Consider the following 72,089-nt stretch of genomic DNA (forward strand, 5'->3'; position numbering starts at 1 on the left):
GACATGCACATTGTCTATCCAAAATTAAAAAAAAGAAAAAAATAAAGAAAGAAAGAAAGAAAGAAATAAGAGGAAGTCCCACCTAGTAACATTTTCCTGTAGTTCCTTTGTTAGTTATTTTTATTAGCTTCTGAACGAAATAATTCAATATACAATCGGCATATTTTTCCTTCTCTTAATTTCAGGCGCAAAACACCAGGTCTTTCTGGGAACAGAAAGGTCCTTGAAGTTCACTTACCAGAAAGCTCTCGCAAATTTATCACTTGCATTAGGAAGTACATTCTGTTTTATTGGAAACTGTTGGAGGAGACGGGAGACATCTGTACACTTGACCGGGCCTACATCTCTATTCGAGCAGATAAGAGGGTACAGCCATATTTTCATTTTAAAGATTTCCTTGATTAAATATATGTTGCAGTAAGACTTACTATCAGTGTCAAATCCAGTTCTCCTTGTGCCTCGAAGATCTTGTTCCAGTAGCTCTTGGGAGGTATGTTAAGTCCTTAATTTCATCGACACATCAAACTGAGAATGTTGGCTCTGGTGCTGCAAGCCGCTCTGAGCATCTTCTGGAGAAAATTTTCTCCTTGTTCATTGAGCAGATGAACTTATGGTCAGATTTATGCTATTTGCCCGAGATCATTAGCCCAGAATTAACGGAGAGCAGCTTATATGGGTAAGTGATGCTGAGAAAATTAATTTCCTAAGAAGCCTGAACTATATGCAAACTTACGGAGCTTCTAAATGTACACACAATATTTCCATGTACACTCACTAGAAATTATTTATGACAATTTTTTCCAAGGCACAATTACCATTTAGGACAAAATTACAAAAAACAAAATTCTTTCTGCATCCCACCTCCCCATCTTACCACTCACCTCCTCTGCCACCCCCCCGATGCTGCTTCGTTTCTCTAACATCCTAGTTACAAACATACATATCTGTATATATATATATATATGAGAGAGAGAGAGAGAGGGAGAGAGAGAGAGAGAATGGGGTGGGGGGTGTCCGGGAGGAGAGGGGGTGGGGACCATCAGGGTGGGAGTGGAATTTCACTATTCTAGTGTTCTGAATTGGCCAATGTGTTGATTCAGCATAGTGCATTCCAAGGGTTGTATACATCTTTAGCAATTTATTATCCAATATCAGTTCACATGAAAGAAATAGGCTCCTCTCCTGGTTTTACATACGTTCTAATAATTTTTCTCCTTCTTGTAGATATCTCTACCAATATATCCACTTATTAGAGAGAAATGTCAGAGTGGAAGTACTTGAAGGAATAAGTGAAAAGATACGAAAGCGTTTTAAGAATCCAAAGTTGTCAAATAGCAATTGTGCTAAAGTTTATAAGCATGTCTCTGTTGCTTGGTATCGGTCACTTGTAATTAACTTGGCATTGATCACTCCTTTACATTCTGGACTGTCAAGTGAGATCCAAGTTCCTAATCCGTCAGATTTGGGGTCAGAGAGCAGCCAACAGCTCTGTGTTGATCTGCAGACAAATGAATTGTGGAAGTCTTCCTTTGAAGACCCAAACCATCTAAAAAATCTTGAAACAAAATGGAACCCTTTATTGTCGAAGATCAAAAATGTTATAATCAAGAAAACTTCAGAGCAAGATCTGGAGACAGCTGCCACACTGCTTAGATGTTCTTACAACTTAAGTAGGGACACCTCCTGTGCAGTGCTCCCATCAAGTATCAACCTGAATGTGGTGCCATTTCAGTTAGCAACTGCAGGACACTTCTATCCAGGCCTCGATGGGGTCAATGCTCTTGATCTGAATATTCCGCGGAAGCTTCTTTTATGGGCGTACACACTGTTGCATGGCCATTACACGAACATCCCAGCTGTAATGAAGTATTGTGAAGAAAATGCCAAGGTATTTAATTGAGTAAACTTTGTAGAGGTGTTTGGTTGGCATGCCAAAATGCATTGTGTAAATGAATGTAAATTAATTCCTAGGAGGTGATTGGCACTTTATTATGCTTTGTCCTTCAACACTGGCTGCTTTGGCTGCTTCTGTGGCCTATTGACTAAATTTTGGATTGAATGTCTGCAGAAGCAGCCAAAACAACTTTAGCAATTGTTCTTTTATTAGATTTAGAGCATTATGAGAGTAAAATTTACAATTGCATGTAAAAGGAATTTACGAGCAAATGGAACTAATATATCTTGGTTTTTGGTTCTATATCTGCAGTCAAAGATGAAAAAAGGATCTGGAAGTTCATCAGTGCCCTCAAATACAAATACACCCGCTGCTGGCGCTTCTAATACAGGTCCCCTTCTTATTTTTTTCAGTCTTCATTTTTTCATAATTCTGAGGTTGCTTATTTTCTATTTGCTCACACTGCCCAATATTTTGGGAACATATACGTGTGTCTGGGGCCAATGCCAACTGCTGTAGTATTTAGAAAAATTGAATCAATGCCAGATTGTAATTTTCTTTCTTCTCCCTTACACACGAACTATATGTGTGCACGTGCACGTGTTTACGTCTCGTCTTTTGTTTCGGCACTTCGTCTTGTATTTATGAAAAATTCACCAGATCATTGCTCATGGAAATGACTAATTTCTATCAGGCCAGGGTCCTTCTGAACTGGACGTCTAGTCTGTTGCTCAGATGCTCGCCATGTCGGCATTTTTTAAAATTAATGGTTCAGATTTTATCCACCTGTTTAAAAACCCAATATTAGATCCAATTTAAAAACCTGACCCAATATTTAATGGGTCAATGGCTAGATAATTTATACTTTCAATTTACGAAAAATACTGACGTGGCACAATCTTGAAGCCCGGAAAGTAGCCATCGTCATTTCTTTTTATTCCTTTGGTTCTCTTGAATGTGTTAATTCATCATTCCTAGTCACTGATGTTTATTCATAATGCTGATGTGATAGGTGGTGGGAAAGATGGAGCAAGTAAATCCAGTGTAGCAGAGGCTGCTACATCAACCACCATGGCATCAGCTGCTGTGCCCAAAAATGACAGCTCCCAAAATACGACATCTGCTTCATTGCCTGAAAGTGAGAGTGCACAGAATGTGGCATCTGCTTTGCTGGAAGGCGAGAAAACTCATGACCCAGTCATAAATCCAACTGGTGAGAAGCATGCGATTTTTTCAGCTACTCCAAATCTTATTCGTTGTAACAAAAATGTTGAATCAAGAAGCAATCTGGATGTGCACGATGGAGCAGATCCTGGCAAAGGTTGACTTCAGTTTGGCCTGGCAACCGACAAACTTGTAAATGTGTAGTGATATACGGCATGTATGGGGGGGACTTTCTTTCTTTTCTTTTCTTTTCTTCTTCTTAGAAAGTTGGAAATGTTGTTTGGAAGAGATGACAGGACAGGAGTGCTCATAAATGCAGTCTTTTCTATTTTACTTATTACCTGACGAGGTTTGTTTATGTCATGACAATCTCACATTTTGCGATTTTTTATGTACAAACCAATTTCCTAGTAGAAGAGAGAAATCGTAGGCAATTTGTTAGACATTTGAACAATAAAAATTTTCCGTTTCTTTTGTTCGTTTAGGGGCTGGATGTTGTGCTCGAAATGGACTAGTTTGAGAACTTCTTCTGTTGTTTATTATTTATTTTGTATTCTTTTATATTTTTTAGAGAACAAAAAAACTTTTTATGCACTTTTTGAAAAAGCAATTTTTTTTTCTTTAAAAAAAGTCTAAAAACAAATGAAAAATAATAAAACTATATTTTTGGAGACACCACAGCTGTCGTTAAAAGAAAATTTTGATAATATTTTTTGGTTACCTATTATGACGAATATTGCCGTGGCAAAAGCTCAAGTTATCTTTTTCATTTGTACTTTTAGTGACGAATAATAAACACTAGTAAAACTCTTATGGCATGTTTGATGGGAAGGATTAAAGTATAGGATTGGGATTATTAATCCGTGGGCCCAATCATCCTATGTTTGTTTTGACATTTTAGTTTAGGATTATTAATCCAATGGATAATTAATCCAACAAATTTGTAGGATTATTAGTAATGGGGTAGGGGTGGGATAACTAATACCACACTAATTTAATAGGATTATTAATACCTCACTATTAGTGTTGTGAATCAAACATGGTCTTACATTCTTGTTTGTTCATACGCCAGAGAAGCCAAATAAGTTCTTTAAGAAGGCATGATTGAGTTTCCTCTATTATTTTTATTGAATAATTATAAATTCCATATTATTTTACTATGGTACCCAATTAGAAAAGTAATGTTTGATACAATTAGAACTGCAAATGAACCGAACTGTTCATGAACAAGCTCGGCTCATTTAGTAAACGAACCGATCTCGAGTTCGATTATTAAACTCGTTTAATAAACGAGCCGAGCTCGAGCTCGCGCCAGCTTATAATAAATATATTATTTATATATTAAATAATATTAAAAAAAATTATCAAGCCGAACTCGAATTTCATTAATGTTAACGAACCAAACCAAGCTTGAACCCAGTTTCTTATCAAGCCGAGCTTGAACTAAATAAACGAGCTTGATAAATAAACGAGCCGAGCTCTAGCTCGAGCTCAATAAAACTCGGCTCGACTCAATTCGTTTACAACCCTAGATACAATCACTTAATATTCAACATGAGACCAAAAATTTTCAAAAGAAAATATAATCTTGATAATAAATTCCTATTTGCACAGAGACGGTACAATTTTATTGTTTGAACCAAAATATTGCTTTTCATTATTTATTTACACATTTTACTACTAATAGAAACCAAACACAGTCTTCTTTAACTTTAACAAGGATGGACATAGAGCGGGCAGTTTCTCTATTCTTTAACTTGATTATATATTCCATTGAAGAGAGAAAAAAACAAAAACAAAAACAAAAAAAACAAAATAGGAATATGCCACATTATGAGCATCAAAGAAATTTATGTGGCTCTCAAAAACTAATCACACTCTCTATATTATCATTGGAAACCAGACAACAATCAGAAAAGAGCATACACACTATGCATTGTAATTTATTAGCTTGCAAATTCTTAATGCTAATTATTAAGCTGTCATGAAAAGTTACTAATCGACTAGTCAGACACAACAGTTTGAAGGGGCAAAGAACTTTCGACTTCCTCCGGGGCTGAACTCCTTTCTGCAACAATTTTCGACATTCCAAACATCTGAGACACACCCAATATGTTAATCAGCACCGGACATGATATGATTATTCAGAGTTAAAGATAAGTCACAGAGATGGCTAGCGTTGTGGAGTTGGATCTATACCTTCTGGATTGTTTTCTTGAAGCAAGTCTTGTGTTCATCCATTGATGCATGAATAAACTCATCAATGTGATCCTTTACATCCTCCAAGAAAGTAGCTTCTTCCGACTTCTTCTTTCGGCATGAACTGATGGCTGGGTTTGTGGTGGCAGCTGATTGTTGCTTTCCATGTCGACTTTCTTCCATTGCCATTCTCACTAATGTCTCGTACAACGGTATTAACTCACCAAATCACTGACAATAGAAGAGTTCAATGAAATAAGATCAACAAGGTTACTTGAATTTGAAGTTGGTCCAACCACTCCAACCCAAGCTAGTGCCGGATCAAAGTAAAAAAGAAAAAAAGAAGCCAAACATTATATGTAAACATGAAATTAAATTAACTCAAACAACAATATCAAAAAGACACTATTATATGGAAACATGAAATAAATTAACACAAAATACAAAAAGAAGCTACGCAGAGAAATACAAATTTTCTCAACTAACATATTACAAATTTTATTCACCCAAAAAACATATTACAAATGCATTTAACTCTGCTTGAAAGACATACCCCAAATCAACTATTCATGGCAAGTTTTCATAGGTCATCTACAGAGAGAGAGAAAGAGAAGGACTCCCAAATAGGCCTTCCACTCTAACTCCATTCCTTGTATTTGTCATATGAAGAAAATCACTATCAACTGTCTAAGCAACTAGTTCTTAAGTAAAACAAAGATATGACAATAAAAAAATTAAAAAATCTATAATGTTTTTTAGTTGGTTAGAAACTGGATAAGCTTGAAAATTTTCAAAAACAAAGGATTGAAGAGGCACCTTTTACAAGTAATACCTACCAAATGCTAATGTTATTGGTTGCTACCACTAGAAAACCTATAATGCCATCAGGAAAAAATATCATCAACACCATTATTAACATTTTTTTTCTGCCACCATCAAATCATCGACACATGCGTTAAGCCTAATCAGACAGTCATCTACACATGCTTTATTTTATTTGTCAGAACTTAGAATGCCCAAAAACTTATTCAATGTCTATATTTTGGGCACCTACCAACTTGCTAACCAAAAAGTGTATCCTGCTCACAGACTCTTCCTTTTCAGTGGATTCCCATGGCACATATTGATGATTACTCATAAACAACCACTATGGGGTAAAAGAAAAGTGTTTGATACTCCATCTCACACAAGCTGCCTGGTCAATTCTAGAAAAGACCAAATGAAAAGACTCTTCAATCTCTGCCTCTCTTTCACTCATTTTTCTTGGATCCGCTTGTTTTCCTCGCCCTCTCTCTATCTCTCTCTCTCTCTCTCTCTCTCTTCGACCCCTTGAGAGAAAAATACAAATTCAGACCCTTCTGAGGCAAGTTCTTCTTCTTCATCTCCTTATTTATTTATTTAATTTTTAATTTAGAGTTTCATTTTCTTTTCAAAAATAAAATCAGAAATGATATTTTTTCTAGAACGTATTTTGTGCATTCAGTTCTGATGGAGCTTCTTTTTTTTTCCTTTCCACGAAATGAAATCGAAACTTCCTTAATCTTTTTATTATAAAAATCCTTTGTTATTGGTTTAATATGCTAACTTTTTCATTAATATCCTTTTTTATGTCATTAAATCTGTTATTGATCTTAAATATGAACCCTTAGGTATCATATCTATACTTACTGGGATTTTGAATTTTTAATACGAATCAAGCCTGATTTTATAGATATATTATTATAGTATATTTAATCAAAAAACAATATAATTTTTTTAAGTCTTTTAATAGGTATAAAATTTATATTGTTTTTGTTTTATTATTTAATATTTGTTTTCAATTTATTACATTCATACTTGTAATGCCTCTCATATGTCTAAATAATCAAGCGTCTAGAGCTTGCCAAGTCTAGAAATTTTTTAAAAAATAGTATGGCAGTTGGTAAGAACCTATCGATTGCGCTGTTTTTTGCTTTGAAGACAGAACCTATAGATCGCACGGGATAAGACCATCTCCACCGTGTCACCTATTGTTTCATCAAATTTAAATTTGATGAATAAACGTCATTTTTGCTGCTCCAATCGTTTCATCGGTTTCAAATTGAAGATATGATAAATCTTTCACCAAATTGGGGATGGCTCGGATCTTTCATCATTTCACTATTCATAGACGTTGGAGCTGCAAGTCATTTTCACCACCGGACAATCGACCGAAGATCCGGCTAGTTGTCCCCTAGATGACCACCTCCTTGCAAGAATTTGTAAAAAAATTACACTGGCAGGTCGACCAACTGGACATCCGTCCGGTCGTCCACTCGGTCAACCGGTGTTTTGATGAAATCCATTGGAGCAAGTGATATCAGATGGAGTTTTTACTCAAATTTGGTGAAAAAAAAGACACAACATTAGAGATGCTCTAACCTGGATATATCTAGTTATTGAGGTCGGACCAATGGATATTGGGCACAAGCGGTAAAGCATCAAAAAGTCTATTCTAGTGCGAGGTCGGGAATGTACTCCTAGCTTTCTTCCCATAGCACCCAAAAGAGGAGAAGAGAGCCTATGAGGGCGTCAGTGTTTGACCCAATGCATCTATGAGGGAGTCAGTGTCCAACCCAATGTATCTACTTTTAAGTGTTAAGCAAATCTCCCTATTTAACTATTAGCCCTCTAATGAAGTAATGGTTGTAAAGAAGAATGAATATTAGCAAGTCTTTGTAGCTCTGAGTTCTTGTTCTTCATTCTGCCATTCATTCCGGAATGGGGTAGGGGATGTCTTTCTCTTTCTCTTTCTCTTTCCTAGAGTTGAACTGTAGGTGAGCTGCAGTATCAGGAGTAGCTATTAGCAAGCATTAGTATCTAATCATCCGGCTATTTCTGACTTCAGGAAGGAATAGAATAAGGGATGCCCTCTCTTCCTTTCCTATATATGCCTTTCCTTGCTATCTGTCAGCAGTGAGTTTCCTTCTGTTAACATTGACGCGTGTTCAACAAGTGTTGGAAAATGTCCAACAAGTGGTGTGTAGTGTCGGACATGACATGCTACCTTCTAAGAGTTGTTGGTGCTTCTCAGATTCTACCAAACTTTTTGTACTCAGTAAATTGTTTCTAAGGTGTTCAAAGTCATTATTCTATATGCTTCAATTTCATGTTCACCTTCAAGTTGTGCAGGAAAAGAATAGATTTTTCTTGTGTATGTCAACATTTATTTTATTCAATTTGTTGGGAAACTAAGCATTTGTTAAGCAAAGAAAACCTGCTTATACATTGCATTTTGAAGGTTAGCTGCTCTGACCACCTCATCCGCTTGAAAAGGAAAGTCTGTGAGCAGGGATTCTAAGTTCTCACAAATAAAATAAAGCATGTGTAACTTGGGTCTGATTAGGTTACCGTATGCGTCGATGACTTGATGGTGGCTACTTGATGGTGGCCGAAAAAAATGTTAATAATCCTGATAGCATTATAGGTTTTCTGGTAGTAGCAACCAATAACATTAGCATTTGGTAGGTATTACTTGTAAAAGGTGCCTCTTCAATCTTTTGTTTTTGAGAATTTTCAAGTTTATCCAGTTTCTAACCAACTAAAAAACATTATAGATTTTTTAATTTTTTTATTGTCATATCTTTGTTTTACTTAAGAACTAGTTGCTTAGACAGTTGATAGTGATTTTCTTCATATGACAAATACAAGGAATGGAGTTAGAGTGGAAGTCCTATTTCTCTCTCTCACTCAGATCTTTTAGAAACCCAAGATATTTCTAGAAGATATATAATCTGATACATATATATATATACACACATATACACTCAGATCTGAAATCCCTAGATCTAGTTTAACGAGAGAGAGATACCCTTTGAAGATCGGCGATGAAGGAGGATCGGCGGTGAGGGGCAGCCGTGAGAAAGAGAGAGAGGGAGGCGAAAGCCTCTACAGCAGCGCCGGTGAGGGAGCAGAGAGAAGATAACAACGGCGGGAAGAGAGAGAGAGAGAGCAGCAGCCTCCTTGTGTTGGGATTGTGTTAGCCAAACCCTAAACACACACATATACATAAACAGGGGTATGCTGGTAATTTTACATCGGGCCTAACCGGGCCGGGAACAGGAACTGGAGAGTTTCTATTTGCACACACAATTTTCACTTTTTGCACATCCTTCTTACTATACACTTAAAAAATTAATCCCAAATTATTTTACTTATTGCACACACCTTTCATTCCACGTCTATCCTCATACACACATCTAGACCCTTAAACCCAACTCTCCGAACGGTGTAAATACACACACCCATTGAAGATGCATCTCTCACACATGTCTCCCACACAAGTCCATCTCTCACACCTTTCATCCTCAAAATTGCATCCATCAAGACATCTCATTGAAGCATTGAAGAATCTCATTGAACCATTGAAGGAATTTTTCACATTTGGAGAACTTAGGTTAGTTTACTTATTTCAATCCCAATTCTTATTTAATTTGTAATGTAGGGTTTGTTGTTACCATTTTCGAAACGAACGAATGCATAGCCCACCGAAATGAGCAATCTGTCCTTCATTCGAAACTGATTTTCTGAAAGTAAACAACTTGTTCAAAAGTAGAAATCCGAAAATTATCATTTATTTCAACAATAGAATTTCGAAATGTTTTTATTATTTCGACATTCAACTTCCAAATATGTTTAATTCGGACAACATTCAACTTCTTAAGTGAATTTTTTTTTTCGGTTTTCAACTTCCGAACAAAATAGATATTTTCGATTTTCAACTTCCGAACGGTTTTGTTTTTTCCCCCCCCCCTCTTTTGTATATTCTTTTTACAATTGTATAGTCATTAAATATATTAATTTTTGCAAATAATATGGATTCCGAATGTCAACAACGTGTCCCACCTACTGCTTCAAATAGACGACGTCGTGAATTGGATGTTGACCATGAACAGGGACGAGAACGAGGACGTGGCCGTGGGCAAGAACGAGGTTGAGGTCGGGGTCGTGATCGAGATCGTGATCCAATTTCGGTAGAATATGATATCCCCAGTGATAGTCAAAGTCGGAGCTGAAGCCAAAGACGAGTTGAAGGTGATGATATGCCTGACATTGTCGTGGAGGATGCCTCTTTACCCGATTCTCCTACTGTCCAGGAAGAGGACCTTACTCATACTTTTCCAGGTGGACCGACTGATCCATCAATATTGCGGAGTTTCAATAGTCATGTCGCTGCAGCTATTTGGCACGAGGAGGTAAACATTCCTAAGTAGAAGTGAAATTCATTTATATATGATTTTTTTTTTTTTTTTTGGTGTTATATGGTAGTTTCTAATGAGATATTCATTTGTGTTATAGGAACGAGGGCCCCTAAAATGTCATAATCACTCTTTGAAGATCCTTGCATGACCATGGTGGTCAGTAAACAACAACACCAGATTCAAAACCATTATTGAGCGGTCTGGGCTGTCATAGTTAGCTCGTTGCACTTATCGGTTCGTCAACAAGCTTCTAATCTCCAGTTTTGTTGAAAAATGGCAACCTGATACGAACACATTTCATATGACAGTTGGTGAGATGACCTTGACCTTGGATGATGTTGGCACTATTCTTAGCCTTCCCATTGTATGCAGATTAGTCAGCGTACCAGATGTGACAGATCTTGATGGAGTTACACTACTAGTTTCTGGCTTGGACATTACTAAACGTGCAGCACATGACGAGGTTTTTACTGCTGGTGGAAATTCAGTCAAGCTTGAGTGGTTGCAAAGTCAGTTTGCTGGTGTCACAGATTCAGACCCAGATGAGGCTATACAGTGCGCTGCTAAAGCTTATTTGTTGTTTCTGTTGGGATGTACGCTCTTTAGTGACAAGAGTAGTGGTAGCGTTCTTGTTGTTTACCTTGGCTTATTGATAGATTTAGGATCTATTCATACTTACGCCTAGGACGCTGCTGCATTAGCATTTTTAGATAGACAGTTGGGGTATGCTAGTCGGTTTGGTGTTAAGCAGATGGGTGGTTATATGACTTTTCTGGAGACGTGGATTTATGAGCACTTCTGAGCATTCCGACCTCACCAGAACATGGGCTACAATGAAAACATACCACACATGTACCATTGGACATCTAAGAGAGAGGCAGGTTCCTCCATTGATCATTTGAAATCTTTTTTAGCGGAGCTTGACAGTTTGGTAGCGACTGATGTAAGTTTACTCGTCCTAAGATAATTTTAACACTTTCCATTTATCTTACATTTTATATACTTTAATTCAAAAACACTTTAGATTTATAGGTTATTTGGTATCCGTACCATAGTTGCAGAGATCGGCATCTATGTACCCCGGTTACATTCTACCATAGATGCTTGAAGTGTTTAGACGTGGTCGAACCCTATCATCCACATAGAGTTCTGAGACAATTTGGCAGGGTTCAAACCATCCCAGATGCACCGATGGCTCCCACTCGTGGTGCTCAAGGCAACATAGCTGCACGATATACAGTCATGTATAGATACTTGGATAGGATCTGGGAGGCTTGAGATAACCACATGTTATCTGAGCAGTGGAGGAGCACACCAGTTCGTCAATGCGTACAGGGTTACATGGATATTCTTTTCAAATGTAACGTATTGCACATGCACTGAGTATTGCACATCTTATCATTCAGGTTGGTTATGAGGACGGGATTCGACATCCTCATCGACTTTACCAAGCTATCGAGGCTATGGCGCATGTCCTTGAAGGTCAGCATATTGACGAAGCTGGACCTAGTTCTACTGGGGGTCACTTTTCATCTCCAACATTGACATACAATGTAGGCCTAGCCGTAGATATACAGCTAATTCATGACATGTTATATGTTAGTTGATGAATTTTTTGTGGTGTTTTTTTGTAAGATGACATTACTGTAATGGTAACGATGGTTGATATTTTCTTATTAGAATAGAATGGTAACAATGGTTGATGACATTGAAAATGACATTTTATTATTAGAATGGAATGGTAACAATAGTCGATGATTTTGTAAATGATATTTTGTTATTAGAATGGAATGGTAACAATGGTCCATAACATTCAATCCATGCCACATAACACATCAACATCAAAAACACATCCATTAATTTCTTCCATAATTCTAACATTGTCAAATGCATACATGTGTTATTCGACATCAATAACATCAAATGTCTCTCAAGTAGTTACAGTATCATGAATGATGTCCATGAAATGCTGAATGCGGTGCAAATATGCATCATCCCAGTTGACAGCGCAAGGGTGACAGTATTTTCGCCAATTAGTGGCTATATGAGGAACTTGATGGCCTGGCAACAAAAAAACCTGCACCAAATGTCACTTGAGTCAGTGGTCATACCTCATAACTTCTTGTACATGCACAAATTGATAATTTTCTCTTATACTTAGAAAAAATGATTTCCGTTAACAAACCCAATGACAATCTCACGTCTATCAAGTTGAGGTACTGGCACTGTTCTAAGAGGTAAAAAGGTGAAACATTGTTGTAATGACAAGTGGTATAACACAAGATTGTAGCACGATGCAACAAGATGCCTCATGTCTGGCATAGTCATCCAATGTGAGTAGCCAGGACTGTCTTCAAAGTATGACAATATGCTTGTCAATTATTCAAACCTTTCGTAGGACCCATATAGTATAATGTATTCCTCTTTGTGTGTGTGCAGCTCACCTAAAAGATCACGCCTAACCTGAGCCCAATCATCTTTTGTATGACCAATTGAAGTAGTTATAGCCCCGAAACCACAATTCTCATCTGTAGCTACATCCTTGGCAAACTTAATGTATGGTTTCAACTCAAAAAAGAAAGCATCAACATATGCACCAGGTTTTACTGTTCTGGTAATGTACACCTTCCCCTTCGCATTCACCGTCTCATTTCCCTTAATAGGTCGCTTCTTTTTGGTTTCCAGAATAGAAGCTAATGTAGTGAATTGAGTGTCCCTAGGTGAGAAAAAATCATGTCCAAATTGCACCAACTCAAATGCGCACGAGTCACGACGGGCAGAAACATTGATCTTCTTATGATCCCGAGGACGTGTTTTGGGCTTCACCTCCGGCTCAACAAGAAAATTGCTTCCTGGACATACAATCTCTTTCAACTTCTTCAAAAGCTCCAACCGCATGGTTTTATCACTTTCATTGAACTTTTTCACAAACAACTTTACTTCTACATGACAAGTCACCTTCATTTCCTCTTCTTTGTTGCATATGGAGATATGAAGTTGCCTCCACTATGAGTGTATGGTAGCAAGTGGTATAGGAAGATCTTGTTTGATGTAGTCAGCAATCTCATGGGCACAAGGTAAACCATGAGTGTGGCGAAGGACGCATCCACAAGCTTCAGCATCAATACCAATGGAGTTGGCTCTCTTACTCTCTACAAGCAAATACTCTAATACAGAGATAAACACATTACCCTGTAGCTCCCTAAACTGAGAAGGTTTGAATTGACGTTGCACAACAGTTAGACTTTTCTCAAATGAAGCCTTGATATCAATGTGTTACAACTCAAGCAGACTATGTATTTTCACAAATGATGCCTGCAATGAGACTTGACATGAATCCAATTGTCTTTTAAGTTTTGCATATGCACTCTCAGCCCTGTTCAATTCAATGTAAGTCAAATAAAAATCAAGTACATGGCACTTATTAATAATTTATAGAACAAAAGTAATCTTACCAGTTGGTTGTAACATTGCCACAATGCATACACGTGTTTGTCCATGCTGCCACAAATTTCTCCTTGTAAGGAACCAACCAAGTATCCATGATGTAGTTGACTGCATCAGGATAACTACTGAATTCCTTAAGTAATGATTTAAGACGCTCATCGTATTGAATTTCAAAAAATGAATACACTAAAGAGTTCCACTCATGGTTGAACTTCTCTCATTTCTATTGTGTCTCAAACATTCTGTTGCATTTGGTCAATACATTCTTACTGATATGCCAATGACTTAATAAATGTCTGCCACTCGGGAATATCTTCTGTATGGCATTCATCAAGGCTAGCTCTCTGTCAGTGACAATAATCGCTGGCAAAACAAAACCTTCCATTACATCACGCAATGTAGCTAACACTCACGCATAGTTATCGATACTCTCATACTGTAAGTATGTGAAAGCTATAGAGAAAGTCATTTCAGTTTATGTCACTCCCACAATTTCAAGAAGAGAAAGACGATATCTGTTGGTTTTATATGTGCAATCCATAATTAATATACGTGGGAAAGACCGAAATAAGTCCAAACTGGTAGGATGTGCCCAAAACAAGTTTATCATAGTCATCGTGGACTCTTCACATTGATGGCGCTCAATGTAATTATACTTGGCCAATTCACCCAATAAGTGTTGCATTTGTGATCTTCCAGCTCTCTGTACTACCTTGTTTCGATGGCGTACATTGTAAATGGTTTTAAGTGTACTTACATTGAGGGCATCTCACTGTTTCAAGGTTACTTGGATTTCTTTTGGCCTAACCATGCTCTTTGACATATCCATTACCAATGATTTCTCATTCTTTGACAGCCTCCCCGCATATGAATGTCCCTCAAGGTGCTCCGCAGGTGGGTAGTTATGCAATCAGCATACTACGGTCAATGTCCATTTATCGTGTGTGGTAAACCTGTTAGCCCTCATATCAAGAGGACAACCACACTTCTTCGTACCGATTATTCTTGATATATTGTTGCCATCATATTTTAACTTCTTTGTCGCTCTATATTGGCCACTCCTCTCACTAGCAAGATACATCCTGGGCCTCTTTTTCCCTCCACCATAGTCTAATATGTTGATTACAATGACCAAACCATTTCTCTTTCCAACTTTACGTACCCAGTTGAGCAATTCATCATTACTTTTGAATACCTACAAAGTCAATTAAATATTATCAAACATTTACATTTGTTGAGCAATTCAAAACATAATCATTATAATTTCGTAGAGTGAACCTGTTTAGTTGTGAATTGAGTAGTGCAATCCAACACACTATCCACGCAAACCTGATTTCCTTGAGTTGACACATATTCCTACATGTTTTGTATAATATTACAAATTTGAAATGGCATTATAAAGATAAATTTGCAATTCGAAATTGTAAATTTAGCATGCACTTTACAAATTTGGAATATAAAATGGGAAAAAAAAAATTTACTTCATTTGAAAGTACATTGTCGAAAAAAATGCTAATGTTCGAATGTAGTTGTCTGAATTATTTTTACTATTTCGGAAGTTGAATGTCGTAAAATTTAAATTATTTCGGCCAATAACTTTCGAAATTACATAATTATTTCGGTAGTAGACTGCCAAACAAACTGATATATTTCGACCCTAGTTATTCGAAAGACGTTGAAAAAAAGAAAAAAAAAATGACTTTTACATTGCAAAATTCACATTTCATTGGCTATCTTTCTCATAAACATTTATTTGCTTCTGAAAATTTGAATTTTCAAAAGAGAAATCTTCCATAACAATGATGAATGAGGATGAGGTTAGTATGTAAACTAATGGAAAGCTACGAATGGACTTAGAGCTTCAACAGCTTCAATGGAAGGAGTAGCTACAATGGACTTGGAGCTTCAACAGCTTCAACGTGATGTGAATGTGGAGTTTGGATGTGCAATGAGAACGTTTGTTTATTTGAATTGTGTATGATGTCCAAAATAGTAATTTCACTTAGGGATAAAAATGTAATAAAAATAAATATCATTAAGTGTATGCATACAGTGGATTGGGTGTGTGCAAATAGAAGCTCTCCCGGGACTAGGACCGGGGCATATAAATGTATCACCGTCCCCAGCCTAAATATTACTAGGAATTGATTTTGAATACCATTCCTGGCCCGCCAACAGTATTTTTCGAGAAAAACCCTGCTCAATTCGGGGTCAGGTCCTCGTCGGTTCGGATTCAGATTGTCATCCCTACTATGAAGAATCTCTGTCCACGCATACTCCAAGAACACTAGAAATTTTATATGCTTCAAATTTATTAGCACGGGTCGGATTGATCGGATATATATATATATATATATATATGTGGGTGATCCGTTTGCGACCAAAATTTACTTGAGAAATACCGCAGCAGCCGACGGTTTCTTCAAAATCATCCGTGACAATTCAGGTCGGTACGAGTTGGACAAATTCGGCAGCTCTTCATAAGCTGTGACAAAAATTAATGAAGACCACCATTACACCTTTGGAAAGATTGATGTGGTGAAAGGCTAGAGCTACACGTGAACTTTGATTTTAAAAACATTTAATAATGAATTATTTTAAAAAAATTTATAATAAATATTTTATTTACTTTCTGTTGAACGACAGGACAAATATTATACGTGGAAACAAAACCTCAATGCTCACAGTTTCCTTAGGTAAGTTTGACAAGTTAAAAAAGAGTCAAAAAGTCAAAAAATTACTCAAAAAGTTAAAAAGTTATTACTATTTATCAAAAGTCAAAAAGTATGACTGCACAACTCTCCATCTTAATTTTCTCCTACACATTAATTTATACAATTTTTTAATACATTTTTTTCTATAAAAAGTCAAAAAATTAACTTAAACAATCATATTTTTTTTTTCAACTTTTTAGTCTAAAAAATCAAAAAATACACTTATTTAGGACATCTCAAATAACCCCTTAGTCTGCTAAACATCAACAGCATTGAATTGTTAAGAAGAGTATGTAAGAACATCAACACGCGTGAGATGAGAAGAAAAGAAAATAAAGATTTTGTTAATGATTATTTTTAAAGTACTTGATAAGAAGTTTAAAATGCTTATTCATAATAGTATAAGAGTGTGTATAATATGTAATATATAATTAATTTAAACATTATTAATCAATACTTTAAGACACTCATTAACCAAACTCAACAAAAAATTATAATTTTTCATTTAAAAAATAACTATGTTTTCTTATTGTCACAAGCAAACGAAGTGATTCAACAACAAACCAAAAAAAAAAAAATGCAAAAAAAAGAAATAGGTGACATTAGATGAGTGAGATTTATTTTTCTCCCTTTATATTTTAATAACCAATCAACTTGTTTATCACCAAATCTCACTACTTTGATAAATAAAATAAATCAAAAGCTATAAAATAAGAGAGCCCTTTCCTTCCATTTCTCACTATTATCATTATTATTTTTAAATCATAAACTAGACATGAAAAAGTTTTATCTCTCACTTCATTTCTTATCATTTCTCACCATATCACATGATCCAAACACAACCCTGAGATTTAGCTACAAACAATTTGTGAGCATCAACACATTTGATACTCTCTCTAAACGTTAATGACGAGTCAAGAACATCACCTGATTGTGTCCATTCACATTTTTTTTTTTTTTTTTTTTTTTTTTTTTTTTTGCAGCATAAAAACCATATATAGGGAAGAAAAAGTGATCAAAACCAGTCCGATAGACACCAAATTTAGCACAACATATAAAATACAGTTTCAGTAAAGGCCTCAGTCTCTAGCCCTAAAATTGCCTTGAACTAACAATCAAATAAAACGCATCTCAATTTGTATTCATTCACATAAGAATATGTATACAGATTGACAAAACGTTGGGTCCGAACCAGTAGAGAAGAAAATTTTAATGAATTTCAAAAGCATATGGGCATATATATATATATATATCCCACTTGAATATATTTACATTGGAGCATAGAAACTACTGGCTTTGGCTACGCATAATTCAAAAGGAGGGGGGGGGGTTACATGAATGAATAATACCTCTCATTCTATCTATCTATCTCTTTCTATATTCTCCCAACTATGTCAATCATTCACCTACTCTCTCTCTCTCTCTCTCTAATAGCTTACAAAAAGGAAAGCATAATAAATTTTAGAAAAAAAGCAAAAATAGTTGTAGTTGTGTACTCGGAGATGTTTGCTTGATAAAAATCACGACTGCCAGAACAGCTCGAAGTTGTTACTATACAACGAACGATCTTGAATCTCCAAATTTGCGACGTGCCAATTAATAAGGCGGGATTGGGTGCATTTACACAAAACCAGTCCAAGAGGAAAAATCCACCATTCACTCTCATCCCTGTACCCACAAGAAAATATGCTCTATTTCAGTATCTCGTAAATAAGTACTTTCTTTTTTTTTCCCACCACAAGAGGATCAAAAGAATATTCTCACATGCTAAAATTCCATGGTTGAATGCTCGGAACTCTTTTACTTGACTGAGTGTTATAGTGAAAATAACCACAAACAAATGCAACCACCTGAGACGAGAGTGCAAGACCATTACAGAATGTCACACACTAAAAAAGTAATACAACCGATAAGCTTGTGCTTGTAACTAATCAAAAAACTTTGAACTATTCATTTGGCATCTCAGATGAATAATGGAATGAAAGAAAAATATGTAAAATAAAATTCATTATCAATCGTAAAAATATCTGCCAGTCTGGCATTTCCTAAGAGCCCACATATTATAGACCATTAGACTTCAGAAATTCATCATTAAGGAATAGAAAAGGCAAGCATTAAATACAGTGATTACTGAAAAAACAAGGATCAGCAGAATTCAGTTGAACGATTGGAGCCATATATAAGCATGGTAATATAGCAACTTACGACGTTAACCAAGGACATAAGGTTCCACAAAGCATAAACGCGTGCAAGACCAGCAGACCGTCTAGGCCCACTACTGAAAAGAGCATTGATGCCAGCAGGGAAGGGAAGTAAAATCCCAAGCGGTAAAATGAACAAAACTAGAAAGACGGCCACCAATGAAATTGAATACAACTGGAGCAAAGTCAGCAAAACTAAACTGAAGTCTCCTAGAAGGAGCATTGAGATGACCAAACCAACAAGATCCTACAAGAAGCCATAAACATGTTCACAATATAAAACCTCTAATATATTTTAACTAGAAACACACCCACACAAATTAGAACACTACCTGGTGTCCAACTGGTTTAGTGTTATGCATTATAAAAGAGAACGGGTAGTATATATTCTTCTCCTCAATCATGTTTACGCTGTTAGTATCTACAATCCCACCGTAAATCTTCATCTGCTTTGAGAGATTTTCACTGCTTCTATGGCTTTGGCTTAAGAGCATCTCTTCTCTCTGATGATCCAGTGGATTTTCCTTACCAATGCTGCTTGAACTACAAAAACTATATTAGGTATAAAATAAAACATAACTCAATACAGTTAGTTCCAAATGTTTGTGGGCAAGTACATGCGCATGTGCATGAAACATGAAACATGAATCATCAAGCTTCCATGTGAGCAACATGTGACTACTTTTTACTTTTTCTTTTTCTAGCATCAACTCTTGTGCTTCCACATAAATGATAGTATTTCTTCATCTTACACAATATCCACTTTTTGACTTTCTATGGTTCTGTTAGTCAATTTGTGAAGTTGTGTATTGTAAAATCACATGCACACGATGGAAAAAAATGACATAGAATGTATTCCTACATACCATAGTAGGATGCATAACAGCACTACTTTTTGGTTGACTATGGGCACAGTGTCCCTTAGAAGCAAGAACCTCCTACTTGGGTGACGTTTCTTACTTTGAAACATGATTCTGCACTCTCAAGTAAGAAATTCACTCATATCTAGGAACGAACTCGCTTCCAATTGAGATAGAACCTCTCACAATCTCACATAAACAAAAACAAAAACAACTCAAAACTTACTCTAGTAGTCTCTATTTACACGATATTTATTTATACTTAACGAAGTCAATTTGTAGTTAACATCAATCTCTAATATTTATTCATATTTTAAAACAGATATTACAACTAAGCAAAAAAATGCTAGAATATATCTATATATGTAATATATTAAACACATACATGCTCCCAGAGACGCTACCAACCTCAGAAACTTGTCCTACATCCCGCACCTGCACACATTCTTGACCCACTTCATGCAACTAAGCATAAACCAACTCGCGGGTGGTATGCAGCAGATTCAAGAATAAAGCCGTATTTCCCAAGGGCAATAAGGTAACCCATCCATGTCAACACAAGGGTATTGACTATACCCAAATCAGACATTGGATCTTCTTAGGCATCGTTTTTACGCGAATCATATTGATGATGGTAGCGACTCAGTATGATGGTTGAGATCCATCCAGTTCAGTGTGAAATCTTTTTATGCCACTCTTGAGGCTTCTAGGACGCCTCCTTTCAAAATAAAACCTATGATACTTTGATGGAAGCTTCTACTACATATACATGCATAAATGCATATAAACATATGTACAGATACAGATAAATGTGAAAATGTACCCAACATTTAGGTGCACCGTGCATGTTATGTATCACAAATTATTACCGAGATTGTTGTTCTGTTCTTGTTGCTCCAGCACTTCTATCAAAGGAAGCATGCTCAATTTCTTCTTCAACAGCATGTACCAGAAGTCCATATTGACAATAGCCAGAAGTTGTAGCTTGAAACCATGCAAGATCAACACGCACACCATGGATCCTCAAAGCAGGATTGGCATGAGTTTCAAGCCATCTAAGGACAGGCCGAAACATTACTTTAAGACGTCCCCGACATACTAAGCGCAGTTGTGCATTTAAACCAGCCACAAAGCGATACCAAGTAGTAGGTGGCACAGACTGAAAGTGAAAGCAGACCAATAGAAAAATTTATTGAATATATTAGATCTTAAGGAAAAGGCACATTTAGTGAAACAATATCAAACTCAAAGACTCCACCCTTGGCAACAAATAACAAACCTGGCTCATGAGACTAGTGATAATATTATCACTTTGAAGTGAGAAAGGAGCCATGTAACTTCCATCTCCTCCAAAAAGCAAGAAGATAGGAAACCTTTGATGAAGGCGAGGAGGAAGATCAGTTCGCTTTTCATCTCCACCAAGAAAAAAGTCCACAAATGCTAGCATTAGATCAGATGTTGCGGCTACCTACAGTGATATAGACAAACAAATCCAAGCTTCAGAAGTTTCTGAATTTCATTGTCCCACATGCTATTTTTGTCAAATTCAGCAGTAAATTGATTATGGAAATAAATACACATTAAAAGATGTGAAAGACATTACAGCAATAGGTTTCAACAGTAAGTGCATGCCATTAGAAGAAGACCTCCCTATCCAATTTAATTTGATAATATGCAGAATATTAAAGCATTGATGTATTAAAAAAAATTAACCAGTCCATAGAACAAAATTCAACTAGGAAACTTGATATTTCCAATCATAATCAGGAAAATTGACAATAGTGAATAAAATGAAGAACAAAAGTATAAAACTTCAACAAAAACAAACCTTGAGCCCTTCATAGAGGGCACGTGAGCGACAAGAACGCAAGCAGGCATGGTCATATTCTGATCTGACGAATTCACGGAGTCGTTGTAACTTGATTCTCCGGCGCCATTGCAGCCATGACCATGCAAGAGGATATGCAAGAATACAAAGAATGCTGTATAACGATCCCTCCCACCACTGGTAAGAAGCAATTGCATTAATCTCATCCACAAATCCATTGAATTCACCCTCATACCTGCAAATTTAATTTCTTATTAAAAAGAGTTTCACCACTCTTTAATATAATTAGTAAGAAGAAATAAAAAAAAAACTAAAACATGGACACAGCCTATAACCATAGCTGTTTGTTACAAATCCATCTTATCAGCACGGGAAAGGCAACCAATAACATAGGGGGAAAAAATAACTTACACTATCTCTTTTACTTGTTCTGGAGGAGTATGAGGAAGATGCCAAGGTTCACTAAAGGTATTTGGTCCCATAAAGTACATTCTATGCACATGACTCTGCGACTCTTCATTTCTGTTTGTTTCCAAAACCTGAAAGTCAGACACTACATCACTACTTTCCAATGAACATGGTGAGAGGAAAAAGGAAAAGAAATAAGGGATGGGGGTGTGGCAACAGAACTGAATTAAAATAACTGCCTTACAAACTCTGCGAATATTAGTATGTTGAAGAAATTTAACAATGCAAGAATAGTTGGAGGAAAACCTCATTCAATGACTCCAGGAAAGGGAAAGAGTGATCTATCTGAGAGCCATGTTGTGTCGGAGCTGGGCCTGGTAATTCATCAACACCAACAAATTTCATTCGTGCAACACTAAGCACCAGAGCTAACAGGACCAGGAGGCCCACAAGAAGAAAGCCAAATACCCAAGGCCCACCAAATGTGTACATCAATTCTTCAAGAGCTGTATAACAGTGCGGTATGTGATATCTGTCTGAAATGCATTCATAAGGACAAGGTGTTTCAGCAATACCACCTGTTAACAAGGGCGAGTGATGATTCAAAGATTAGATCACAAGCACCATCTTTTCCACAATGATGAAACCAAAACGGTGTAATAAAAAGATTTATATATATAGTACAAATACGGTGCTAGGTAAAATTGTTGCAAGTGTGTACGGTAACAATATTTTTGAAGACGACATAGCATTAAACACTATGCACACCACTAATCTAGAGATACCTCGGACGACAATGTAAACAGCTCGATGGGGAAGCTCAGATGCTGGGCATTGACGACAAAGGGCTTTATCAGATCCTGTATCATTCTTGTAAGTGCCAGCTGGACACTCCTGTAGAAATGTAAGCCTTGTAAAACACAAATTCTAGTAACTATAATAAGATCTGGAAATAGCTATCCTAACAGTAGTCCCTACTCAACCTACTTATTTGTAGCTTAAAAAGAAAAAAAAACAATTAGCATACAACTTCAACAAATATCATATTTAGGAGTCATTTATGCAAAGGTTTCAGGTTCCCATGAAATATTCAATCTCTGAGACAAAAAAGGAGTATGGATGGATGACGTAAATAGGCAAAGTTGCATGAAATGACAAAAGATAATTTCAATTCAAGCTGGCTTGAAGTTAACTCAATTTCCAACCCCATGTCCAATTTGAAGGAAGAAAAGTTGCAAGAAGCTAAAAAGGCTATACATTGCATCCACAATACCTCAAAGTCACGCTGCTTATGACAAACAAATACTATAGGAACTCGAAAGAAGTAAAAAATTATTAAAACCTACCTCACAGAATGTCCCATAAAGCCCTTTTGGGCAAGCTTTTCCAGTCACTGTTCCATTTTCCCCTGCACCACCCTGGTCTCTACCTAGACCTCCCCTACAGTAATAGAAGAAAACATCCAAATGTTACTGGAGAATATTAACTTTCAAACTACGAAGTAGAACCCAAGCATTATGAAATCACAATTTATTATTATTGTCTCTTCAAACAAGATATGTTGGGTGCGTTTGGTATCGTTTTGAGGTAAGGTAAAAGTCAAAATGCTAAGATACAATGGGAGCATGAGTTTTTTTTTATTACACCTCAAAAGTCAAACTGCAAGACCTCTTCGCGCAAAAAATAAGCTGGCTGCCAAAAATGGGAACATGATCTTTTTTTTAATAATAAAAAGAAGTTTCCGACTTGGTGTAAACTAGCACACACAGATAACTTTTTTTTCTCTTGAAGAAGACTCTAGAGATCTCTAAAGTATCAAAGTAAAAAAGAAAGAGGGATGAATAGTATATATTTTGACCCTAAAGCACTGAAGTTGGAGAAGCGTATATTGGCCCTGTTTGGTAGAGCTGTGGGAAAGTGCTTATACCTTATGCCTCAACAGCTTATAGCTTATAACTTTCAGCTTAAGCTGATTTCCAGCTTATTCTTAAAGCATCTCCTGCCCCACTCAAAGAATAAGCTGATTTCTGACTTCCAAAAAGCTATAAGCTATAAGCTAAACTAAACACATTAAAATAGCTTAAATTAAGCTGAAAGCTGAAATAAGCTGTAATTAAGCTCTGCCAAACAGGCACATTAAGATGGTGGGAGAAGAACTGTTTTCATTGTAGGGCCTGACAATCTATCAGATCATGTAAATGGTTCCCTGCTCACAAATCTTCGTATTCCATTTCACTTCTCATGGACTTCCCAAGATTCATCATAATTGAGGATTAGATGTTACTTTTCATGTCAGAGATGAACCAAAATCAAATAGAAGTGTAGATTAAAATGTGAACCCCCAATAAAGAAGATTTAACGTAAAACCATGTTAGCAAAACATTTTACCACTGTTTCTAGCACATAACATAAGTTCTTTCTTTGTTGCTTGTAGTGCTGTGAGGTCACCTGGTACATTTAAGGTTTAAGTCCTTGTATAAGCATTTTGATGTGCATGTAACCGTATTAAATTTAAGTCTTCCTTGAGATTTTTGTTAGTAACTTGCAAACTTCCAACGAACACTCTCCCTAGCAAAAGTCCTCTCATACGCAATGATCCCATAACCAATAGCCATATAGCATCATAATTGTATCCTGAAGGCCAAACTTACATTTGACAACTTAAGTGCCATACTGCACATTGCTCCATAGGATTCCCATTTAAACCAGTTTCCATTTATGGAACTGTTCTTCAACATCACATTCCTCAATCCCAAACTGCCACTCATCCAACATAGATACGCATATATGTTTTCATGTAAATACTTTCCAATCTCTCACCAATTGGACTCTTGTGGAATCCCTTGTATAAACCAGAAAGGCTTCATTTTGATCATTTTAATCCTAGAAGCGACGTTACCCAACACTACCAAATAAAGAAGAAAATACATGGAATTAGTCAAACTAACTAGTACAAGTGTATAACCTTGATCCTACACAGTACGGAGAAATATGTGTTCTACCACCCCTCAGACCATTTTGATGCCATTCCAACAACAGGGCTGAGGATATCAGCAAGTTAGCCAAAATCTAAGGTCTTATGGCAACTTGACCAGGAATATGTTTTAGGTGGGGAAGCATATTTCTAATGCAGAACTTCCAAAGCTGTATGATACTGTGACGAGCAAAGAGGATTCTGTGGATCAATTTGAGATTGGATCAGGATGCATAAAGTCCAAACCCCAAAAAAATTTGTGTGGGTTGGACATTCAAGATAGCAACTGAAGTTATTCACGGGTTTCCATGACAAGTTAAATTACTCAAAAGGGGGTGGGTAGCATAGAAATTTACCTATATTGGGTTCTCACTGTTACAATAAAACCACACACAGCAGCACAAACCAACTTCAGTTGGGAAATTTCAACTTTCACAAATACAAACATCACAAAATCAAATAAAAAACTGAGAACTTACATTACAGGATTATTTGGAATTCCATTCTCTTTTAGGCCATTGGTTTGGATGCTTTTGTTGTGGGTTACGCGGGAAAAATCCACATACAAGAATGAAATATCCCACCCATGGAGTGTGTAATTTAATGGGTGAACCACTTTAACCAGTCTGTTTTTCCACATTCCTTTAATTTGCTTCTTTTAGTTTCTCTGGTCAAACAAACTCAAGTTCTCTATTTATGCTTTCAATGGGCCAATGCCAACTAAGTTTGGACCAGCTTGTTTGGTGCAATATCTCCAATTAAAGCCCAAAAAAGTTTTAGATATTCCATCACTTCATCCTTAGACTCCATTTAAGTATCTCCTAGCCAATAAACAAAAGTGAACCACTTTACCACTTTGAGTATCAAATTCGACATGATAATGAACATAATTTATCCATAACATGAAGAGCATAAATTTAAACAGAATTCAAGGTCATGACAAACAAGCTTACGCTCTTCTTAATATAAAACTCATGAGACATTGATGAGTCGAAAATAAACCAAGAGACTTCGCAGAATAATCTTTTAAAAAATGTGAAACAAAAATTTAATATTTGCACAACCTGGTATGGATGTTTCCTTCTACACTAGCTATTGGCTGGTACACATCTCCAGTGGGAATGTCTGCCCAATGGAAGTGAATCCGTCCACCGCCTCCACCACCACAATTCTGACTCCCATGGCCGCCAGCACTGGAAAGCACACCAGACTCACTGACAACTAGTGAACGTAAAAACATAAGAATAGTTCCACCAGATCCACCACCAGGACCTTCACTCAAAACATCTATGGTACTGTCATGTTTCTTCCTATTATTTTCTCCATAAGTTTCTCCATTTGAGGCAACTGAACCTTCAACAGATAAGCTCAACAAGGGATGCTCCCTTGAACCCATCACTGCATTAAACAAAAAAACACAAGGAATAAAACAAAAGACAGTTAAATTGAAAATGACAAAGCAAATAACCTTCATATATGATGGATTTTAAAGTAACTATAAACTCAATTTTCTTTTCGTCCGCACTTTTTGAGCAAAGGTTGTGCCTGTTTTAACAATGTTCTTCAATTCTATACATTATGCTATTTATAAAATAAATCACCAAAGGGTATCAAACTATTTAAGAATATTGAAGGAAGAATGGTATTTTAAAAGGACATAGCACATTCATCTTACCTATGATGCCACCACCAGCAGTTGAACCAGCTAAGCTTTCATTCCCACTTCCACTACCAAGTTCACAAGGTAAGTCAGCATCTCCATATGCAATACCACCCTCAATGCAGGTGTCATTATAACATCCTACTCCACCTATACCACCATGCCCCCCACCGCTGCTGGGACCACTGCTTAAAACTTTTCCTCTACCCACACCACCTGTGCAACCTGTACAAACACAACAACGAAATTACATCATCTGAAATATAATTCAAGCCACAATAATGCATTCTTAGGACAATTTGTTTTCCTCTTTACTTGAAAACACGATTCTTTCCCCCTTCAAGGAAGTAAGTGTAAAAAATAGAGAATACACCACACCGTTTACGCAGCACTGCAGAGAGAAGCAAACACAGAAGTCTGCCAATAAATCATTATTTAACAGCAACTTTTTTTGATAAATATTATTTAACAGCAACTTTTAAGTAAAGAAAAAATACATACCCATTCCTGATGCACTAATTGCTCCAAGAGAATCAATAGCTATAGTTCTTGCCCTATGGAAATGAACAACGGATCCTTCTATACGGCCTTCAACAAGGATATCCTCAACTCGGCAAATCTAAAGAAGCAGATGGATAAAGATGTTAAAATGCCTAAATAAATAAACACCGAACCCTATCAGTAAACATTTTTTACTAAACAAACACCTGAAGGGTGAAGGACAATGAAGAGTTGACATTGCAATCTTCAGGCGGATGAAGTAGTTCAATGGGGCAACTTTGAAGTTCACAGTTCAGCCTTGGAGTCCTAACATCCATTAAAATATGTATTTAGCTAAATCATTAAAACAGCATCGAATAAGTGTTTTAGATCAAAAGAAACAAAGACAAACTTACACAGCATCAGTTTTTGCATCTTCTAGAGGACCTCGCAGAACAGATCCAAGTCCAAGCTTCATTTAAGAAGAGGAAAAAAGAAAAACGAAGGAAAAAAGAGAGATTCATTCAGTACAATACATGGAATTCAATATTAACAAACTAGAAAATATATTATCCACATCCTTTCTCTTTCTTTTTTTTTTAATTAATAAATAGTATATTGTGCGCATCTTAGATTCTTATTAAGACATTGACAACTCATTAGGATTTGAGCAATTTACACCAATCTGCCACTGCCACAAAAGTCTCTTTCCATTTCATAATAAAACAAAATTAACCAGTGGACAAAAAGAAGTATCAAGCTCACACGACCATCAAATATGAAGCAAATAATGCCTTAATAGTTAAGAAAAGGCACTTCAAATCCCCTAGAGAGTGAAAAGGGCCAATAAGGCCTCTGCATTTGTATTAAATGAAAGCATTGATCAGTTTAAGCCTTAAGATCAGGACAAGTTACGCATCAGAGAACTGACAACAATTGAAAGATATTGACCTTAGTTGACTGTAATTACCAAGAAAAATCATTTTAAATAAACAATAATGTAGAAACTTATAGTGGATGAGCAACTGAGTGAGACAAGTCAAAGATCATGTCAGCTTCACTGAGAAGAAAACAGAACAGTAGCCAGTCAAGCTTCCCATACTCAACTTACTTAAACTACAAATCGAAAAATAAGCGAGCACACTAAGATGAAAAATGATGTTAACAAAAATTAGAAAGTAAAAAAGAACAGATTCATAACCAGTCAGTAATTCTGGGAGGGGGAACTAAATGCTTTGAATACCCTCAAAGACAACAATAAAAAATGAACAATTATAATGAGATATCCACTTACATAGATACTATAGAACAGCGACAAAACTAGACGTTGTGCCTCAATACAATCTCCTGGTCCTGATAGGTTTAGCAAACCTTGTCCATGAACTCCCAAGTTTGCATTAGAATGTATGATAGATGATTCCTGATAAAGAAAAATAGAAAAGCATGTCATCAATGAATGCTGATGAGTATCATAATATACACAATGGTCAAGGTTTATCACTGCAGCACCCTGAGAACAACTAGATTACTAGCTTCAACCAAAGATGTCTCCACATTTGCATCTCCACCACCATCTATAAGCATTGTTGAATTCCACATTAAGAACATTTTTACAGACATACGTAGAGCTCCATAAACCTGAAGTTATAAGGCACAGTGATCAGATAGTGCATGATTACCAAATTATGAAATTTAGAAGGGACGGGCATCCAGAAATAAACCTTAAAAACTATATAAACACTTCAATGGATACTTCAATAAAACATAAAAACTGTAATAGATTTGTCAAACCACCTGATTAAGCACCTAAACTATATGAGATAGTCAACAGAACAAAAACTGCACACAAATCATCATAAATATGGTTACCCATGAATAAATCCAGGGACTGAACAGGACAATCTAGAAAGCAGCAGCTTACCTTAATTACAGATTCACTCATTAAGAGCTCCTCTGCCAATAATTCAAATTCTGACAAAGCATAATGTGCCAGCCCAAAGCTCAACACTCCACCACACAAGAGACTAATTTGTCCTTGGACCTAAATAGTTCATCAAAAAGATGGCTGAGTAAGACCCTCATATGCCAATATAACTATATTCAGTAAAAAAAATAATGACAAAAAAAAATTTTAAAAAAAAACACACGCACACAGAATTAATATATGTTATGACTGCAAAGTTGTGTCAACAAAAGTAGTAAGACATAGCTGCAACAGCATTCATTTGAGAAGCACTGAAGGGTGACATCTTCATGTAATGCTCCTAAACCCGTCAAGTTCGTGTTGTGAATCGTTAAGAACCGGATTTAGAAGATGATACATCAACAAACCAGTCCGTTTCAACTATCTTGTTCAGGTCAGAAAACTCTTCCATTGACAAAGAAATTAGCATTTTTTGGCAAACACGACAATGTGGCTGGCTTTTTATCACAGGACCAACCAACTGCTAATATTTATAAAGCACATGGTAGGAGCACAAAGGCTTTACAACCAATGTGGGGAGCAAGCGATTGAGAAAAGGTTAGGCAACTAACTACGGTTAATATTTATAAAGGACGTGGTAGGAGCACAAAGGCTTTATAACCGATGTAGGACAGCTAGCGATTGAGAAAAGGTTGCGCAACTTGCACATTTATATAGAGAAGACAAAATAGAAATAACTTTATACCTACTGATGTGCGATCAATAAATTTTCTTCTTTGGATTTTATTTTATAGTTTAATGTCAAATGGCCATCCATCTAAGAATCATCCCTGTAAAAATTCCATTTTCAGATTTTTTTGGTACAAAAAAATCCCCATTTATAATAATAAGATACGCTTCCAAACCTCAATATGAGTTTTTTTTACCATTTTGTCATATTATAAAAATTCCACAAGTAAAAAGTGTTTCTATATATCAAAACATTGCTTAAAATGTGACAAAAAGAGCTTTAAAAAAGTTTTTAAAAATACGTCATTGAGTTTTCAAGGGGTTATTGATGAATTTAAAACATTCACTCCTTTCCTTTGAAACTTCCATTTATTAAATGTTGTATATTTATATTTGTATATTTATTGAATCAATTAATTTGGGTCCAGAAATTATGCATACATTCAGACAATATTTCTAAGATTATCGAATATAACCAATTTTATCATGTCCCTAACTCTTAATGTTGAAGGTTGGACAAATATGGTACCAATATACACTTGCAACCAACATGCATTCTTGAGTCCACATGGCATAGGAGGAAAATAAGAACTTGAATTCCACTTGCCTGGACTCGACTCCAAAGCAGGGGCACAGTGGCCTTGGCATGATTTCGAATGTAAACATTTGTCATAAGCGGCTGATGAGGAAATTCCATAAGAAGTGTGTCTGTATCTGTTGACATGTTATGATTACTAACTATAAGGCTCCGTGGAACAGTATCATAAAAGGTCCCAGCAGCACCTGAGTTTTGTGAGCAGCCAGAACTTCCTCCTCCTGCAGATATGATAATACAGCTGGCAGTAGCTCAGAATTTGCATTCACTAACAAGGACTATAAAGCATACTTTAAGAGTGAAAGGTTAAAAGGGTTCTCCTATTTGTTTTACACAGAAAAAATAGAAGATTAGTAATAGTAAAAAAAATGGAGCCCTTGTCTATCCAACAACAACCAAAGAAAAGAAAGAAAAAAAATTACAAGGATGTGATTGCACGCGTGTGCGCACAAACACACACAGCGAGAGAGAAGAAGAGTAACTAGGGTGGAGTACTCTATTAATCAAAATAATAAGCAATTAGCCGCTTAAAGGAACTACATCCCCTTAGATGTATAAATTAAAAATTCCCCTGACGTAGGACAGCGCTGAAGCCTGTTTGGAATCATTTACTTTTTTGTTTCTGAATTGTTTCTTTTTCTTGTGAACCCTGACTTTTGACAACTTAGAAAACAGCTTAAGAAAGTTTCCTGAAAATTGGCACTTTTTACGGAAATTTTCTCAAAAAGATTTTCAGATTCAGAAACACTGTTTTCACTAAACACGTGCCCTATGTCATTCTCTTTTTTCTGTTTCTGGGATAAAAAACAATTCCCAAATATCTATTTCCAAGTTACAATAGCAAAAGAACTAATCCTGACTTAGCAGAAAATAAAAATAGGAAGCCACTATTTCTCACCATGAACAAAGATTTTAGGGTCATCATGCCTGCTGAAAACATCAACAGAGACTCTTCCGCCACCCCCACCAGCGAAACCACTGCCCCCACAAGCGCTTATCCTGCCACCTCCAGTCCTGCACTTCACAAGAAAAAACTTGTATTAAAATCATGTCAAGATATGCATTTGCAATATAGCATATTTTGCATAACAACATGTATCTTGAGGTAGAAACTAGTATATAGCAAACTCATGTTTAATATGAACTTATGATCAAAAGAAACATATCATCTGGAATATATCTTGCATATATATATATATATGTACAAATATTACACAGATGCATGTAATTGTATTAATATTTTACATATCTAAGAAGAAGCAATAAAAGGGAACCGCTTTTGTGGAGAGAAACAAAGAATAGCCAGAGCCCAAGAAGCTCAAAGTCCTTGAGTGCATGCGAAGAGTTCAAATTTATTGCATGAAATGGATGCAATTTCAAGAGTGGAAGCAAGAAATAGAAGGTTCAAAGTTCTGGAGCAAGTATGAAGCTTTCATTCTTTAGAAATTAAAAAAAAAAATCAACAAATATGCTGTTAAAAATGAAGGTAACTTTTGTAGCTAAAATTCCCCCTTTTATTTTAATGGTCTGTAAACTACATCATTCATGAAAACTCAGTAGTCTCTTTATACTATAAACTGAATCAAATTAGTTTGAGGTGCTGCAACGATAAATTTATAGTGAGATGCTGAGTTCTACAAGTTTCCAAATGAAAAGGAAAATCACAGTGCTGGATTGGAAGCATAACCTATTCTTCAAACTAAGGGTAAAAGTTTAATCTTCTTAACTGAATTGTACAGAAAGTTCCACTGCTGAATTGCTAGTATCACAAGAAGTTGGATATCTCAAAAGCAGCTTCACCTTTAGGTATTATATGAAAATTATAACAAAAGCTGATTCAACTTTAGGCATTAACCTTCATCCAGTAGATCTTCTCAACACACATAATCTCATCAATGCCTTTTAGAGATAAACTAACAGCAACAGCTGAACAAAATGATGCTCAAAATATGTAGACAATCAGAACACTCACCACACCAACCCCTCGAGATATATGAAGGTTTAACTAATGAGCACATACTGCACCAAAAGTCAAAACCAAGGAATTGCAATAAGGAGGATACAAAGTTCTGGCATGATAAATTCTGCCCAGGAACCAACAGGTTTAGAGCAGATTAAAAGAAATGCTGCACTTCAGACAGTGTATAAATCAATCTCCATAGTTAAGTTTAATTCACTTATTTCAAATTTTTATACCGTACTTTACAAACCTAAACCGTTCAAACAATCAACTGTATCACATAAAACAACTCAAACCAGCCCCTTATACTTTCCATGGGTATTGTTCACAGCAACCTCCAAATTTCCTCTTTTCTTGCTTCGTTAAGACTCCAAACCCCTACCCCTTTCCTACTCCGTTTTCAAACCCCTAAAACCCTAAAATTATCCTCAAAAGAAATCTTTGCATGCTACCTCTATGCCTCACGTTAATTTTGGTACTCTAGTTTGTAGGAGAGTGTATATTGCATTTTCCCTATGTCAGTCCCCACACTAAATTCCATACCAAAACCTAACCCTCCATCCTTTTCCCACCATTAAATTCATGTATTTCACAAGCCCATCACATAAGAGCCTCCAACCACCCTACAAGATCAATCTATTCCACCAAAGCCTTTTCTTTTAAATAGATCTATCAAAGTCGTAGTTCAACACCACTAATATCTCCAAAGAATATATTCCGTCCACCTCAAAAATGCCATATGGTCACTTTTGAAAAAGGGCTTGATTGAAGTGGCTAAAATCACTATTACAGGAGGTCACTTTCCTCTATCAGTGATGGCATCATCTCTAATCAACTAAATAATATTTAAACTCATCACCAACCATCCGCCACCCCCAGGGACTCCCTCTTAAGCCTAATCAAGCCTCACCGCCATTCACAATGAAACAATAAAAACATACATGAAACCATTCAAAGGGCCGAATAATAATAATGTCGAAATCATAGTAATTCTCCCTGCCTTGGGAGAATACAATATCTTCCAACAAGCCCACCACTTCTTAGACCTTTCTACCACCACTTCGCAACAAACTTTACATTTAAAAGACAACCCAAGAAGCAGTTCCAAATCAAAGGGTGGAGAAACCTCACCTAACAGCTTTATTTCTCTACTAATCACTCCTTGTACCACCAATCCAACACAACCTTCTCAAGATTATCTTTATCTACAGAGAAACCTCTTCCATCATCTCAACCTTCTTAGCTACAAACCTATAATACTAGAATTCTAAGAATAAAGTATATCGTAGAGATACCTAGATGTGATCTCGAGGCCGTAAACTTTATTGTAAACTGTTTTCTCCACCACAAGGTTAGTATAATCAAATGCCTCCATGAAGAAGACCAAAATATTTTAAGGACCGCATACACTTGTATCACAGCATACAATCCTTTACACAATACGAAGTTCATTAGAATTTTAATACAATTTTTTTGTTATGTTGAAAATGGAATTCACCCATTGGAGATATGAAAATACAATCTACCACATGATTCCAACAGAAGCACGCAACTCTAATATAACACAAACAACCATATGCTAACATAATATTGAAATAAAGAGAGATAATTATGAATTCGTTTCTTATTATAAATAAGAATTTTATAAGGAAGGCATCAAGGGATGCAACACAAATTCATTATTTTCATAGCAGCAGAGTTCAATCCACAAAGATTATTGAGCTAAATTGAGTAACTGGGCAATATGCAAAGGTGAGGAATTTACATCTTACGAGTCTTGATGAAGATGCTGCCACCAGACCCACCTCCACCCCTGGGACCCCCATCACCCCCATCAGCCATCAAGCTACCATTCACCTCAAGAAAGGTCACAACCTCCAACTTAATCCTTCCACCGCCACCTCCACCATAATCCACCTCTTTGCTCGTTGTCCCGCCCTTACTACCATAACTGCACGGCTTCTGCAACGATGACCAAGAATACGCATCACCGCCCCAAACATCTTCTTGGAGCTTCTCCTGATCAGTCAAACAAGCAGCCCCTCTTCCCCCGTGCCCCCCACCCGCCCCATCAATCCCCTGCGGTGTCCCACTAGTTTGCGGAGGAGGAGAACCAGCCAACCCAGTAGTATTCACCAAAGACCCATTACCAAAACTTGCATTATATGCAGCCAACTCAAATGTTCCGGCCACAATCGTACCATTCTCACCCAAACTAAAATTACCAGTAATATTTATAGTAATTTCACACCCAGAAACCAAACAATTAACATTCCTACGAGAAAGGATGTAAAAATTGCCCTTTCCTTGTATATACACATTTCCTGTTAGGTTCAAATCAGATACTATTTGGCAAGTAGTGTCTAGAGACCCAATACCACCGAGATCGTCCTCGCATGACACCGACGGAGGGTGCGGCGGCGGAGGAGGCGGAGCTGGCGGAGCGTAATCCTGGTGCAACAGCTCCGAATCGACGCCGATTATCGAGAAATCGTCGTGCGAAGCCGATACGAGATTGAACAAAGAACTAGGGTTTGAAATGAAAGTTACCAGTATGAGGAAATGGAGAATCGCCGCCATTCACTGATGACAAAAGTCATTACACCCAAGCGTTGGTATCAAGAAAAGATTGCATCTGACGAAGTCTGGATTGAAACCCTTGAAAACCCAGAATGAAACAGAGGTGAAAAGGGCGAAACTTTGTGTAGATATAGATGTACGTGTTTTGAATGAGAGGTGAGAGAGAGAGAAAATGGGAACGAAAACCCTAGAAAATGGCCTGGAAAACCTCGAGGGAAGTTTCTTGATTGTCAAAAGGATTGAAGAGAGAGAGAGAGAGAGATCAAATCAACGAAGCCAGCTTGCGAAGCAGAACTGCTTTGTTAAAACCAGGGTGGTAATTAATAAATCAATAAAGTTTAAGAGTGGGTTATCTAAAATATTAAGAAAATATATATATATATATATATATATAATGGCAAAAGTGACTTCCTAGATTGGGAAAATTATAGATAATCCCTTAATTTTGAAGTAATTATATCAATTTCTCTCCAACGTTCAAAGTAGTTGTGAATGAGTTATTATTTTTTTTTTTTTAGGATTACATTTCTGCATAAAAGTGAGTGTATTAAGCCTCCGTTTGGGAAATGGGTTGGCTTTTTAACTTTTTGGCTATTTTGGCTATTTTAGCCTGGGCTTAAAAGCTTGGTTTGGGAAGGGCTTTTTGACTTTTTGACTTTTTTGAGTTTTTTTGTGAGAGAAGAATGTAATGATTATGGGTTGGATGTGATATTTTGTTTGTTGTGGCTAAAATAGCCTATTTTGTTTTTTGTGGTTAAAATAGCCAAAAAAACCTGTAAACTCATTTGCCAAACACAGGCTAAATAATGTAACATTTCTAAGCCCTCTTAATAAGACATTTTTTAATTATATGATGTAAAATATTTAATTCAATTACCTTTTTACCATTTATTTATTTTAAATTTTTTATTTAATTTTGTAATATAACAAAAATAATCCTTAAACTCTAACTCTACTAGCTTTGAAGATATGTGTCTGGAAAAATAATATTTATAAGTGAATAGATAAGGTATTAAAGGGATAGGACAACTATAATAATAACAAAATTGGTAGCGTTATTAGAGAGGGCAAGAGTGTAAACATTTTTAGATGAGCAGATAATATGGTTATTTTGGTGATTGGTGGTCAAGCTGCACACGAAAGTAAGTTAGTTATATGCACGAGAGCTATTATGATGGTGTTAGGCAAATATGACAATAAAGTTAGTCGCTCTATGCTAATAACAACTATAAAAACTTATATAATTTTTATTGATTCGAGTAATAGTTATAGTGATAATAATGGTGGCAAAAAGAAAATGTAACATTTTTTAAAGTGATTTTATAATAAATTACAAAATCATTTATTTGGCTTAGAAGAATAAATATGCATTCTTATTTCCTATTATAACAATTATTCCAATAAGGCTTACCAAGAGAAAAAAAATAAAATAAAATACAAAACTAGAACATATATTAATTTCAGGTTTCGTTTGGAAAGTGAGTTGACTTTTTGGCTTTTTAGCTTTTTTGACTATTTTAGCTTGGCCTAAAAAGCTTGGTTTAAGAAAGGTTTTTTGACTTTTTTTTGTGAGAGAATAGTATAATGATTATGAATTGAATGTGATGTTTTGTTTGTTGTGCCTAAAATAACTTATTTTGTCTTTTATAATTATTTTAACCAAAAAAGACCCAAAAAAACCTCTTCTCAAACAGAGGCTCAATCTATTTCATTATACCAAATGTTTACAAATGCTTAATAGGAAGTTTTTGTAAGTAATTATATTACCACAATACCCCCATGTGTGGCACGTGCAACATGCGACTCAATTTTTGTAACAAAATATGAAGTTGACTGGTAACCATTTTGCATCGTAAATGAGTAATTTTGTTTAGGATTTGGGGTCACTACTGTAGCTAATGCACAGCAGTGACTGTTGTGTTATATTTTGTGATGTATTATGAGATTATTTTTATAATCTGAACCGTTCATTTTGTAGGGTTTGTTGAGTACTTCAAGCCTACCAAAAATCATATTAATCGGATACCAATAACTATATGATTGATAACCAAAAAAATAAACAAGAAGTTTTTCTTTTGAAAAATAGTGTAAAAATATGCAATTTGATCATATAGTTGTTGATATCCGATTAATATGATTTTTGGTGGGCTTAAAGTACTCAACAAATCTTACAAAATGACGGTTCAGATCATAAAAATAAACCCATAATACATCACAAAATGTAACACAACAGTCACTGCGGTGCATTAGCCACAGCAGTAACCCCAAATCCTTTTGTTTATGTGGTAGTTGCCATTATGATGGAAGATATGGCTACTGTGAGCAAGATTTTGACGCAGTCTGATTTTGTGTAATTTTGTACTATCAATATTAGTTTTTTAACCAATTTAATATTGTACAATGGTGGGCATTATTTTTAAAATAATAATGATAAAATAAGTGACGGTATATAATTTTTTATAAAACAATGTTATATATAAATTAATAAATTTTGAAAAGGTTGTATACTTACTAAAATGACATTTATTATATTATTGAAAATGATGTTATTTTAATTTTTTAAGTTTTATATTTCGATGACACATTAATAAGGATTTTTTATCAAAAATAATAATTATGTATAAAAATTACACTATATCACCGAACTATGGGTTGTTGATTATAACTTTACTATCTTAAATTAAAAATTGATACATTTTTCTTTTTTAATTTCTTAATTTGTTTAAATTTTAAACTTATAATAACATCGCATTATGAAAAAAATCAACGAAATTTGAGTCATACATTTTATGTCCAAAACACTCATTAAATAGTTTGTTTATTATTTGGTCTTTTGGGAAACAAAACAAAAAAAAAGGTCAGTTTTTAGTTTTTTATTCATTTTTGATCATATCACTTTTTACATTTTTTACTCAAAAAAAATAAAATAAACTTAAAAAGCCAAAAACTTAATTTTTTACCAACTTTTCAAAACACCACTGTATATGTATATATTTTATTCTATAGTCATAAAAGTGACACGTGCATATATTTCTTCTTATGTATTTTTTATTATAAAAAAAATAAAATATATATATATATCTCTCTCACATATGATGCTCACATGTTATTTTTTTGTCGTGTTTTCGTAATAAAATGTTGAGATTAAACAATACATAAGAATATGACAAAATATAGTAATTTTTAGTTAAGTGAGATAAAAAAATAATAATCCGTAATTAAAGGGAGTGAAGTGTAATTGGCACCACAAATAGGCAATTCTCAGAAGTGACAGTGGGATGGGATGGGATGGGATGGGATGTGATTAAGGGGTAATTTGGGAAGTTAATTAAAAGTTAATTTTTATTTTTTAATTTATTTTAAATTATATTATTATTTCTCATATTTTTTATACATAAAATAAAATTAAAAAATTAAAAATAATTTTTAACCAACTTTTTAAATCACCATAAATGTTATCAGGTTCAAATTCTCCTTCAACTGAAAATTGAATGCCCATTTTGCTGTCAAAGAATGTCATCGTAGACGAAAACGTCGACGTTGAAGGTTGGAATGCTAATTATCACTATTCTCTTTACGTTCATTTGTCCAAATCATTTATACATATAGATATTTATACATCTCTTTACGTTCCTTTGTCAAATCATATATACATATAGATATTTATACTAATCTCTTCACGTTCATTTGTCAAATCACATATAGATATTTTTACATTTAAATGAAGAAAATAAGTTGATTTTGAAAATTGATAGCAACAATTAACAATTAACAATAAAGAAGATGGGAGATTACTATACTACTTAATAAGACTTGTTTCGACTCCTATTTTAATAATTTAAATATTTTATATCATCGTATAAATAATTTATAAAAAGTTTAAATTAATTGAACACCTATAGTCTCATAACAAGCCCATATTTGTTTTTTTTTTAAAAATAAATGTTTAACATGATTTTGATAATGTTTTTAAGAATATTTGAGATTTTATCTTATGTTTATAAATGTCTAATTAACTTAAATTTTTTAATGACACTCACATAGCATAGTGTAATTTTATGTTCCCAGCAATATAGACATCGTTTTTAGGTAAATTACACTGACACTCCATGAGATTTTTATTAAATATAGATTTATCTTTACATTTAAAAAATTATATTTACCTCATTGTCAGATTAAAATAACAAATTTGTTTCTTAACCTTTATACATATAAAATAATAAAATTTTACAAATATTTGTTTATGTCATTTTAAGAGAAATAACAATCATCTTTTTGAATTTAACTCACACAAAAAATTGTGTTTTTTTATGCTTCGTATTTTTTTTATTTTTACTATTTTTTTAATATTTTTTAGATACACCTAATCTAGCCATACTTAAAAAGTATAATATTTTGTGATTTTTATCTTAAATTCACCAAATATAAAAAATAAAATAAAAATACAAAAGTTCAAGGCGTTATCTTATTTTGTTGTATTTAACGGATTTTTTAAAAGTTTTTTATACAAATTTTATACTTTTTAAATATATCTAGATTAAATTGATCCAATCTAGATATAATGGTGGAAATAAAAATGAAAAATTATATTCATATATAAAATTTTATACAACAAATATCATAAAAATATTGTGATAGTGATATTGTTGTAAATATAAATCATATTTATGGATGTTTTGTTTTAAAGTGAAAGGTCAGCACTAAACTATATCATTGTGTTTGAAAATTCTATATAAAATTTATATTTGTATATCATCATTTAATAAAAATATATTCAGATAAAATTTAATGATAAAAAATTATAAAATATGGTCATGATAATAGAAAAAATAAATGATAGGAAAAATGACAAAATAGTCATTTAGAAAATTTTAAGACATGTCATTAACAATCCAAGAAGTAATTTGTAATAAGATTATAAACCTTAGGGAGGAGAATATAATTTTTTAAATGAGAGGAATAATTTATATTAAACAGAAATCTCACTGTAATTTACCCTTATTTTTTAAAAATGACAATTTGAAAACGATTCCGAGTTATTATGTGATTCATAATATATATATATATATATATATATATATATGTTTTGTTTCTTATGTATTTTTTCTTGTCACAAATACACCCTAATGGTTTACGGTCAATGGCATTTTCTACCAGGATAAAAAAAATTATTTGCATGGTTATTTTGTCAGAAAAAGGGTATTGTTGCGTCTTAAGGCACAACAGTTACTACCTTTTCAATAAATAATATTCTTAATAAATCTTACAATATAAACGATTCAAATAATTAAAAAATACTCAAAAAGACCTCCCACAAAAGCGCAGCAGTACCCCCTCTCTCATTTTGTCTCCTTTATGCCAGTTATCATGTGGCCTGTCATTTTCTACCATTTTCAAGCTAGAATCGCTTAGGATTGAAGGCATTCCTCTCAAAGAACAACTTGTAACTTGAATGTATCTCTTTTCAAGATTACTCTTTTCACTTTTTCATTTTCATTTAATTTTTTATTTTTTTGATATGAAGAAACCTCTTTGCGATGTCACACACTTGAGTTTGGATACACACACCTTATAAAATAAGAGCCTATTTGCTATATTTTTTCTCAAATTAAAAATTGACAATTAAAAAATATAAACTAAAAGCATTCATTTATTAACTTTTAGATAATTATTTTTTAAAAAACTTATTCAAATCATTTTTACCTAATAAACTTTAATCATAAGTTATATAAAACACTGTAATAAGGACTTTGAAAAAAATACAATAAACTAGTAAATACAATAAATTCTACCAAATATGACTAAAAACTCATATACACACAATCACCTATCTCCACAAGTACCTATCTCACAAACATTCAGACACTTGGACAGATGTCTCTGACAAAAGTGGCATTGCAAGTTGCATTTTGGTCACCGATATATTGCAAAAAGAATTTTAAGCTATTCTAAGAATATATTGGGAATGGCAATGCACAAGATGCAACCATGATTTAGAACTTTAAGATAATTATTATATGAATTTATTGGGAATGATAGTGCACAAGATCACCATGGTTTTCCATGATCAATAACTTCAAGATATGTAAATGCTAAAACTATATATATTATTGATTTTGTATAAATTTGTCCATTTTATTTATTAAGGTTAGGTTTGACATAACCTATATAATCCATTTTTTTATCTTTTTTCCATCACATCACCTTTTTACTTTTCTGCACATCTTTTCGTAAAAAGACAAAAAGTACACTTTTTTAAGACACTCCAAACCAACCCTAATCATTTAGTAATAAATTTTGATATAATATTACCCTCAAAAAAATAATGTAAACCATGTATATTAATTGTAATTGGATGCAACATCAACTAGAGTTGAACCTAGAACATTCAAATTTTACAGTTCATCTCAAAATGATAAATCTATTTTATATTATAGGACAAATTACACTAATAACTCTTAAAATAAGGAAAAAAAATACAATTAATCCTACAATTTTAACATAATTACACTAACATTCATTTTAAAAAGGCTAACTGAATCAGAACTACTACAAATGGTGTGAGACACATAAATTGCGAGTTCTCGTTGTACAGACAAATACATTAATACATACATTATTGAATATTCATTTCTGAGGATGAGTGTTATGGAAAATTATATGACAACAACGATTCAGGATAAAAATAGCCGACATATTCAATCTATACCATCCCCATCCCCAGAGAAAAATGGAAAAGAAAGAAGAAGACATTTTTTTAATGGGAAAAGAAAAAAACAAAAAACAAAAGGACTTGTATAGCAGAGCCGATCAGGTCTTGAAGCACAATGGGGGAGCTTGTCAAGAACACTAATCATCAGGAAGCAACCGGAGAGTTTTGAGTTTGGAATTCACAACAGTCAATTCAAATCTTCAGACACTGCCAAGACGAAAACACTTTTGGGATCTCCTGTACAGACTCATCTGGCATTCTCTGAATTAAAAAATTGACGACATTTGATATTCCAAACTCCTCACCAAAAGCTGGTGGCAGAAGCTTGTTGGATTTTAACTGAAACTATAAGTGCAAATAATGCCTCAAATTTCTGCAGGTTTCTTCATCTCTTAGTTTTGTCAGCGCCGTCCTCTCTATCTTCCTTATCCACTCTTTGCTCACGCAAAAACGTCTCCCGATTTCCTCAAGCGACCTGCGCTGGTGATCACCGAGGCCAAATCTTAGGATCAACACTTGCCTCTCTCTCAGACCCAGGCCATTCAGAAGACCATGTATCTCTTTTATCATGTGTTGCCTCATGACAGCTTCTTCGGGGCTCTTTATTGATTTATCTGCTGTAAGCTCCTGCATCATGAATGCCAAAAAACACGTTAAAATTAACAAAACCAGCTCTTCAAGGACTCTCGGCAAGTATTTCTATGAGCTATAAAGGAAAGAATTTTCTCAGATGGTTTTCCATATTAAACCCTGCCAGAATGAGTATGAACACATCTTTCACCGTCCTAAGAAAGGAATATCATTCAACAAATATATAGTCCATATAAGTATAGCAATAGTGCAATTCCATGTTACATAAACTCAGGTACAAGTATAAGGTGTGGGTACATGTCCAAGTATTATCATAAACCTAAATCTGAGGGTATTGTCAATTTTTCACGTCATTCAACCATCCACCCAAAATATGAAAAGCAAATATGATGCAACAGCTGAATCAAATAACAGGCATATCTAGCCAGAGCACGAGACACAAATTCAATGAACAGGATCCTCATGTGCTGGTAAGAGTGAGGTTGATGCACTAAAGGAACCAAGACAATGCAGAATACAAAATGTGTGACGTACCATAAACTTAACACTGAAATCCCCCACTTTCTGATCAATTGAACCCACGACTCTCAAGCATTTGCTTGCCAAAGTAATTTTCGCCAAGGATAGTCCTGTGAACTTCGCAATTTCATCATCACCAGGGTATTTCCCCTGGCTTGTGCTTAGGGCCTTTCGAGCTTTGTGTATCTGATTTATTGCCTTGTTTAATGTGAACTGCATAAAAGTTCAACCAGAAAAGCAATGAAGAGAATAATAAGCTCTAGAATTCACTAAACCAAAAACTGAATAAAGAAGCAATCTAATTAATCAGAGAAGTACACACAGGAATTCGAATCCCTCTGGCATGCTGTGCGACCAGCGTTGAGATTGATTTCCTTATCCAGTACTGAACATAAGTTGAGAATTTGTATCCCCTAGTGTGGTCAAACCTTACTGCGCCTTGCATGACACCAAAATTCCCAGCCTGTAAAATGTTGAGTAAGATTAAGTTTCATTATCATTTAGCCTGGACACAAGATATTTGCAAAATAAAGAATATTGCGCACCCATCCCCTTTTTTCCCCTTCTGTCCAATCCTTAGCACTAATCAATAACATCTTTGAACATTCCTTTCTAAGTCATGTTTGTTTGGCTCTATAGATGGGGGGATTGGACTAGCAATCCTGTGAGCCCTACATAGCCCATGTTTGGTTGACAAAAATAGGAGGAGGCTAGTAGTCCCATGGGATTATGAATACCCCCATATGATGAGATTAGCTTTCCCATAGGAGGGGTGGGATTGGTAATCCAATCCCATGGGATTAGGTGTGAAAGTACAATTTTGCCTTTACATTACAAAAACAACAAAGCTAGTTATTATACAATGAGGGTGTTTCATAGATTTAATCCTAACAACTAATACCACCACACTAGTACACAAACAAACACTCTTTATCATACATCTCGAAATCTCCTCACTAATCCTACTGTACTCATAATCCTATCCAACCTAATCCGCCAAACAAATTCATAGTAACAATCAAAAGAAAACAGAAAAAAAAAAAATACCCCCAAAAAACTGGTTGATGGACTCAAAACATGAAATGCGGCTATAGCGAATCAGGCGGACTGTACCATTCTCAATGTTAGCAGGGAAGAGCTGAAAAGTCAAGAATAGACACTTTTTATACTCTGACATTGGGAACTGGTGATAATATTATGGTCGATCCTCACAATCGATCGTAAATGTAACTGAATCATCTTGAGATCCAGAGTTGGTCACTATGGCCAAATGATTGCCACACGCATAATACTCTAGGGTGAAATCTATTAAAGAACCGTATCACTGAAACAAATTTAAAACAAAAAAAGAAAAAAAAATTACACCAATCATACAGAAACAAGTTTGACCAACCTGAATTAAGTCTTCAAAGGCCACTCCAATTCCCCTGTAATTTCTTGCAAGGTATACAACTAAGGAGTGTGAGCTTTTCAGAAGCTCATCCTTACAATACCAACCAAAATGTAAATGCTGCTTCAATACCTTCTCCTCAACTCCAGCGGCTTCTGCCCATCTACTCAAGCTAGCTACTTGCCCAGTTTCTTCTTCCAATACTGTTCTGATTCCTTCCAAATATTCGACCAACTGCAATATTATAAAAAATGACATACAAAATCATTCCCAAAGCACAACAGAAGAAGATGAATAATACTTCACAGAAACAGATCATAACCTTAACCCCTCTTGCCATTTCAGCCTCGTTCTTTGCAACTTTTAGTCTTCTACTTCTAGAGTTTGATAGTCTTTTTACAGAAGATAAAGCAGATTTCTTCTGGTCCTTTTGGGTGCCTTTTGATGGAAATGCCAGTCCGGAAACCTTTTCTGATGCTCTTTTTCTTCTTGATTTTCTTTCTTCCTTCTTTCTAGAGGGAATGACAATTTTCCCTGAGTGAACATCCGCCGTGTCATTCTTCTGGAGCTCTCCAATAAGCTGAGTTGGCGAGTTAGAGAAGTCAGAAAAAGTTGAAGATTTAAGGGTCCTGGACAGACAGGTATGGAATAATTTTAGAGCTCCAAGCCTTTCTAGTTGCACCATAATATCTCTTTCCAACCTTACCACATCTGAATCAGCAAATGTTGATTCCAACATATCAAGATTTTGCAATAATAAACCAAATTGTGACGCCCTGCTTGCTTGTAAGCTTGCAAGGAATGTCAGCTTATCATCTCCCATGGGCATTGTTATGTTATCGTCAAGCGTGTTATTTAAGCCATCGTGGGACCTCTTGCCAATATTCATCTGAATGATCAGAGTCAAAATTAAGTATCCATTTGATGTTAAAAACTAACAAATCACAATTACTTATCAACAAAACTCTAAAATAGGGGAGAACCTTTATGTCTTCCATTTCTGAGTAATCATTTTCTAAGGTTTGAGGAGCAGTTGAACATCTATGTGCTTTCAAAGGACCATTATATGAAGCCTCACTCTGACAGGAAATAACAAAAGCAAAAGTCACCCTTGCTGAGTCATATGAAGTCTCCTTGCTTCTAGCTGTATAATTAAAAATAAATAAATAGTAAATAAAAGAAAATAACAGATAATATGAACAAAAACAACATAAAACTAATGATATGATATATTATAGATCAATTAGAAAAAGCACACATTGGTGCAATGAAATCAAAAAGAAAACCACTGAGTATACATGTCTCAATATGAATGTGAAGATACCCAAGTTCAAAATATCAAGTCGATTTGAAAATTAAAGGACAGACATGTTGTAGAACTTTGATCTCAGTTGACTCAATAATAACGGATAGCACTTAGAACTCCAAAAACACACAAAATATTAAACATTAAATAGAATTGAAAGGATCTTTTTATTTTTCTGATAATATTGTCTGATTGACTTAAAAATACTAGTTTCAGCCTGCAGGAATGGTCTACAACCTACATGCACTTGGGACAATGTTTCTCCACTAAAACTCAATAACTTCCCAACTAAATTCAGTAGACTGAGTTTTAGAATAGGAACAATGAAATATTTGGAATTAGAATAAATTAAACGAGTCAATTTTTTTGGCAATTTACCATGACGAATATAATGACCATAAAATACCCAACCTCAAGCATGAAGTTGTGAAAGAAATTTTAAACAGCTCAGTACTGATTGAAGGAACTTCAAGGACAGCTCAAAAACAGCAGTCCTCCATTAACCCCATGCTTAATTCATGAAGCATCATTTTGGGAAGACAAACTCTATTCTTCATTCTGTTAGTATAAGTTGTTGTTATGCAGATGTATGATCCAGATGAGACGTAAAATAAATAAGGAGGAAAGAAATCAGGTATGTGATTAGGAACATACAAGGTTCAGCACACTAATGGACATATTTGGAGAAAAATATAGAAACTCCACTCTTTGTAGACTGTTGACTCAAATTATGGTTACCCAACCAGAAACCAAACCATAGCTTACAATATGACCTTAAACCAATTCAATTATTAAAATAGCAAAGAACCACCTCCAATCTTAGCTTGCAATGAAAAACAAAAGTAACATTTGTGCGCAAACAACAAAAACTCTAACTTGAAATAGGTTTACCATCAGAGTTTCACGTAACAATTGCAACTTTTTTATTTAAAAATTAAAAAAAAAAAAATCTAAAAGGAAGCAGTGCCAATTAATTTTTGCTAAAGAGAAACAAAGGAAACACACGAGTTTAGCAATGAGCCGAAGTACACAGAGGGGAAGAGATCAAATCCACTATGCGCAATAAGGTTTACACAACTTTGAACCTCTCAACTCAACGGCTCTACAATGTGGTTGCACTCTCACACACTAAAACCCTAGCCGAAAAATACAATAAATACCTCCAAAATCCAGGCCTTGGCAACCTCGGCCCTCCACCACTATAAAAGACTCCTTAAAGTAGTTGATAGGGCTTGCTTTTTGGTGCCAACCTAATAGGTATCAATTTTGTTTGCTTTGATGTTTAGTGCACTTGCCTTTTCTTTATTGATGTCTTTGTATCAATGTGTATTCATCGATCTCATCAATTAAGTTTCTTTCTTGCCAACTAAAGAAAAAAAAAAAGACTCCTCAAAGTAAATTAATGTCAGTAAAAGAACAAGACACCTCACAACACATGGACATGGAAACAACCATATGTGCGTGCTGGATCTCTTAACAGGATCAGATATGCCAACGAGAATAAATGTAAGTCTGATGTGTTTTTCTACTCTAGGAGATGACTGCAATCATAAGACTAGAATTAACTAATAAACATCAAACAAGTCATAAATTAAAGCAATAAATAAAATTAATATTATTGAATTGGATTGTGCCCTAAGGGTGCAACTGCAAGCAACTAATAAACATTAAACACTGATAAATTCAAGCAATAAACAAAAGTAATAATATTATTGAATTGGAATTGTGTCTTGCAATATAATGATTGAACTAAGTTTTTATTTCAAAGAATAAAGCATGCAAGTAGAACAAAACCCATGATTTTATAGTCAATTTTAGCAATAATCGATTATCTTTTATAATAAACAATACTAAAAACATCACACAACACCATAGAAATCAGTAAAATGTAAAGAAAAACAATACAAAGGACTTACATGAGAATGAAGAAGGGCAATAGGATGAAGTGGTTAGGTGGTAAGGGGACTGAACTGGAGAACCCCATTTGACATTTAGCTTCAAACCCATTACCCAATGAATAAGGAATTGAAGAGTGGCCTTCAAATCAAATGTTCATGAATCATAAGGAGGTTTAGCAGGAGAGAGAGAGAGAGAGAGAGAGAGAGAGCAATTGGATGTGTAGTTAACTTAGGTCTCTCGACCACTGGTTCCCCATCACAAAGAAAGGGTCAAAACCTCTCCAAAATCCTCTCTCACCTCACCTTACTTCACCCCCACAAAATATCTCTTCCAATTTTCGGCACAACCGTGCCACCACACTCCACCTTTTTTCCCCAATTCACACCATTTATTTTTGTATAATTTTTTGAAACAAAAATTATGTATATTTTTTTAATGCCCAAATCTCTGGGTCAATTTACTCGTATTTCAATTAATCCAGAACAATTTACATGTATTTCAATTAATCCGTTACCGATGCAAAGTGTCCTTCTAGAATCAAACAAACTTTTTTACTTCTTTTATTAACTAAATATATTACATCAATGTACGAGTACGAAATAATTCTTCTCGTATAATTATATTGATTAAGTCTGCGCTCTTCTAAATATCATCGCTTTACTCTTTGAAAACACAAACGTGAGCTAGCCGGCGGGTGTGTGCCGAATACCTCTCCGGTGCCTCAGTCGGTGTGTGCTGGATACCTCTCCAGTGTCTAAGTCAGCAAAATAGACAAATAGACAAAAACTCTGTGTATTCAAGAATGAAAGTTGTGTTACCTCTTCATAGATGATGTTACGAGCTTTTATAGGTTCCGCGTGGCACAATCCTAGTAGGACTCTTAGTCCTCCATGTAGAGTCCTTTTAGGAATTACACTCCTGAAAGATAATAGTTATGCTTCACCACTCCCTCACTGCTTAAACCAAGTGAGATGGTTTTACCACGGTTGGATGTCAATATGACCGAGCTAATATGGCCATGCTGAAGCCGCAGACTAGACCGAACTCCAATTAACTCGGTTCTTCCTTTCACTGCATGTACCTCGGTTTAACATACTCCAACCGGGCTGTTTCCTTAATACCGATCTAACCAAGTACGAAGTAGGAATTAGCTTGGCGCTCAAGCCCACAATGCCAAGCTAGCTCGGCTCTCCCAAGCACAATGCTTAGCTAGCTCGGCTCATGCGCTTAGTCTTTTAGACCGAAGTAAATTTGCTTTTACCTTGGTCCATCCTGCAGCCCAATTAACAAAGAAGTCTCCTACTTAGACATAAATTACTCTCTCAATTGCCCCTTAATTCCATCTATGTAGCATGATTGGGATTACATGTTTCCAGTCGAGCTAAAATTTTAGCCTTTCAACCGAGCTAAACTGTGGTCTTCAACCGAGCTAAATTTACACCGGGCTATTAATATGTCCGGTCAAAAACGTCTCTTCAGACGCTGTCATTGAATCGCTTTCTATTCCATGTACACGTGGCAGACTCTCATTGGCCCAGCGTAGCTGTCACGTCGTCCTCGTACCTCGCGAATTTTGAACAGTCCTGTTTTTTTTTTTTCTTCCATTTTCACAAAACAAACCCTTATGCTTCGAACCATTTCACTTGCACTATTTATCTTCTCTCTCTCTCGCTTGAGCCTCCATTTCTGTAACCTTTGCACCTGTGAAGCTTGTATTTTCAACACCATCTTTGTGGTTTCAAATCGGCATCCTCCCTTCTCCCATCTGTAAGTAACTCAATCCTCTTTTGCTTTCCATTTGACTGGCAACATGTGCCATTTGAATATACGTGTTTTCTCACAACACTTTTCAAATAGTTTTCTCTGTAATGAGTAAGAATTTCTTGAATGGTACTCACACCTACTGGATTTGCGAACAAACTAAAATAGGACGTTTTTAGATCCAAAATCGCACTCCAACCGAACTAGGAAGTTGTTTGTATTAGGCGCGCACCTAGCCAAACTAAACAACTGAACTAAAACTTTATGCCATACTTGTAGTTTCGATAGGTCTAAGCACCTTCTGCCTCACATTAGCCGAGCTAGCAAACTATATTAGGTTTGCGCAATGTCGTACTAGAAAGCCCCAACCATCGACCGAGCTATAACTTGGGGCTAAACCAGCTTCTTGACTTAGTCATAACCGAACTAAGAATGCTACCCCATAAGTTACAGCCAGGCCACGAACTTCTCATAACTTAACCAGGCTAAAGTCCGTTGCTCAAACCGGGCTAAGAATAGATAGTATTCCACGTAGCTGAGCTAAGACATCATTTATTTTTCCTTTTTTGCTTTTAGCACGGTCCATCAATCTGTGCTTAATACTTTTTCCTTTGCACTTTGCAGACTCTAACTAGGTTGCCCAGGCACTCTTTTGAACGTCCAACTGAGATATCCATCGGCATCTCAGCACCGAGCTAGCATTCCAGCTTATTTATACATAATTTAAGACCTCATGGGTAAATATAGGTTTTTGGTAAACTCACTAGGGGCTATGGCCGAGTCCCGAAAGGACTACCATATCCCTGATGATGTCCATCTTACTTTAGCCGAACTAGACACCACACCCTGGGGAAACCCAGGCTTCGTTCCCTTCACCCTTCTTTCCATTGTAGAAACCGGACTCTGATTCCTGTACAGCCTCTTCTTTGTGAGTTCCTTAGGCAAACAAATCTCTGCCCTACCCAGCTTTCAACAAACTCATACCGAATAATAAATGGCATTACCGAGCTAAACTGTCGGCTTGGCCTCAACCTCGGTTTGGCCGAGCTATTTCACCAGTACTCTCTAGGCCAAAATGATGACGGCTGGGTTTACTATTTAAGAATAAGGCGCCGCCGTGAAAAGATAATAAAGAATACCCATACAAAGATATAAACGACAATGATTTTTTCTGGGTTTCTGGGAATTTTGAAGACCATGAGGCCCAGATCCCAGGCGACCGAATAAACTGGAACAAAGGAGTCACCAGTATAATTACCTCGGCTTAGTTTCATGTTTTTCTTTACTTTGTTGCTTATTTTCAACTGTACTAACCGTTGTCTTTTCCCTTTTGCAGATTTAAACTTTCTAAGGTCCCAGTACAGCTACCCCAACCTTGGCGTACTCCGCGCCGCACTAAGGCATCTCGACCAAAGTTAGGCTAAGCTACTCAACTTTGAGCCAACGTATCGATACAGTAGCAGGAGAAAAACCAGAGTGACAGACTTCCTCTTGGAGCCTTCTCCTGAACCTGATCCAACCTTGCCTCAAATCAACCTGATCCCACTAACTACTGAACAAGAGATGGAGAAGAAGAGAGCAGTGAGGGCCCTAATCACCGAGACAAACCAACCCCAGGTACCACAAATTGGTCAGACTCAGGAGACCGTGGTAGCCTTACCATCCCATCAGCCTTCATTATCCCGCCCAAGCAAGCGTGCTCGGACTTCCACAACCGAGCCACGCCTTGTCGACGAAGATGGAACCATCCTTCTCCAGAACGCACCACCGAGCCCACAACCGGAGTGCTCTGACCGAGCTACCTCCTCTAAATGGGTGCTAAAAATCACCTACAAGAACTGCACTATTGCTGACTCAGACTTGGTGGTTGCTAAAAAAGACCATGTGTTGGCCTTTAATCTTGCCAAGGGCGTCTGCCTTCTAGCTGATATGGAGCACCACAATCACCTTACCGAGCTAAAAGCCATTCGTTCGGCAACAAAGTCAATGGTGCTAGTAAGTTTTCTTCTTTCTCTTGCCTTAATTTCTACATCTGTTCACTCGGTTCAGCTCAAAATTGATCCTCTGCTTGCAGGCCCTCCAGAAGAACCACGTCGCTCATAAGCGCGTGTTGGAGCTTCGAAAAACCACAAGGAAGGCTTTGGCAGAGGCCGATGCTAAATCGGTCGAGTTAGAGGAGGCCAAGAAGAAAGTGACCGAGCTACATACCGAGATGGCCCACTTGATCGGTCTTGTCAGCTTGGCCGAAGCTGATAAGCAAAAGGCTGCGGCCGTGCTGAAAGATAAATATTTGCGCGAGCTGGCCGAGCTCGAGAAAAATAAGAATGATGAAATTGCCCGGTTGGAGAAGAGCGTGGAAGGTGCTGAAAACTGGGGTTACAAGGAGGGAGAGGACACCTACATTCAGCAATGCGAGGCTGCCAAAGATATATTCTTCAAATGTGGATGGAAGGCGGCGGTAGCGCAACTCGGTCTTAGCCAAAAGACCGAGGTCTTCCTCAACCCTCCACCACATTTTATACCGAGCTACATGGCGAAGTATACCCACGCCATTCAACAAAAATTTCTTCAAGACGATGATGAAGAGCAGGCCCCAGAGTCCGACAATGCCCCAGTCATCGCCAATGATCCCATCGTTCAGTCAGCTTGTGTGGAGCCACCAGTGGAAGACTTGGTTGAAAGTGTGACCGAGCTACCTGTTGAAACCGGGCTTCGAGTTGAACTGGATGCGGATCTTAACGACCTTTTTGCCTGATTTTGTACTCTATTCTTCTACTTTTGCAAAGAATGTGTAACCGGGCTAGAAAATGTTATACTGCATCTTTTGTACCTTTGATTTGCATTTTGAATGAAATCTCCTCTTGTTTCAAGTGTTAGTTCGGTTAATTGCCATGCCATGCTGGTATTTACTTTCCAATTGTGATGCTGTATAACATTTTCTCGTCGAGATACCTATCTCGGATCTTAACCTTGTAATCTGCTTTGGTCATTCCAGCCAACCACTCTTCAACCTAGATCCTTATCTCGGCTGAAGAGTACTAAGAGTTTGGTTATTCCAGCCAACCACTCTTCAGCCTAGATCCTTATCTCGGCTGAAGAGTACTAAGAGTTGGTTATTCCAGCCAACCACTCTTCAGCCTAGATCCTTATCTCGGCTGAAGAGTACTAAGAGTTGGTTATTCCAACCAACCACTCTTCAACTTAGATCCTTAACTCGGTTGAAGAATATTAAGTGTTGGTTTTTTCTAGTCAACTTCCTGCAGCCTAGATCCTTATCTCGGTTTAGGAAAGGTAAGTGTTGGTTTTTCCAGCCAACTTGAAGTGTTTGGTTATTCCGGCTAAACGTCCTGCAGCCTAGATCCTTATCTTAGCTTAGGAGAGGTGTTGGTTTTTCCAGCCAACCTCTTCAGCCTAGATCCTAATCTTAGCTGAAGAGAGCTCAAAGTCAGTTATTCTTGCCAACTTAGAGTGAAGTGTTTGGTTTTTTCAACCAAACGTCCTGCAGCCTGGATCCTTATCCTCGGCTTAGGAGATGTGTTGGTTTTTCCAGCCAACCTCTTCAGCCCAGATCCTTATCTTAGCTGGAGAGAGCTCAAAGTTGGTTATTCCGGCCAACTCTAAGCAAAGTGTTCGGTTTTTCGGCCAAACGTCCTACAGCCTGGATCCTTATTCTCGGCTTAGGAGATGTGCTGGTTTTGCCAGCTAACGTCTTCAGCCCAAATCCTTATCCTAGCTAGAGAGAGCTCAAAATTGGTTATTTCGGCCAACTCTAAGCAAGGTGTTTGGTTATTCCTGCCAAACGTCCTGCAGCCTAAATCCTTATCTTCGGCTTAGAAGAAGTGTTGGTTATTCCAGCCAACCTCTTTTGCCCAGATCCTAATCCTAGCTGAAAAAAGCTCAAAGTTGGTTATTTCGGCCAACTCTGATTTCATTGCCCTTAGTTCCCTAAAACTATTTTTACAGAGGAAAACAATGTATGCTGAAAAAGAAACTACTTGTTTTATTGAAAAAAAATAAAAACTACAAGTAAGTTTAAAGAAAAGCTAAAAATAAAATAGTTTGAGATTGACAGTGTTCCATGGCCTGGGAATGGCTTTGCTGTCTTCATTTTCCAAGTGGTATGCCTATTTTCCTGCTAATCCAACCACTTTGTAAGGTCCTTCCCAAGTGGGTCCTAACTTGCCATCTCCGGGTACCAAGGTGTTTCCCATTACTTTGCGCAGCACCCAATCTCCGATCTTGAATTGCCTTGAATGTACTGTCATGTTATATTTTCTGGATAACTATTGTTGGTATGAGGCGATGTAAACTAGTGCTCTTTCTCTTCTTTCTTCCGCAAGGTCGAGTTCCAAGGCTATGGCTTCTCCATTCAACTCTGGGTCAAAATTTTCGCTTCTAATGGTGGGGAGGCCAATTTCTAGTGGGATTACTGCTTCCATGCCGTAGGCTAAGGAGAATGGTGTTTCTCCAGTTAATCGCCGAGGTGTGGTGCGGTAAGCCCATAAAACATGAGAAAGCTCCTTAGCCCACTTTTCTTTTGTTTTCTCTAATCTTTTCTTCAATCCATCCAAGACGACTTTGTTTGATGCTTCCGTTTGGCCATTTGCTTGGGGGTAGGCTGGTGTAGAGTTGTAGAATTCTATCTTGTACTCCTCACAAAAGCCTTTGAAAATTTTGCCATCGAACTGAGTGCCGTTGTCAGATATTAGAGCCTTGGGTATGCCGAGTCGAGTGATGATATTCTGCCAAACGAACTTCTTCATATTTTTCTCCTTTATTAATGCGAGTGCTTCTGCCTCCACCCACTTTGTGAAGTAGTCTGTTGCTGCAAGAAAGAACTTTCTGTTGCCAGGTGCCGTTGGAAGTGGTCCTACTATGTCCAAACCCCACATTGCGAAAGGCCATGGGCTAGTTAGTAGTAGAAGCTCTCTGGCTGGTTAATGTATTTGGTGTGCGAACTTCTGACATTTCTCGCACTTCTTGACATACTTCTCTGAATCTGCTTGCATGTAAGGCCACTAATATCCCTGCGAAATTGCTCGGTAAGCCAATGATCTCCCCCCTTGGTGGCTTCCGCATACGCTTTCGTGTATCTTGAACAAGAATGTCTCAACCTTACTGGGATGGACGCATTTCAAGTAAGGTCCTGTAAAGGATTTTTTGTACAAGAACATTGACGGGGAGAGCCAAAATCGTTGCGACTTTGCACTTATTTTGTTGGCCTCTTTCTTCTCTTCGGGTAAGATGTCGTCATTTAAGAACACTATAATGGGATCCATCCATGAAGGGCCTAGTTCGGCACAACATACCTCTACTACTTCGGGTTCTTAAATGCTTGGTCTTGGTAGGAAGTCGATCAGTAGTGGATGTGGGATGGATGTATCTACCATTGAAGCAAAGCCTGCTAATTCGTCTGCTCTGCTGTTTTTTTCTCTGCCAATTTGTTCTATCCGCACTACTTCGAACTTCATGATCTATTTTCTGACTAGCTCTTGGTATTTAACCATTATTTCATCCTTTGCCTCGTAGTCGCCTGAAATTTGGTTTACCACCAGCTGTGAGTCACTGTAAACCATTAGCTCGATGGCCTTCATGTAGAGTGCTGATTTCAGGCCCGCTAAAAGTGCTTCATACTCCGCCTCGCTTTTTGATGCTGGGAAGCCAAGGTTGACTGTCTGTTCCACTACTAGGCCATCTGGTGAGATGAGGACTATGCCGAGTCCTGCACCGTTCCTGTTAGACGCTTCATCTACAAAGAGCTTCCACATCTCTCCAACGAATAGCTTCCAGCAAGTTAAGGGGTTGGATGATGTCTTTGGGTCGTGAGTGTTGCTGATGTTTTCTTCTAAGTTCACACCTTCTGTTTGCCCCTTATTCTCTAACTGTACCAAGTTCTTGTTTGTTGATGAGTCTTTGGGGCCTGGTGTAGCATGGTCTGCTTCTTCGTGCTTGTCTTCAGGCCTGTGTGATTCACAATGTGACTGAGTATCTTGTATTAGGGGTTGCGCATTTACTGTGACGTTTTCCGTCCCCATTTCGGTTGTTCTAGTCGAATCAACCGGGCAAATGTGATGGCTTCCTGGCGTGAACTCAGCCACAAAGTCTGCCAAAGCTTGGGCTTTTATTGCAGTTATGGGTTAAAACTTGATATCATACTACCCCAATTCCACCGCCCACTTCAAGATTCGTCCAGAAAAATTCGCCCTCTCAAACAAAGTTTTTAATGGAAAAGCTGTGAAGACGATTATGGTGTGGGCATGAAAGTAATACGACAACTTCCTTGATGCCATCATCAAGGCTAAGACCAGTTTCTCCAATGGCAAGTACCTGGTTTCTGCGCCCAGCAAGGTCTTGCTAACATAAAAGATGGGCAGGTGTTGGATTTCTTCCGCTCGGACCAACACTACACTAACTGCGTGCTGTGAAACTGCTAGGTACAAAAAGAGCTCTTCTCCAGGTATTGGGGTTACTAGCAATGGTGGAGAAGACATGTATTCTTTCAAGCTTTCTAGGGTGCGGTCGCATTCTTCATCCCACTCAAACTTGGCCTTTAGTGCTTGGAAGAATGGTCGACATCTGTCTGACGACCAACTGATGAATCTGTTGAGTGCCGCTGCCATGCCAGTGAGATGCTGTACTTCCTTGACTGTGTTGGGCCTCTCAAGATCCTGGATTTCTTTAATCTGAGAGGGGTCTGCCTCTATACCTCGGTTGGTCACCAGGAAGTCTAGGAATTTACCTGATCCTATGTCGAACGCACACTTAGATGCATTAAGGTGTAACTTGTTCTTCTTCAGGATCTGGAACATCTCATCTAGGTCTCTGAGATAGTCCTTCTCATCCTTGCTCTTGACCACCATGTCGTCGATGTAAGCCTCCATTGTTCTGCCCAATAATGGTTCAAACATCTTGGTGGCCATCCGTTGGAATGTTGTCCCTGCGTTTTTTAGGCCAAAGGGCATGACCTTGTAACAGTACAATCCTCTAGGCGTTGTAAAGGATGTGACCTCCTGGTTAGGCTCATACATAGAGATCTGATGGTAACCTCTATACGCACCAAGGAAACTAAGTTGATTATGGCCTGTTGTTAGGTCTACCAGTTGATCTATTCGCAGTAAGGGAAAGCTATCATTTGGGCATGCCTTGTTGACTGTTTTGTAGTCCACGCAAACGCACTATTTTCCATTCTTCTTTGGCACCACCACTGTATTGGATATCCATTTAGGATAGTGCATTTCTCTGATAGCTCCTGCCTCTAGAAGGTTTCCCATTTCCTCTGCCACTATCTCGGCATGGTGGAGTGCTGATCTGCGAGTGCGCTATATAACTGATCTGACAGATGGATGGACATTTAATAGTGACAGATGAAGTTTGGGTCAATGTCAGGCATGTCATACAGTGTCCAGGCGAACACTTCGATGTTAGAGGTTAAGAATTTTATAACCTCTATTCTCTCAGTGCTGGACAATGACGAGCCGAGCAAAAAGAACTTTTCTGGGTCTTTTTCATCTATCCTTACCTGTACCAATTCTTCCACCGCCTTCTGTTCAGTTGCTTTGCCAACATCTGTGAACAGCTCATTGCTCTCAGGTTCTTCCACCATCTGTACATACCCCTTGGCAGCGTGACTGCCATTTACTGTGACGAAGCATTGTTTGGACATGATTTGGTCCCCAAAGACCTCTTCAATTACTCCGACTTCGTTGGGGAACCGCATTACTTGATGGTAGGTTGATGCTGTCGATCGCATGGCGTGTAACCAAGTCCTTTCCAAGATTATGTTGTAAGTGGAAGAGACTTTCAATACCCAGAATTCCACCTGTTTCGTCATGCTTCCTGCTCTGACTGGGAGGATTATCTTGCCAACTGGCCACTCTGGCATTGAGTTGAATCCGATCAGGGGGGATACGGTGGGTGCCAAGTCTTTATCCTCCAGTTTCAATTGTTTGAAGGTTTCATAATACATTATCTCACATGAGCTCTCTTGGTCAATCAAAATCCGTTTGACGTCGAAATCCTTGACACGGAGAGTGACAACTAGTGCATCGTTGTGAGGGCAATATATCCTTGCCAAGTCTCTGTTTGAAAAAGATATGACGTTCGTGGCCTCTGTTCTCCCATTTTTGATGGCAGGTTATGCACTTAATACCTCCCTTAAGTGCTCAGCCTTTTTGATCGTGCCCCTGAGCTCATATACCCGCTCAGGTTCGAATACCCCATGCATCACATTAATTACGCCGTGAGGTGGGGCGTCGACCAGCATTCCGTTTAGGTGGTTGTGGTTCTGGGGGGCTGGTTGTGCCCCTCCTTCTATGTATTGGTCCAGATGCCCAGTCGCCACTAACTCCTCCAAGTGTTGCCTTAATGGTGTGCAATTTTCAGTGCGGTGCCCCTTTTCATCATGGAAGGTGCATCGGGACCTCTCATCATAGTCTTTTTGTGCTTTTCTCAATTTTGCTGGCCATTTGACGAAAGGTTCGTCGCGTATTTCGCTGAGAATTTGGTAGATCGGTTTTTTGAACATCGTAGCGATGGCAGTGCGGACACTTAACCACCTTTTGTCTAAGTCCTCTCTGTTGGCCCGCCTACCTAGCCCATTCCTGCTGGGGCGTTCTACCGTATTGATTTTTACCGCAGTCTTTTTATCTGGTATCGCTGCTGTGCCAGATTTTGTTTTAGCACGGGCGTCATCCTCCTCCACCCGAATATGCTGGTGCACTCGCTCCATCGTGAGGGGTGGTGCCATAGTTATTGAATCCCTCAACTTGTTTCCGACTGGTAGCCCCCTTTTGTACTACGTGATGGTAAGATTGGTGGGGCAATCTTCTATCTGGTTGAAGGTTTTCCAGTAACGACTGTTGTAGGATCTCAGCGTCTCTTTGTCGCCCATGTCAATGGAGAGTAGTTGATCGATCTCCACTAGTGTTTTGGTGTTCGTTCTGAACCTAGTCACGAACGCCTCCGCCAATTGCTCCCAGGAGGCGATGGTACATTCTGGTAACCTTTCGAACCAGGTTAAACCTAGGTCGCGAAGGCTGGATGGGAATATGATGCACATCAAAGCCTCGTTCTGCCGGTATACTGCCATAACCTGGCGAAAGTGACTTAGGTACATGTAAGGGTCTGTCTTCCCCTCGTAAGTCGTAAACTTGGGCTGGAGGAAGCCTGAAGGTAATGGCGCGTTCTCAATTGCCGGAACGAACGACGAGCTATGTAACATTGCTAATGCTTTGTCCGTTGGTTCATAAACAAGGCGCGGTATTGGTATTCCTACCTTGACGCTCCCATGCGTCCGAGGAGCCAACCATTGAAGGGCTGAAATTTTGAGCGGGTCGCGTGCCGTGACATCTTCCTTCAATCGTGCCATTTCTTTAAGCACAGTTTGCAAATCAGACGATCTGGGTAACTCCGTCTGCCTGGATGACGTCTGGTGCGTGCGTGAGGGCCGATAGGTGCTTCCTTCAGTATATGACCTCTCAGTTCTCGTTCTCTCAGACCTGGAGTACCGAGTCCTGGACGTCTTTATTTGAGTGTTGCCTATTCTAAGGCTCCTACTCTTTGCTTGTGAGGGCGTAGTGTGTCTACCACGACCTTTCGAGTGGCGAGGGGGCGTACTGCCTTTGCGCCCCTCTCCTGTTGCCACCCCTTTTCCTTTTATCTGGCATTTCATCAACTCCATGTCCGCCGCCATCCTTCATATTAACTCGTCCTGTTCCTTCACGCGATCCTCCAGAACTTGAGGGTCGATCCTCCGCCTCTGTTAGCTGTTACCCCGTCTTCCCCTTGCATCCCTCGGGGGTTCTGCCGCTGGGGTTCTAAATCCGCCGTTGGAGGGACAAGAGGCAAACCTTCGCACCTCCCACCCCCCTCAGGGGTTTGCCCATCAATGGCTGATTGCGGCAAATCTTTATTGTGCGCCATTGATCTCAACTAGAGAGGAAAGCTTGATCAAGAGGTTTTGTTCTTTGTGGAATTTCCACAGACGACGCCAATTGTACGAGCACGAAATAATTCTTCTTGTATAATCCTGTTGATCAAGTTTGCGCTTCTCCAAACGTCGTCCCTTTACTCCTTGAAAACACAAACGTGAGTTAGCCGGCGGGTGTGTGCTGGATACCTCTCCGATGCCTAAGTTAGCAAAATAGACAAATAGACAAAAGCTCTGTGTATTCGAGAATCAAAGTTGTGTTACCTCTCCATAGTTGATGTTATGAGCTTTTATAAGTTCCGCGTGGCACAATCCTAGTAGGACTCTTACTCCTCCATGTAGAGTCCTTTTAGGAATTACACTCCTGAAAGATAATGGTTATTCTTCACCACCCCCCTCACTGCTTAAACCAAGTGAGATGGTTTTACCACGGTTGGATGTCAATATGACCGAGCTAACATGGCCATGCTAAAGCCGCAGACTAGATCGAACTCCAATTACCTCGGTTCTTCCTTTCACTGCGTGTTTCTCGGTTTGACATACTCCAACCGGGCTGGTTCCTTAATACTGAGCTAACCAAGTACGAAGTAGGAGTTAGCTTGGCGCTCAAGCCCACAATGCCAAGCTAGCTCGGCTCTCCCAAGCACAATGCCTAGCTAGCTCGGCTCATACGCTTAGTCTTTTAAACCGAAATAAATCTGCTTTTACCTCGGTCCATCCTACAGCCAAATTAACAAAAAAGTCTCCTACTTAGCTCGGCCCAATATAGACATAAAGGGTGTTTGTTTCAGCTTTTTAAAGCTAATTTATGGCTTTAGCTTTGAAAAAGTTATTTTGGACTGTTCGGTTAAACTTATTTCAAACAGTTTCTGATTCTAACAGCTTATTTTAACTCAAAAAAGCTGATTCTGAAAAGTCACTCACCCCTTACTTCTGATTATCAGCTTCTGCTGTGAACATGTTAATTTATGGTTATACTCTTAGATTTTTTTATTTTTTATTTTTTTAAAAATAGAAAAAGACCCAAATAGATTATAGATTATTATTATTATTTTTTATAAGAAATGTAGACAAACAAAAAATAAAAATTAATTGAAAAAGCTATTTCACAGCTTATTTAACAAACACTGCTCAGCAACTTAAATCTATAATCCAACAGCTACACCAAACAGATTAACAACTTCTGATTAAAGTCATAATCTATAATCTGTTAAGGTATAATCTATAAGCTATTTTAACAGCTACACCAAACGGGACCATAAATTACCCTCTCAATCAAAATTCAAAATATTTATCACTACACATAAATTACCCTCTGTTTGGGAAGTGGGTTGGCTTTTTGGCTTTTTGGCTTTTTTGGCTATTTTAGCCTGGGCTTAAAAGCTTGGTTTGGGAAGGGCTTTTTGGCTTTTTGGCTTTTTTGAGTTTTTTTGTGAGAGAAGAATATAATGATTATGGGTTGGATGTGATGTTTTGTTTGTTATGGCTAAAATAGCCTATTTTGTTTTTTGTGGCTAAAATAGCCAAAAAAGCCTCCAACCTCACTTGCCAAACAGAGGCTAAGATGCTAATATGAATCACATATTATTTACTTTCTTGTATATATAGATTGTTGTATACATTGATGATCCGCATTTCATCTTTTAGATTCAATATATTTTTTATATAAAAAGAAAAGAAAAGAAATACCTTGATAATTGTAGTTATATATTTTATTTGTATCAATTTAGTTTGTGAGATATTTTTAAACTTATATTTATCATGTATTTTTTCAAATAAATATAATATTACATAATTATAATTATTTGATCAATTTATTTATTTTATATAAAGCATATAAGTTTAGAAACGCGAATTCAATAATCAAAATAGATGATAATGCAGGAACATTCCAATAAATCTCTCCAATTACAAGTCAAATTATTATTTATTAATGTATTAAACATTGACATGGGTAAGCCCATAAAGATTATAGCTTACCGTTTAGGGCCTAATACATATCTAAAATACTAAAATCCAGCATTACTGAAGCCCAAGTAGTAATAAGAACCAATAACATCAAGACACATGGCGAGGGAAGGGCAAGCTACATAAGCAGACAAAAATCTGCAAAGTTATTGCCACGACACATCGCCATTAATGAAGCCCCTTACAGCATTTATTGGGATAACCCTTCTCCGTCGGGACATAACGCCTTTACTATGAACAAGGTAAGCTAGAGCATAGACTTTCGGCCAAGGTGACAAGTCGGAAGAGACAACGAAATGATTACCAGAGGATATAAGTAAACGTCGAAGATAGGAAGAAGGTTAGACTTTCTATCTTTAATCCATCTTTACGATCCACTTCTCTTTCTAACTTGCTCGTCAGAGGGTTCGCTGGGAGACTCCCCGTTCCTTGTTGAACTCTTGTGCAGGTTCCCCCGTGGGTTTGATCACTCGGACACCGATTTGGGAAGCGTGGATCAGCCCGACCCGTTCCATATGGAACCCGTTGTATTATCAAACATAATGTTTTCGTTTAAAGACATAATAATAATAATAATAATAATAATAATAATAATAATGTAGGTAAGAAATGTGATAAGTGGTATATAAATAATGGGAAAGTTGGCCTTATTTGGTTTGTTTTTTAGAAATTTTTTTGAGAAAAATTATCTACAAACAAATTTTCAAAAGTAATCAAATCAAATAAATTTTTTTGAAAAAAATTTCAAAATTTTTTTGGTTACCTATTTTCTAAAATCACTCTCTCTTTCGTACACATCAAATCAATCATTTTGTTTAAAACTCTCTCTCCAAAACAATTTTCTAAAACCATTTCTGAAAAAATGCAAACTAAATAAGTTTTTGTACTTTTTATCTCAAAAACTATTCTACAAACACAAACCAAAAACATCCTCTGATCTTGTGGGCTTGGGCTATTTTACTTTAATTAGGATAATTTATTCTTTATGGGCCCTTTTCTCGTCTTGTGTGGTTTTGTTTAATGATCCATATATGATTGTCAGGAAAGAACTTGGTCCCATAAGCCCATCAATCAAGTGTAGTTGGGGCGAGCCCAGTTCAGAATGCATGGACCCAATCATATTGCACCAACCGAGCTGATGACCTTTTTTTGTCATTTGAACAATTTTTAAAAATACCCAATATTAGGGTATTTGTGTTCCAACATGATTGGCCCATCACATTTGTCAAGTTAATGTTTTGCCCAACAATATAAAAAAATATAATTGGTGATAAATGTGAGGTACCCATATCACATGACAATGTCCAGTAGGGTTCAAAAGTTATTTCATATAATTATTATTTTATTTTTGTTTCTATAATTAATCAATAACAACAATAAAATGTGTAGCCGATTTATTTAGGTATTTGGTAACATTTACGTTTTTAGTTTATATTTATAAAAATTTTATAAACTTATTTTTGTTTATTTTTAAAAACATAAACTACAAACGCGTCTGGTTTGAACAAAATATTTGAAAAATTTTAAAAACATAAACTAAAAAATATGTTTGTTTAGATAAAAAATATTTATATTTATTTTTTATTATTTATGAGAATGAGATCATACACATTATAATTGGAGAAAAATTAATTAAAAAAATTTATTTGAAAAAAAGTAATTGGAAAAAAATTATTTGAAAAAAAAAATATCTGAAAAAAAAATTTATTAGTCAAATTTTTAAATTTCTGTTTAAAAATTAACGTAAACTCATTTTTTGAGTTTACGTTTTTTCCTCAAATGTATCAAATAAGTCTTTATGATAATTTTTTTTTAAAATTTTGAAAATATAAACTGAAAACGAAATAATTACCAAATAGATTTTAGATTCAAGAACAAATGAACTAAAGTTGATTTACTTTTTCAGTTGAGAAACAAAACCCAAAAACAAACGTGCTGGAAACCCCAGTCTCCAAGCACCCCCACCACCCCCCACACACACGTGGGGGTTGGTTCGGCAGTGTTGGGGACCCCCAGTACCTCCACCTCCACGTGGGGGCTGTGAGACCAAGATTAAAAAAAATAAATAAATAAATTTGGACCAATCAAAAAACAGTGGGGATGTTGTGGATCACCCCCACTGGGGGTCTAAGTCTTTTTTCGAGGCTGGTCATTGAATCAAAAAATAAATAAATAAAAAATAAAAACTAATGCACCAATTACACCCCAGTGGCCCTGGGCGTCACCCCAGTGGGGGTCTGAGGCTTTTTCCACCCAAAAATTTATTCAAAATTAAAGTTTAAGGTAAAGAATCATTCTTAAAATGATCCCATGACAAGAAAAATAAACCTGCATTTTTTGTTTGAAATTTAAAACAACTTTTGATTCAAAAAAATCTTTTTTTGATGGATATACTTTCTATTATTCTTTTAGAATAATGTTACCTTTCAGTCAAACGAATGAGGTTAGCAGAAGATGTGCATCCAAACAAATATTTAAATGGAGTTTGGAAAATTATTGGGTGGCAAACCTATTATCATCAATATTTTTCATAGGCCCAACAGTTCCATTTAGGCCTCTGTAGTCACCTAATAATATGTTAGAAGATTGGTGTCGTTTGGTAACACTTATATTTTTAATTTTTTGTTTATATTTATAAAAATTAAAAAAATTCAAATAAAAATTTGTTTGGTAAAATTTTTAATTTATAAATCAGTGGTCTTAGTTTATAAATTTGGCCAAAAAATGAAAACACAAAAAAAGTGTTTCTATTTTGAGTTTTGAGTTTTTTTTTTTTTATCACCCAACACTAATCACCATTCGTCACTATTTTCCACCACCGTCTTTCGTCACCACCACCCACCACCCACCCCTCACCACCACCACCACCACCACCACTGCTACCACCTGCCACCACCACTCACCACCCACCTGCCACCACCACCCACTACTCGCCGCCACCACCCACCACCCACCCATTCGCCGCCACCACCACCACCACCACCACCACCCACCATCCACCTGCCACCACCATCCATCGCCCGCCACCACCACCTGCCACCTACTTGCTACCACCACTCACTACCCACCTGCCACCACCATCCAACACTAGCCACCCACCACCACCAGCCACCTATCACCCACCCATCACCACCACCACTATCACCCATCACCTACTCGCCACCCATCTGCCACCACCACCCACTCGCTACCACCTACCACCGTCACCCACCCACCCACCACCACTCTCCACAACCTGCCATCTGCCACCCACCTGCCACCACCACCTACTACCACTACCACCACCACCACCACCACCACCCACTCGCTACCACCCACCACTCGTCACCGTCACCCGCCCACCCACCCACCCACCTACTACCACACACCACCACCTGACATCCGCCACCCACCTGTCACCACTACCCACCACCCGCTACCGTCACCCACCCACCCACCCACCACCACCACCCACTCGCTACCACCCGCCACCGTCACCCACCTACCCGCCACCAGCTACCCACCACCCACCGTCACCACTTTCCACTACCGTCTTCCGCCGCCACTTACTACCACTTGTCATTTCTCACTCTTTTTTATTTTTAAATTTTTTTTTAAACATTTTGTCAATTACCAAACGCGTTTGTAGTTTATATTTTTCTAAAAATAAACAAAAATCAGTTTATAAAATTTTTGTAAATATAAACTAAAAACGTAAACGTTACCAAACATACTAACGTTTTAAAAAAATGATATAATTTTTCTCCAAGTCCTAATTTTAGAAAAAGAGAGAAAATAAAAATACCTAAACAAACTTGAGAAAATAGGAATACTACATATAGGGAAATTGCAAGCATTCTCTTAAAGACAGATTTAAGTCATAACTTGACTCCAACTCTATCGGATTCAAATAAATAATTTAAAAAAAATAAAAATAAATAATAATTGTATTGCCCTCATGAAAACTCAAACATATTGGTACTTTCTCGCCAAACTCAATGAAAGTAAGCATCCACTAGCTAAGTTACCAACTTTTGTGGTATGGGTGGCTTTAAATTAATTGAACGGGTTTAGAACAAGAACATTTATAAACATATGCATTATTAAATTTTAAGTCAATCTCTAATCCGTTTTAATTTAGGGATTAACCTTCCATTATGTTGCCTTTTAAGCGACAATTGTTAAACCCAATACCCGGAATTGCGGTCCAAGTAGATTTGCATTAGGAATTTGGGACCAACTACACATTAGATTAGACCACAACTACCAAAAATAAACATAATCATATATGTTTTTTTTGTTCCATATGTAGTGGAGACTAGGTTAGGCATCACACGTATTAATAAGATTCATTAGTTTATTACAAACCTTAACAATTATATTAATGATAAGATTATTGTCTCTTGAAATGCTGTCATAATTTATTGTTTTAAGATAATTCCATGTTACATATCCATTTTTTTAGTGTGTACCATCTAGTTATATTACTTGTGGCCCTTAGGTTTGACTTTAGTGATATTTTGATAGAATTTGGTTACTGAGTGCTCTCAAAATAATGGTTAATAAAGAACAAAATAATTGTACATTTTTTTGGCACACATTTATTATATACAGTTATCTTAAACATTTTTAATAAGGTCAAGTTTAGCATCTTTTAAATAATTCATCTTTTTTTTTTTTTTTTCTATCATATCAGCTCTTTACTTTTCTGCACATCTTTTTATAAAAAAATAAAAAGTACACTTATTTAGATAATCCTAAACAATCCATAAATGTCCAAGAGCACTTATTAATAAAATTATAGTTTGCTTTGAAAGCAGTGTTTTTACTTAAAATTACTCGTTTGGGAACAGGCTAATTTAGTAACTTTTTGACTATTTGACTAAAAAAATAGGTAAAAAAAACTTGTATGTTTGGGATGACTTTTTGACTAATTACGAAAAAATGTGCAAAAAGTAGAGAGAAAAGAGAATATTTGACTTTTTAACTAATTTAGTAACTTTTTGACTAATTGACTAAAATAGTCTCTTTCCAAACGATTGTATCTTTTTTAGGAGATAACAGAAATATTCTAATATAAATGGTGTGAAACTTAAAAGTCTCAACAACTAAAAAAATTATTTGATAATTTTGAGACAAGCCCATATAATTTCCAAATTACTATACTCACAGTGGCGGGCCAGACAATTAAGTTGGAGGGAACATTATTAATTATAATTTTTTATTTAAAAAAAATTATGATCAATATTAAGATAATAATAATTTTACAAGTTAAATTATATATTTATTATTAATAGGAACAAATTAAAATTTTATAATAGCGTAGAATAGTTCGGTGCGGGATGGTGATGTAAGTTTGCAATTTTAGCACAAAAAATTATGGATCAAAATTCTTAATTTTAGAAAATAAAAACACATCATTTATAACAAAAATTATTATAAATTTTATTTAATTTTTGCTTGACATAAAAATATTAAAGAGATGACGTTGCTAATAAATGATGTATTTTGAATGAAAATTATTAAACAGTCTTAGAATATCATATAGCATTGCCTACATGATACTCAAAGTATAGGAAATCACAAATCACACTAAATAGTATGTCAACTACCGAAAAATAATGACTTCATCATATCCAATCTAGAAGATTTTTTACTATACTATTAGTTTAAACTATTACATAAATAATACAACATAATTTTTTCAAAATATCAAATAATTATTTATTATGAACAATATAATAAATCCTTAATTAAAAAATATGTTTAAAAAAAAAATATACATTTTATATATGACAACGATAACACAAAAATAAATAAATAAATAAATAAAAACTGAGAGGGCACGTAACCCCTGGCCTGCTTTTTCCTCCGCCACTGTATATGCTCTCTTATCTAATACAAAATTATAATGTCCTTTCTCTCTATGAGGACCATTGAATAATTGGTCCCAAATAACCCCTACAACATCTAATCTATTAGGATGGTGACCCACAATCACCATCACCATCCCTAATCCGTGCTACTTCTCATTTACTTCAACGTGGTAGCCATGTGACCCATATATGAAAGATAGGACCATGGTCTTGAGGTCTCGTCTCAGCCTTACATTTGTAAGACGATTGGCATTGCCCTTTACTAAAAGATGGTCTACAATTGATTCCTTATATAATAAATTAATTAAATTTTAAGTACAATCAATCAAAATCATTAAAATTTTAAATTATGTTTCAAACAGTATATTCTTCATCTTTATATGTTTATGTATATTAAAAAATAAAATATTTGAATTTGACTTAATTAAACCTCATTTAAAATCAACTAAAAGATATAACAAATCAAACATAAAAACACGTATTTTCAGAAACTGAGATGAGTCCTATCGAAACTGCTTGTCCAATGCTCTGCAAAAAAAATTTGGTGACTACTTTTTCGTGATTTATAGAATTAATCTTTTGTTTTTTGTAGTGTAATATTTTGTACAACGATTTTGTTAAAGTGTGTCAAAATCATTATAGTAATACAAATTTCTTTGCAAGTAGTTAAGAACATTTTTAATTCTTAATTAACTTTCTTTTCATCAAATTTAAATGAGTAAATTACACGTACCTCTCTTGAGATCGTTAACAATTACAGGAATTTCTTCTATAGTTTCAATAATTACATTAACCTTCTTTACTTTTGAAACTATTATCAAAATTCCCCAATCTATTATGTTCGTACAAACAGCATTAGTTGGGTGTAAAAATGACCCTTTGATTTGCATGTGAAAAAATGAAAATAACCATAAAGTAATTCATACATTATCAACATCGGTAAATTACACTTACCTCCCTTAAAGTTTTGCATATATATTATCAAAAATCTATATATATATATATATATATATATTTTTAGCACTATTTAATAAAATTCTTAAATTTCATGCAATATAAATAAAACCCTTAAATTGTTAAGACATTATTAAAACATTTAATGAAAAAAAATAATTTTCATTGATAAAATATTAAAAATAAACAATCTCTCTAAAATTAATGTTAGATAATATCCTAATAATTTAATATAAAATTTATTACACACTACATAAACAACGTAAAATTTATCATTTTAAGTAATGCATTTATTATTTGAATTCTTTTTAAAGTTGAAATAAATGGATTTATTTTTTTTTTGACAATTTGCATTATTTTATCTTTTCTCAATCATATATTATTATCAAATTTTAATTTTTATCTTTGAGTCATTAAACTTCTAATTGATGCATATTAAAAAAATACAAGTTAATATTTCTTACATGATTCAAAAAATAAAAAATAAATATAGAAGTAAAAAAAATCACCTCTGTTGAGGCATATGACAATTAAGCCAAACTCATTCATTATTAACATTAATTTTAACCTTAAATGCGCTAAATTTACTTTATCCTATTAAATATATATGAAATTATTATTTATTTTTCATAACTTTTTCAAAATATAAATGTAATTTCTTGACTCTATTTTTTTTTCCACAACAAGTTTTTGAACTTTTATAAACAAAAAATAAAATAGAAATTCAACCATTAAAAAAGGTGAGAAATTAATTTTAAGATTTAATTTAATAAAAATAGCTTAAATGAAATAAATAAAGACGGAAAAATAGATTTTATATATAACAAATTAATTGAGTATTTTATTATTCTCAAATAATTTCTCCATTCAAGTAAAGATTAATTTTAATTTTGGGTGTAAGAAATGATAAATTGTTTGAATTGTTTATTATTCTCAAATGATTTTATGATCCTTCATTCTTTATCAACTAATTTTAATTTATTTTGAGGCGATTAGATTTTATTTACTTTTATATTTATTTTTCAATTTTTTTAATCATGTAAAAAATATTAATCTGCGTTTTTTTTTAAATATGCACCGATCAGAAATTTAATAACTCAAAAGATAAAAATTAAAATTTAAGAATAATATATGATTAAGAAAAAATAAAATAATTAAATGTTATTGCCATACAAAACCATAATTTATATACATATACAAGGTCAAACATGACCAATAAAAGAAGACAGAAATTCAAAAGACAAAATAAACAAAAGGGAAATTCTATTTCCACACACCAAGTTTTCTTACTCTACACACTTAATGAATTTTTTCAGAATCACAATTTTATCCTTTAACAAAATTACCATCTCACCCACCACCATCTCACTCACACATCTGACAATTTCTCCATACACATCTCACCCCTACCATCTCACTAGCCACTTCACGCCGGACATCGCGTCCTATGCCCAAACCTTAACCATACAAAGCGGGGAACAACACCAGGTTATATAACTTCTTCAAACGGTGGACTTCGTTCTGAAAATGAAATTTGAACAATTAATACCATTAGTTCATTTTCTTGTTTGGCCATTACTATTCATTCTGCTACCATCTAGTCTCCATTTTTTTTTTCTTTTTGGTTACAGAAGAAGTTTCTTGAACTATTTTGTAAGGAGGCATATTGTTATGCTTTTCTGGATCATAAAAAGCATGTTGAGTATAAGCACTTATGTAATTTCTCTTTCTTGTGCTCAATAAGTTTTTTAGATAGAATTGTTTGTCATGTAGATTTTGTTCGATTAAGCTATTACTACAGTAATATGTAGCAACAGGAGGAGCTTTAACCAATTACTTCTTTTACTAGCTTCATTATGGTTCAATTAATTTAATTGTCAGTGCCAATGCATGCTGTATGATGCATTTACAGCAAGGGTTTGGACAGGGGAACTCACTATTCCGTAATGCTTTGTTTGAGGAATGATGGAAGGAGAGGATGTACACAGAGAAGGTGAGGGTATATTTGGAATGTGAAGTATGTGGACTGAGATAAAGAAGTAAAAATCAAATTGCTAAATGTGTGGATTGAGAAAAGATGTACACAGAGATAATTTGATGCGTGGAAATAAAATTTCCCTAAACAAAAGCCTTGCTCATGAGGCGCTCGTGACAAACTTCACTAAACTTGTTATTCTTCACATATTCGCTAAGGCTGGGGTTGGACATCTCGTTACTCACCTATATACATATATATATATATATATATATAACTAACGAAGTGAGGGAAAACCCAATGAATAACATCAGAGTAAAGGGGTTATGTGAATGAGTTCTAGTAATTAACATAAGCTTTTTTGCATCATAAGCATTACTTAACGGAATGACTTGAACGACCTTGGGTCCAATAGATGTACAGAATGGAATTGATCTTACCATAACAAAATGACCTCGGGTTCAATCATTTACAATTGTATAATGACCATTCGGTCTACTCATAACAGATAATCAGACTTATCAGATGTTCAAAACGACCTTGGGTCTATCTTATCAAATATACAGAATGACCTTGGGTTGATTTCAATTACACAGGACAACCTTGGGTCCAATTCAGATATATAGAACGACCTTGGGTCCATTATACACATTTGTGTCACATTAGTCACATTTACATATATCATATTGATTAGATAGATAGAAACTTATTCACACTTGCAAAATCACAGTTTCAAAAAGTTTACCACATTAGGACATTCAAAAAATAAAGTAAGTAAGAAAATATCTTTACTAAGATATTACTCACAGTGATTTCATTACTAATTTGTCCTTGCAGATGATCCTACACAATTCATAAACGTACACACGTTGAATTGCATTGCTTAATCGGATTGTTCTTTAACTTATTCAATTCTCTTAGGCTTCATTCCAACCCTTTAATTCATTTAGGATGTTCAATTCATGCCTAAGAATGCTTAGAAAGGAATGTGAATGCACATTTGATCAGAACATATCATTTCAAAATTTGCTGAAACAGAGCACTTCGCTCAAGCGTAACATTGGTTACTCAAGCGAACCACTTGATCTGTAAAAGTACTGGATGGTCCGAATCTAGGCTTGATGTTCGCTCAAGCCAAGGTGCAAAGTAAAATGGCGGTTGCTCGAGCGGTGACTTGGTTGCTTGAGCCAACTACAATTGTCTGCAAAAATACTAGATGCATGAAAAATGCACTTGAGCGACAGATTGTTCACTTGAGCGGAGAGACAAAATTCTGGGAATTCCATAACAGAGTTGAGCTTCAAAGCTTGTAGTTTTAAAACAAACTAGTGCATGGCTTGTAAACAACTTCTCAAACACTTAAAACTCTTCCAAAAACATGAATTCACGACCAATTCTCAAGCCTCATGGCCAAACTTCATGAATTCAACTCAAATGATCATGCATGTATGATTAAACTTCAAATTCCCTCCAAAGTTTACAAAAACATGCAATTCACTTTTAAAACCTTGTAAATAATGGAATTAAGCTCTAAAACTTTATAATTCATGAATGCATGTAGGAGATAGCTTCAAAACTCAACATGGATAACATGAATCATATTCAAACTTATGAAACTCTATCAAATTATGCATGCATGTAAGAATTAACCTCTAATTCTTCATTCTAAGCTCAATTACTACATTTGAACACATAATCCTCTTGAATTCACATTATAGGTGGCTTAAATTCATGAATTGAGATATAAACACTTATCTATAATTTCAAGAATACCAATTCTAGCAAGAACTTGAGTTGTTCTACCAAATTCTCCAATTCTTAAGCAAAACTCTTCAAGTTTGAGCATCTCCCTCTCTCTGGAATGTATCTCAACAAAGTTTGAGCTCCAAAAGATGAGTTAAGCTTATCACTCATTATATATATATATATATATATACTAATTAACTTAATTATCATTAATCAAGGATTAAGTGAATAATTATATTTAAGGTTAATCTAATCAAAACTCAATATTTTTGAATTGGATCAAACTTTAATCAAACTTCCCATTAGGCTCTAAAAATTACGCCATTTACATTACATTAATCAATTCCAGTTTTTGAAGCCATGAAGACCTTCAATTTTTAGATCAAAACATAAATCATAACAGATTTTCCTACGATCAATAGATATGTAGTCAAAACCACATTAATGACATAATTATCACTCAAATTCACACTTAGCACATAGGCACTTGCACAATTAAGGAATTAAATGTTGGAAAAAATGATTTTTTGGTGACTTTAATTTAATATTAAAGTGTGATGACTTTAATTAAATATTAATGTGGATTCCAACCATCTATTGTGTTGGGTCCAAGTGGGCCAAAAACCATTAAGATTTGAATAAGAAATCG

General features: G+C 36.0%; 3 protein-coding genes across 12 annotated transcripts in view; 1 reads left to right on the plus strand and 2 right to left on the minus strand.

The window, feature by feature from the left end:
- LOC114262732 (Tetratricopeptide repeat (TPR)-like superfamily protein) overlaps nt 1-3,542 on the plus strand; it is a 17,937-nt gene extending 14,395 nt beyond the window's left edge. The window contains exons 15-19 of the mRNA XM_028203112.2: nt 186-366; nt 447-676; nt 1,225-1,888; nt 2,207-2,285; nt 2,907-3,542. Of these exons, the coding sequence (XP_028058913.2) occupies nt 186-366; nt 447-676; nt 1,225-1,888; nt 2,207-2,285; nt 2,907-3,220 (1,468 nt within the window). The 3' untranslated portion in view covers nt 3,221-3,542. The remainder of the gene's footprint in view (nt 1-185; nt 367-446; nt 677-1,224; nt 1,889-2,206; nt 2,286-2,906) is intronic.
- Nucleotides 3,543-17,752: 14,210 nt separating this feature from the next.
- On the minus strand, nt 17,753-35,196 carry LOC114262730 (ephrin type-B receptor). Of its 9 annotated transcripts, XM_028203105.2 has the most exons (24): nt 34,022-35,181; nt 31,195-31,310; nt 30,485-30,517; nt 30,309-30,415; nt 28,970-29,089; nt 28,558-28,686; nt 28,343-28,468; nt 27,465-27,520; nt 27,276-27,375; nt 27,070-27,187; nt 26,884-26,985; nt 26,584-26,793; nt 25,973-26,306; nt 23,281-23,374; nt 22,720-22,828; nt 22,241-22,512; nt 21,938-22,065; nt 21,527-21,761; nt 20,978-21,166; nt 20,568-20,857; nt 19,171-19,390; nt 18,843-19,085; nt 18,402-18,487; nt 17,753-18,305 (listed from the first exon to the last, which is right to left on the minus strand). In XM_028203105.2, the coding sequence occupies exons 1-24, from the start codon at nt 34,834-34,836 to the stop codon at nt 18,158-18,160; spliced, it is 4,380 nt and encodes a 1,459-aa protein (XP_028058906.2). In that variant the 5' UTR covers nt 34,837-35,181; the 3' UTR covers nt 17,753-18,157. The 9 variants fall into 9 exon arrangements, with proteins under 9 accessions (XP_028058906.2, XP_028058905.2, XP_028058904.2 ...); XM_028203104.2 differs by having other exon boundaries at nt 19,171-19,372; nt 30,309-30,517; nt 34,022-35,196; XM_028203103.2 differs by having other exon boundaries at nt 19,171-19,381; nt 30,309-30,517; nt 34,022-35,196.
- Nucleotides 35,197-41,397: 6,201 nt separating this feature from the next.
- SIGC (RNApolymerase sigma-subunit C) lies at nt 41,398-47,712 on the minus strand. Of its 2 annotated transcripts, XM_028203100.2 has the most exons (8): nt 47,271-47,648; nt 45,032-45,192; nt 44,755-44,937; nt 44,371-44,628; nt 44,052-44,282; nt 42,981-43,121; nt 42,674-42,871; nt 41,398-42,175 (listed from the first exon to the last, which is right to left on the minus strand). In XM_028203100.2, the coding sequence occupies exons 1-8, from the start codon at nt 47,359-47,361 to the stop codon at nt 41,894-41,896; spliced, it is 1,545 nt and encodes a 514-aa protein (XP_028058901.2). In that variant the 5' UTR covers nt 47,362-47,648; the 3' UTR covers nt 41,398-41,893. The 2 variants fall into 2 exon arrangements, with proteins under 2 accessions (XP_028058901.2, XP_028058900.2); XM_028203099.2 differs by having other exon boundaries at nt 44,371-44,937; nt 47,271-47,712.
- Between the last annotated feature and the right edge of the window lie 24,377 nt (nt 47,713-72,089).

Source organism: Camellia sinensis, chromosome 13, assembly GCF_055761805.1.
Source record: "Camellia sinensis isolate YWXY chromosome 13, ASM5576180v1, whole genome shotgun sequence".
NCBI lineage: Eukaryota > Viridiplantae > Streptophyta > Magnoliopsida > Ericales > Theaceae > Camellia > Camellia sinensis.

What these genes read in the sequence shown, in the direction of transcription:
- LOC114262730 (XM_028203102.2), bottom strand. Translation starts at nt 34,836, where the DNA reads ATGGCGGCGATTCTCCATTTCCTCATACTGGTAACTTTCATTTCAAAC. An exon ending in CCCTAAAATCTTTGTTCATG is followed by an intron (nt 30,518 to 31,194) that starts GTGAGAAATAGT and finishes TCATATCTGCAG; the next exon opens with GAGGAGGAAGTTCTGGCTGC. An exon ending in GAACAAGTAAAAGAGATAGT is followed by an intron (nt 21,762 to 21,937) that starts GTAAGTTATTTT and finishes TTAAATTTGCAG; the next exon opens with GTATGAGGGTGAATTCAATG.
- SIGC (XM_028203099.2), bottom strand. Translation starts at nt 47,361, where the DNA reads ATGGGTTTGAAGCTAAATGTCAAATGGGGTTCTCCAGTTCAGTCCCCT. An exon ending in CCAGAGGGATTCGAATTCCT is followed by an intron (nt 42,872 to 42,980) that starts GTGTGTACTTCT and finishes ACTTTTATGCAG; the next exon opens with TTCACATTAAACAAGGCAAT. An exon ending in ATTTCAGTGTTAAGTTTATG is followed by an intron (nt 42,176 to 42,673) that starts GTACGTCACACA and finishes TTCATGATGCAG; the next exon opens with GAGCTTACAGCAGATAAATC.